This window comes from Oryzias latipes, chromosome 18 (assembly GCF_053564925.1).
Source record: "Oryzias latipes strain Hd-rR chromosome 18, Olatipes_Hd-rR_3.1".
NCBI lineage: Eukaryota > Metazoa > Chordata > Actinopteri > Beloniformes > Adrianichthyidae > Oryzias > Oryzias latipes.
In genome coordinates this window covers 13,246,814-13,318,902 of record NC_136254.1, presented here as the reverse complement: position 1 = coordinate 13,318,902, position 72,089 = coordinate 13,246,814, and the positions used below count along the sequence as shown (strand labels likewise).

Here is a 72,089-nt window from a genome sequence, read left to right as displayed (position 1 = left end):
AAGTGGAGGACTACAATGCAAAGGTGATATGTGATCGCAATGTTCTACCTGGATTGTTTGAGGGCCTTATATGGACAACAGAACAGCGCAGGAGGGTTACTTCTACGCAGCTCACTGATTGGTTGACAATGAGAGTAGCTCATCAGTGGGACATGTGTACAGAGCGGAAAGATTCTGAGGTCATTTGTTTGAAAATGGAGAGCTCTGGGCCTCCAATGAGCATCATCAGGAAGGCAAAAGAATAGGAGTGATGAGTGTGGAAGTGAGATACACAGCACACTGCTCTGTGCTGTACACTCACACTCGTTGCGTGAATCTACAGCATATGATTAGGACATCATTGCAGGGCAAGGACCCACCTGACGTTTGTGCATGAAGTGCAAGACACACAATCAGAATTCTCGCTGAAATTTGTTGTATTTTTAGAAGAGTTAATTTCTCCATAAAAAAAATATATATATATATATACAACTATTAAGCTAATTTCCAATTATTTCTATGGCCATTTTGACAGGTAAAAAATGCTGCACCAGACGTTCATACTGCTTCTACAAACTATAGACAATTACCGTAATTTCCGGACTACAAGCCGCTACTTTTTTCCTGCGCTTACAGTCCTGCGGCGGCTAATTATTGGATTTTATTGGCGGCCGCCGTGTACGTATTTTTGGACACAGTGAATGGTTTGATTTCTCTAACATCAAACACAAGTCATTTGTTTTTCAACACACCTCTAAGCAGCCAAACAGCATGGACCTGACTTCAGGTCTTAAGGCCTGTTCACACCGGGACGAATTTCGCCGGCGATTTTCGCCGACGTTTAACGCCTCGTGACTAAACAAAGGGCACCAACGAGAGTGTGCACACCGACGCGAAAAAACGCCACGCGTTAAAGCGTCAAAAAAAAAAAACGCCTCGGGTTCGTTTTTTTTTTTCGACGCGTCGCGTCGAAATCTACTCGACCAATGAGAACGGCGCTTTTGCTCACGTGTCTGGAGCTTCTGAAGTTACAGTAAAACACAACTTGGGGGCGCTCAAACACAAAACTGCCTTGCTGAGCACACATACCAGCGAAGAAGATATACGCCAAGTAGCGTCTACACTGCCGCGAAGAAATAATGACGGACATTCTAAAATATCCCCGAACCAAGCACCAGTTGGAGCTACTGGTGCTTGAAATATTCATGTTTTCTTTGTATGATTCTGACAAGCGTGTAAATTCTTGCTCTCTTCTTCTGAGTGAAAAGCGACTTTAAGAAGCGTAAAGTTGCGCAGCGCCACCTTGTGTACAGGAGTATTTCTGTTTTACATTAAGCGCCATCTAATGTCAGGGAATGAAATTGCATGTTCACTCCACTCATCGTCAGCGAAAATCGCCTGGGTGTGAACACAAAAAACGTGGCGAAAAACGCTGGCGAATAACGCCTGGCGAATATTCGTCCCGGTGTGTACGGGCCTTTAGACACTTCAGTCATGGTTCAACAAAACGAAACACGCATGTCCAGCCGCATCCCAGAATCCTTTGGTGCCATTAGACCCAACGTGCACGTGATCGCCGCTACAATATGATAAAGCTTTCAAGTTAAAAGCAATCGTTAAAAGCAGCGTGAAAAAATCACCAACGGGTTTGGAAAAGCCGGTCAGCTGCGTGACGGAGAGAACAGCGCATGCTCAGGAGTGCATTTACCTCTGAGTCATAGTGACTCGGCTGGCTGCACGTAAATATGTGGCAATAATATCAGCCTTTATTTTGTCGGGACACGACTGGAAACACAAATTGACGTGGTCGTGTTAACGGTTTCTAAGGACTGAGCAGAGATTTGCATTGAAACGCTCACAGCCTCCGTGTGAGCTGGAGACTGCGTGTCGTGTGAGCTGCGGGGCCGATGGCAGTCTGAAGGCTCCCACGCGTAACAACGCATCCGCCCCTCATACGCAAAACGTACAGTATTAAGTCCGATTGCTCTGCACAGACACGATTTGCTCCGTCCACCGGCGCAATGGGGACGAAGCGCTCCTCCCTGTAGCCGCGCTGGCCAGAGCTGTCGGAGTAGATAGGAAGGGGAGACAAGGAGCGCGCGGGAGCGCGGAGGCGTCGAGCCATTCTGCAGGCTGCAGCCAGGGCTTACTCGAGGCGTCCGCGGAGCAAGTGTTTGTTGTGGAAGGAAACTTCTGACCCACGCGCCGCGAGGAGGCGCGCGTATCGCGCTGAGGCGCGCGCTTTTCAGTCGTCGCTGCTTTATTTTACTAGCGTGTTTTTTAAACAGCCCTGTTACTCCCATAACGCTGCTGCGACACAAGCGGAAGGAGAGCTTTACCCGTTCACCCCTCCATGCACTGCTGCTCATTCTTAAACACGTACAACAGAATGGCGAGCCGGGCGTTGGCCCCGCCTTTAGCCCCTAAGACTCATGGGAAATGGGGGATCGGGGATGTAAATTTCCTCATCATAACTGAGGGATGTAATGTTGATTATATGGTTACTGTTTGTAATTTTATGTGTGATACCTAGATTGTCAATAAGTTAAAAAAAAATAATAAAAATAAAAACCATAACTGAGGAACTTGTGAACAGAATAGAGGTGCATACTGTTTGGCAGATGCAGATAAACTCAAAGACATGAGCCTGAGGCAAAAATGACTCCACCCACTGTGTGCTAATAAATCACACTTACACTCTGAGTCAGGAAGTGATCCGTCAGGATGACAATGTTGCCTAATTCATGCGGCTTGTACCCCGACGCGGCTTGTGTATGTATAAAATTAGTTAAACACGTGAAAATGGGTGGGTGCGGCTAATAATCGGGTGCGCTTTGTAGTCCGGAATTTACGGTATACACTGGACAGCTCACCCCTAATGTTAACCAAAGGAATCTAAATGTTAAGAATTAGGCCTAAGGTAGAACGTATAAACTAAGTGGTCTGAAATCTGTCCAACAAAACACAGTTCTGTAAACTGCTAATTGGGCAGAACAAAATAAACTATAAGCTCTAATCAAGTCATCTTACTTCCGGGTAGGAAAATGAGTTGCGAAAATAACTCCCATTTCATTTTTTTTAAATGTGTTCTTTAGTGTGCCAAAGGTAATATGATAATATATATATATTGAAAACTTATAATCTAACACGCCTAGTGTTGCGGCTCGGTGTGCTTTCATCTCATTGGGAAACTGATCCAAATGGCTCTTTGAAAGGTACAGGTTGCTGACCCCTGGTCTAGCACATCCACGTGTATTCCAAGTTTGTATGTAACATTATAATGTATAAAGTAAAAGGTTTGGTTAAAAAAACAAAGTTGTTTCATAATAAGGAAATAAAACACTTCATGTTCTTAATTTGTTATTTATTTATTTATTTATCTATTTATTTTTCGTCCTCAAAAAGCATCGATAAGAGTATCGTTAAAATACGGGATCGATAAGCAGTATCAATAAGAGTTGTAGTAGTACCGTTAAAACCTTAACGATACCCATCCCTAACAATTCATTTTTCCCTTTAGTGATTCATGAAATATAATTAAACTTGACATAAAAAACTGGGCAAAACCAGGACAGATGCTCCCATCAACTCCAAGGAAGGAAGTCACTGCCAGCCAACAGCAGTAAGACGCAAGTGTAGCAGTCTAAAAACACTGTGTATATGAAATACCACACCCACGCACACACTCACATCCTCTGCAGTAATTAGTTATGCTCCTGGTGGAATGTTGACCAAATCGCTTGTATCACCACCCTTCCCCCCCTTTGAAGACTACACATTCAAAAGGCAACCACAGCCTCAAAAAGTCAAAATATGAATTCTCGAGATTCCTGCAGATCTGGATAACTTACCAACAAAAACCAATACACATTCTCTAAACCAGTAAACACTTCCTCAAGCATCACAGTTTATTTTGTCCTTCCTTCTGACACATAATCCTCTGGATTACACTGATCACTCCTTAAAAAAACATTCAGCCTTATTTCAGGAAACATTGTGCTAAAATAGAACAGTACTCTGTATTGTTTTGTGCATTGGAATTTAAGACTATTTCTATAGATCTTCTGTTGTTTCTTTTAACTATTAAACACTAAGTATCACCTGATCAAGGACTGATATCAACACTAATAATTGTTACGTTACATATTTGGGCATTGGCCTTTTTTATTTGGGTGGGCCAGCATAAAATCTATTTAAAACAACATTATTCTGGCTCAGATCCAGTCGCTCTGTCTCCAGCATTGTCCCACCCACGACATCAGCTGATTGGTTACACAAACGGAAGCCTATCAGAAGTGGATGCTGAAGGATCCTTATGTACACACAACAGTGAGGAGTGTATGCAAGGTATGTTAATGCAGAAATCTCCCCTAAAATCTTACAACTACTTGTAATGTTAATGAGAAGAGAACACTGTAACAGCCTAATGAACTAAAGAGGCAGCTCAGCATAAACAGTACCTCCCTGACATGTCTGTGCACCACTTGAAATAAGGATGGGGATGATCTGGGAACAGTCCATGATAGTAAAAGCTTGTGATTGAGAGATGAAGTAACTCAGCTCAGTCTAGTTTTGTTGCAGGAAAGTTCACTAAAATGACAGAATACTGGCTAAAGTTTGCGCAACAAGAAAAAAGCGCAACGCATCATCTGTGAGAGAAAACTGTCAAGCTGTAATATTTGTTTAATTTTTTTTTTTTACCTTTTTCTGTGTTGAAAGAGGGGCTGCTCAGGGCTGCAGAGGTTAGTGCTCTCTCCTCACAGCAAGAAGGCCCCTGGTTTAAGTCCCGGCTGGGGGCCCAAAAACAGAACATCAATGGGGGACCTTTCTGTGTGGAGTCTGTGCATGCGTGGGTTTTCTCTGGGGACTTTGGCTTGAAATTGGCTTCAGATTGCGTTTCTGAGTATTTATTTAAATAGTTGAGAATCAGCAGCAGATGAAAAAATTCAGTTGGAAAAAGCTTGTAAGTGTGATGTTGAAGCTACTACAGCAAGCGACAAGCTCCCTTCTCCATTCTTAAGGCCCGTACACACCGGGACGATTATTCGCCAGTGTTTTTCGCCACGTTTTTTGTGTTCACACCCAGGCGATTTTCGTTGACGATGAGCCGAGCGAACATGCAATTTCATTCCCTGACGTTAGATGGCGCTTAATGTAAACAGAAATTCTCCTGTACACAACGTGGCGCTGCGCAACTTTACGCTTCTTAAAGTCGCTTTTCACTCAGAAGGAGAGAGCAAGTATTTACGCGCTTGTCAGAATAATACAAAGAAAACATGAATATTTCAAGCACCAGTAGCTCCAACTGGTGCTTGGTTCGGGGATATTTTAGAATGTCCGTCATTATTTCTTCGCGGCAGTGTAGACGCTACTTGGCGTCCATCTTCTTCGCTGGTATGTGTGCTCAGCAAGGCAGTTTTGTGTTGGAGCGCCCCCAAGTTGTGTTTTACTGTGACTTCAGAAGCTCCAGACACGTGTGCAAACGCGCCATTCTCATTGGTCGAATAGATTTCGACGTGAGGCGTCAAAAAAAAAAAATGAACCCGAGGCGTTTTTTTTTTTTTTGACGCTTCGACACGTGGCGTTTTTTCGCGTCGGTGTGCACACTCTCATTGGTGCCCTTTGTTTAGTCATGAGGCGTTAAACGTAGGCGAAAATCGCTGGCGAAATTCGTCCCGGTGTGAACGGGCCTTTATGCATCCATTGGTAGATGGCTAGATCCATGTACGTCTTTCTTTTCCTCGTCCGAGCTGGTATCTGTCTCAAATTTGTACAACGGAATAGCTCCGATATTGCTCGTCTTTTTTTCCCACCGCTAATGTTAAATTGGGGGTGTGAGGGGCTGTAAGCCAGCGAGAGAGAGTGTAAACTCAGCACCAAAAGGCCCACGACTGAACACTAAAAAACTAAACTACGACTCACAGAAACTTTTTGTTCTGGTGCTGCTGGATCTTAGTGCCGCTTTTGATACAGTAGATCACAAGATTTTTTTAGACAGACTTAAGAGTCTAGTGGGCCTCGCTGGAAATGTTCTTAAGTGGTTTTACTCTTACTTTATAGATCGACACTTTTATGGATACATGCTCTTCAAGAATCCATGAAAGAAGTTGTGGGGTTCCCCAAGGGTCGATTTTAGATCCAATATTTTTTCATTTACATATGTTGCCTCTTGGGGATGTCATCAGGAGAAACGGCGTTGACTTTCACAGCTATGCTGATGATACACAGCTTTACATTGCCGTGTCTCCTGATGACCTTGAACCTGTTAACACTCTGTATTAAAGATATAAAGTCATGGATGGCAGAAAACTTCCTACAGCCTAACCAGGACAAAACGGAAGTTTTAATCATCGTCTCTGAAGACAAGAGAGAGATGATTTTACCACATCTTCAGAATTTTAAGCCTTCTCAATGTGTGAGAATTCTGGGCGTTCTTTTTGACTCCATGTTAAGGTCCTCGCTGAGGTCCTCCTGTGCTGGCCTCTTAGTTGTTCCTAAGGTGAGGACCAAAACTTATGGTGAGGCTTCGTTCTGCCATCACGGTCCTCGCCTGTGGAACAGCCTGCCGGAGAACCTCAGGGCCGCAGAGACTACAGAGGTTTTTAAGGAGAGGCTCAAGACCCACCTTTCTAATTTCACTTTTAGTAGATTTTAACTGTTAATTTAGTCTCTTAGTTTTAGTATAGGCTCTTTTATGTATTTGATTTAATTTTATAAATCTTATTATCCTCTATTTTATGTTTTATATACATCTTCTGTCTTTAATTTTAGTATCTTATCATAATTTTAGCCCCAGTGTTTCTTGTGGGAGTCTTTTCTGCCAGGGTTGCCGGCTTGGTTGGTGGTTGTTGCTGCAGTTGTTGCCCTTGCTGGGGCGGTTGGAGTCTAACTTTGCAGCTTCACGGCTGTGAAGTGGACCCCATTGCTATCCCAATCTGGGTGGGCACTGTGGCGATGTTTCTATGGCCAAGCTGGCTCCTGGTATGAAGAGATTCCCAAATACTGTTTCCTTACAGCAGAGCCAAGCCTTATATTTCTGTTAGAATTTACATAGTATTTATTCATTGTACTTGGGGGTCATGGGTCATATGTTTTAACGGAGGGGAGTGGGAAGGGTGGTTTAGGTTTTTACTGTAATATTGTGGTTTTTTTTTGTTTTTACTGTTAAAGTGCTTCGAGCTGCGCAATGCATGAGAAGCGCTATTTTATAAATAAAGTTTGATTTGATATTTGCCGTTCACCTTTCGGCTTCTCCCTTTAGTGGTTGCCACAGCAAATCAGCTTTCAGTAATCTGCACAGCTGGTTTGGCAGAGAGTTTTTACGCCAGATCCCCTTCCTGACACAACCCTGTATTATCAAAGCACAGGGAGACCCGGATAGGCAGCAGCGCGAAGGGTCTTGCCTAAGGACTCACACTGGATATTTGCTTATTGCAGGCCCTAGGAAACCCAGGTTTCCTTCGTGACAGTTGACACCCAGCCAACTGACCCATCCAGCCACCCAAAATGTAATTGTTGAATGTTTCTATTTATTGAGGTTTTTATTAACTTTGTAAGCCTAGTAACTCCCTTATTTCTTTTCCATTCGTTATTATTTTTTTATTTGTTGTGTTATTGTTGTGTTGAAATTTTTATGATTTATATTTTTGGCACACATACAGTGAGGTCAATAAGTATTTGATCACCCTGTGATTTAGCAAGTTCTCTCACTTAGAAAACATGGAGGGGTCTAAAATTGTTTCATCATTTTCACAGTGAGAGACAGAATCTGAAGAAACATTCAGAAATCACGTTGTACAATTTTTAAAACAACTTATTTGTATATTAATGTGATAAATAAGTTTTTGATCACTTGATTATCAGATAGATTTCTGACCAGCAAAGACCTGCTGTTCTGCTTTTAAATAGTCCAACTCCACTCTGCTCATGCTTCTAAATTAGTGGCACCTGTTTGAGGTGGTTAGCTTGCATAAAGGCACCTGTGCACCCCACAATCAGTTAGAAGTCTAACTACCAACATGGGCAAAACCAAAGAGCTGTCAAAAGACACAAGAGACAAAATTGTAGACCTTCACAAATCTGGAAGTGGCAACGGGGCAATTGCCAAGCAGCTTGGTGAGAAAAGAACAACTGTTGGAGCAATTGTCAGAAAATGGAAGAGGCTAATGATGACTGTCAATGTCCCTCGGACTGGGGCCCCTCGCAAGATCTCAGCTCGTGGGGTATCGATGATGCTAAGGAAGTTGAAGAATCAGCCCAGGACTACACGGGAGGAGCTGGGACCTTCATTTACTATAAGTAATACATTAAAACGTCATGGTTTAAAATCATGTATCGCACGGAAGGTTCCCCTGCTGAAGTCAGCCCATGTCAAGGCCCGTCTGAAGTTTGCCAATGACCATCTTGATGATCCAGAGGAGTCATGGGAGAAAGTCTTGTGGTCAGATGAGACCAAAATAGAACTTTTTGGTCTAAACTCCATTCGGCGTTTTTGGAGGAGGAAGAAGGAGGAGCATCATCCCAAGAACTTCATACCTACAGTGAAGCACGGGGGTGGAAGTATCATGCTCTGGGGGTGTTTTTCTGCACAGGGGACAGGACAACTGCACTGTATTAAGGAGAGGATGAAAGGGGCTCTGTATTGTGAGATATTGGGCAAAAACCTCCTTACCACAGTCAGAGCGTTGAAGATGGGTCGTGGCTGGGTCTTTCAGCATGACAATGACCCGAAGCACACAGCCAAGAAAACCAAGGAGTGGCTCCGTAAGAAGCATATCAAGGTTCTGGAGTGGCCTAGCCAGTCTCCAGACCTAAATCCAATAGAGAATCTTTGGAGGGAGCTGAAACTCCGTGTTGCTCAGCGACAGCCCCGAACCCTGACAGATCTAGAGAAGATCTGTATGGAGGAGTGGGCCAAAATCCCTGCTGCAGTGTGTAGTAATCTAGTGAAGAACTACAGGAACCGTTTGACCTCTGGAATTGTTAAAAAAGGCTTCTGCACCAAATATTAAAGTTGTTTAACCCAAGTGATCAAATAATTATTTGTCACAGTAATATACAAATAAATTGTTCTTAAAAATTGTACAACATGATTTCTGAATGTTTCTTCAGATTCTGTCTCTCACTGTGGAAATGCACCTATGATGAAAAATTTAGACCCCTCCATGTTTTCTAAGTGGGAAAACTTGCTAAATCACAGGGTGATCAAATACTTATTGACCTCACTGTATTTTCTCTTTTACTGCAAACAGATATTGGCCTAAATATTGTTCATCGGCCTCCTTGCCAAATAATGACCGGAATTAGTCCTGAAAAAAGAAATGTGGTTAATCTTTACTAAACACACTTCTTTCAACTGCCTAAATTCTTTGTTAGAGTGTGCAAGTCAGAACTAGATGCACAAGTGCAAAAGAACACAGCCTGATTGTTGTCTCCTTCAATGGTCCCACTCATATTTTCCCATGGGCTGGGTAGCTGTGTGGTTGTGTCTGCAGAAGTTTCCATGTGACTGAGCCAAAGTTCTTCATTCCCCACGCTGTGGTGAATCAAAGTGCACATCAGCCAACATTTCAAACTGCTGCCACCGCTGTGACTCGTCAACAGAAGAAATAAGAGAAAATTTAAGAGTTTTTAGCAAACTGCCACCTCTAGAAAAAGACAATTTATTTTTCATGTTACAATATTTTCATGCTCAAAGATGTTTTCCTTGTTTGTAGCAGCTCCAAATAAGAAGAGGTTTGGAGACATCTACTACCTTCTGGCACAACATTGCAGAAGAAGCTGTGGGACAGAACCAGTAAACTCTTGAAACAATGTCCAAACATTAAACAGTTTAAGCAGAACTACAGAAATAGGGTTATTGATAAAAATGTACATATATAAAACAAAACAGTAAATTATCATTTATAAAATTGCATGCTTTAAAAAGAAGATTGTGTTCTTCATTTGGGTGTTTTGAAATGAGAAGTACAACTGTGTACATGTGCAACTGTAACTGAATGTACTCTTAGCCAGGGCACTGAACTTTGATAGTGGGAGTACTTGGTTTAGGAATATAATGCAATATAATCCCAATGCACTTTTGAATACTTGTTTATATAACTTTGTCCTATTTTGCTGTTCTACATACATTTTCACATGTCTGAAATAATAATTGTTTTTTTCCCACTGAACTGAAGAAAGCCAAACGACAAACCACCTATTGAATAATGACCTAAAAGCTTTAAAGACCAAATTCGATGAAAATTGTGTTTTTAACATGTTCTTGTGGTAATCTGATGATGGAGAACAAATAGAAATAAAATGAAGACTAAAACAGTGTAAATCAGGACCAAATGAAAACATGCTGTTTGAAAAAGCTTGCAGTTGTTGCATCAAACTACCATCAGCAAGCCTCAAGCTACTCCACCTCCATTCTGATCCATTCACTTGTAGACGACTAGATGGATGTTTGTCTCTGTTTTCCTTGTCTGAACTGGCATCTGGCTTGAAGCTGTACAGCTCCGATATAACACTTCATTTTTGTTGCATTGCTATTGTTGGATTGGGGGTGTGAGGGTAAAAAAGATGGGCAGGGTTACCCCGTACCAGCAGTCCCGCCCACAACTCGGAGGCAAATTTCTAAAAAACTACTGCCACTCTGCAGAAACTACGTCCTTTATTTTGGCTAAAAACTGCAAAATCATAAATAAAAGACAACTGGAAATGCTTTTAGAAAAAATCCAAAGATGAATGGAGTGGGACTTTAAAAACTAAATAAAGTTTTAAATCAATACCAACATTTCACTATTTCAATATGGCCTGCTAAAACAAAAAAGAAGAAACTTGTTAAACAGACTAATGGATGCTTAACAGGTTAATCCAGACCCAACTTAAATCTAGACTTTCCTATGTGAAACAGAGAAATATCCATTTATTTCATAATTACAAACCCTAAACTGAATAAATCTGTTCTCTGCAGGATCTGAGCTGTTTCACTACTGTGGCTGTGTCAAAGATTCAACACAAATATGGGATTACTACAAAAACACAACTAACAAACATACAAATAAGAAAGTGTTCATTTGGTTTTCCCAAAAAAACTTCAGTATCTTGTTTTATCCCTTTTGTAAAAGTGTTTGACTGATTTCAACTGTCTCTGTGCTTTAGTTTACATTCTCATTCTCTATCCATCCACCCATTAACAAACTAACAAACAAACAAATAAAACAAGTACATTTTTAGATTTCATAAACCAGGGAACTTTCACAGATGAGCTATAACATTAATCAGAAAATCTACAGTCCTTGAACTTCAATAGATATCGAGTAGGATCCTTTAAATGTAACCGCTCATTTCCTCTGATCTTGTCCTTTAATCTCAAATCAGATGCCTAAAATCAGACGCGAACTTCAGCCTCGTTTGCAACAACGTCTTAAAAATATATATTATTAAAAAAAAGAAGAAAAATAAAGCTCCACTATATATGTAAACACGTAGAGAGATTTGGAAACAGATAAACTGCCTGCAGCACAAGCCTAACGTGAACGTGCAAACAGTTTCTCAGTCAGTGATAGCATTCTTTCCACGCGTGGAACAGTAGCCGAAAAGTTTTCAAACTAAGCTTACTAACTTTGATGATGATAAGCGGCTCGCCGTGCTCCAGCCCTCCTTTCAGCGTGAACCCCCAGGGTGCGCCCCCGCTCAACTGGACCTGAATGTGGAGGAAGGACACCAGCTGCTCGACGGTCTCCATCCTCTCCTGCCGGTCCATAGGACCTCTTCTGGCTCGGTTCGCGCCCTAGGCTAGCCGTCCGTTAACTCCGGTAATATACCCCAGGACTCCGCATCGCGGCTCCAGCATGAACAACAGATGGATGGTGGAAGCTCGGGATCAGAGGAAACGGGGGAGGGCAGAAAGTTTTGGCCAATATCAAGCTAGTGTGGGTCACGGACAACTTCCGGTGAACCTGTTCCTTCACAAAGGAACCCCAGAATGGAAAAACAATACTTTTATTTTTTTAATTTTGGCATTTTCCCTAGACTTCCGGTTCCGGAAGCCCAGTTCCGGTTTCAGGCCCTTGACCACCTTATGTATCTTAACATTTAAAAAATATGTATGGGTTGCTCTAATTAAAAAAAACATACATTTGTTGTAATGAGAGCACCATCGTAAAAAAGTGGCAACTGTTTTATTATTCATCAAATAAAATAAAAAAAAACATGTTTCTACAGGAAAAAAGCTGTTTATTGCCTCATGTCCTCCTTCACTGCATTCAAGAAGAACCTGCTCTTTTGTTTTCCTTCAGGCTTATGTCCTGGTATCTTAAACTCGCACATCATTTACCAACATCCTCACTGTTCCTCCTCGAAACTGCTTCACTGCATTTATCTACAAAACATCTAACATGAGCTGTCACTAGAATGCAACAAAAATAAAAACATGTAAGCCACTGAATTAATGTCTTGCTAATAGAATAGAACTTCTAACTAAATTAACTGAGTAGGCATTGTAATTAGGTCAGTGGTCAACTAAAATCATCCATCCGGCTTCATGTTAACCTTTAGGCTACATGTTGAACACATTTAACTATTCCTTTTAAATTATCTTTCAAACTCCAGCAACTGTCAAAAATATGTGCAGACTGACTGTTTGAATTTAGTCTCCGGAAATCGCAACAATAAAAGTGGAATCTAATTGCTTTATTTTATAAGTTAGAATAGAAATCCTTTGTTGTTTTTATTCAGAGTATAGTGAAATCTGAAATTCTCAGTAAAAGTGAAGTTAGAGCAGAGATTAAGAAGCACTAAACTTAAAAAAAATAGACAATGTTTGAAGAAAGGTACGGAGCCTAAGACCTGACATGGGTAAAATATAATTAGTTCCCTTGAAATAATAATTCACATGATAAGTCATTCATTAACACGGATGTGAGCAATACTTGGATTTACAGTAGGTAGTAACTTCACATTTTGTCTGTGTATATCTCATTACAATGCATGGAAGACACGGACAATGTTTAGAGATCAGATTTTTTTTATTTTGAAAAGCTCTACAAAAGCATCGATAATCACGTCTCCATGTCTGGGTTCATTCACAGACTATCAGAGTAAACTCCGTCCTACCGCAAAAGCTGCTTTCCGCCGCTACTTTCATGTCTCTGTGACCCACATTAGTTTGAGAGAGGAAAATAAAAACAAGACTCAAACTAGGGGATCTATTTATAACTGTCTGGATGAAAATCAGAAAAATATCATAAGCTTTCTGACTGCCAGCATAACAAGAAAACTAGCTCTGCCGCCCGGCATAGTGTTCTCTGCTGCCGGAGCTCACTCTGCTACCCAGCATAGCATGCTCCACTGCAGAATCCTTGTCATTAAAAGAAAACTACACTTTTACCAAAATCACTCTGCTAAAAAGCAAAAAAAAAAAAAAACAGTAAATAATAATAATGGATTTTATTTTTCTGTTTTTTCCAGACACTCAAAGCAATGTAAAAAGCAATATCTATATCCAATTATTCCGTCACTCTTCATTCATATCTGGCCTACAGCCCCTCCGGCCCCTCCAGCCCCTCTGGCCATCAGAGACTTTCATGCACATCCTTCAACCATTGGCCGACCTGCTCAACCACCGGATCCACCTGGGAGATATTGGTCCTTCCCACAATCAGGCGGCAAATGTCTAATAAATTACTGCTACTTTCACAAAAAGCAGCAAAAAGAGAAAGAAAATCCTTATTTCCCATTTGTTTTATGGTTGATTTAACTGTTACCTTCATTAAATATTTTTATTCACATACTGGAAAAGCTTAACTTTTTATAATTTGAAATATTATTTAACCTGTCTCCTAAACTTTAAATATGGGTATTAATTTAGCTGATTTCCTCCACACGATGGCAGCATAATCACAAGTTCCACCAATAACAGCTATGACTACTTTTGCTCTGGACTCTACTTTTTACATATGAAAGTCATTTATGGAATAAAAAAATGCCAAATGATATAAAAAGGAGGACAGATTTTGAAAACTTAATTTAAAAAAGTTAAAAGCTGGTTAAAGTCTAAACAAGATTGTTGTTTTTGTTCATGTGGGGAAGCAGCAGGTATTTATGCAATGGTCATACAATTTATAGTTACAATGTTTTGTTTGATTCTAAATTATTTTGATTCTAACGTTCAAGCCTGCCACAATAATTCAACCCTGAAACAATGATTCAATCCTGAAACAATGTTTTTAAACATTATTCAAAACAAATACAGCTTTATCCCCTTTACTTTTAACGTGATACAAATGCCAAGACAGGTTCATCCAAAATTATTCCAAGGAATCTAAAATCAGAAGCTTTTTTTTGTCAGTTACTAGTTATAGTGAAATTCCTCAATGAGTGTTTGTGTCTCTAATGATGCAGTGTGGTGATCCTGCTGCACTTCCCCATGCTAAAGACTGTGACACTGGAGGACAAAAGGTGGGTGTCAGCCTCACTATTTAACATTGGTCCGAGTGGGAATCTGGAGCTCCGGTACAGTCTTCAGCTTGAGTTGCATAAAAAGTTAAATCTGTGTTTTAAAGGTTTTCTTGATTTTCTTTGCTCTCCATTTTTTTCATTGACTGCAAATATGGGTAAAAGTTGTATACTGTTAAAAAACAGCATTGTCTAAAATCCAGAATAGTTCTTTATAATTGTGCGTAGATAGTTCTACCGTTCTCACATTTTATACAAATTAAAATGTTTTGCGTTAATGTTAGAAAAAAATAAAACCACACAAACTGAAATTTTTCTTTTATTTTCAAAATCTTGGTTTTGTCATCTTTTATTTAATGTTATTGTAAGGAAATAATGCTGAATCATGGCAAACAACATAATTACATTAATGTGTGTCTTCATAGTTCCTAACAATTCAAAAACAGTCAGGAAAAAACAATAAAACAACCAAAGGGTCAAAATCCATTGGTCGCTGGCGGGAATCGAACCCGTGTTTCTTGGCATTTTGGCCTTTTTTCACGCATTCCTTGAAAATACTGGGTTGTGTCAGGAAGGGCATCCTGCGAAACCAAATCACCTGTGCGAATGAGTGACAGCTGGTTTGCTATGGCGACAACTAACAGGAGAAGCTGAAAGGTAAAAAGTAAATAAATAAGCTGTTACAAGGTACAACAAAACTAATAAAATGATGCCATTTAAAAATAATTCATGTGTTTTCTCATATTACTTCTATTTAGGTAAAAGTAGAAGAACAAATTATTACATTTGCACAAAAAAAGGTTTGCTTTTGTTGGCTGTTATCATATTTTACCTTCAATTAGCTTTGGTCAGTGGGGACATGCTCATTTGGCTGACCTCTACACCTCAGCAACCCATAACTTTATTCTAAATATAAATTTTAAGACATATTTGTTGTGTGATAATGTAGATTTACATTAATCTTCCCCCTTTATTCTTTTAAAAATGCATTTTATGGTTTACTTTGATATGAAAATCTTTGAGGTAAACAACTTTTTCTTGCTGGTTTATATTTACATTATTTCTTTTTTTTGTACTGTATATTTCTAATTAACAGAAATTCATGATCAATTTTACAATAACAGTTTCAAAAATCCAGATTTGATACAACACAAAACATCTAAACTGGAGAGAGAAATGATGAAATAAAGCAGATGTAGACACGTGCACAACTAAACAAAAAATAAAGAAGCCAGTGATTTAGACTTTAACAAATACTGAACTACTGAACCATCCACACACCGAAACAGTTCTGAACTGCAGATACTATTAAAATGGGCTCTAGATAGAACATGAATGAATGTGAAATGTGCCCAAAATGAGCAGATTTATAATTAAGGACAGACCAGAGTCATTTAGCATATTCTTTGACTAAACAAGCAGCTGAATAAAAACGGGACTAATTTTTACGCACCACTGACGCAGCTTATCTGAGCTCCAGTTGGCTGCTTCCACGCACCCGAAGGGTTAATTGGGGTCGCAGTCAATTTCGTCAGGCAGTGAACTCAAATGTCCAAATTTGCCAGGGGACAGGTGCGCTTGTGAGTCACGCCCTTGGACGTGAGGAGAATGGTGGCCTATAGCCTCGTTGGTGGAGCTCGCTAGCACCGGAGGTTTTATGACCAATATGAGAGCGACCCGCGGCACGCGCAGCTTACTGCGTACCTGCGCTCTCACCTGTTTTCTCTTCCTGTTGTGTTCCACCTGCGCCGGCGCTGCAACCCGGCGAAACGTGGCTTCCCATCCCTCGACGTCGAAGCGCAGCCGGAGGAGTCACCAGAGCGCCAAACACATGGGAGCGCACCACCGGCCGCTGACGGACGAGCAGAAAGCGGACCAGAACCTGCAGTTCATGCTCAGCTTGTATCGGAGCGCAGCCGAACCGGACGGCAGGCCCAAACAGCATCGGAAATTTGGGTCCAACACAGTGCGCCTGCTAAGACCCACGGCGTCGTCGGTGCACTACCGACCCACTTCAGGAGGTGAACGAAGTTCTTAGTGTTTTAGGGGAGTACCTGCAAATCTAGATGCAAATACTTCTCGAAAAAATATTCCAGAATTTCAGAGGTATGGCAGCACATGCGCATTGGTTATTCTTTTAGATTTCAGGCCTGCTACTAATTGCCAAACATCTCCATTCATTCATTACATTAAAAAACAAAAAAACTACTGAGAACTTTTGTGTAACTTCCCAGTTTCATGTATCTAGCTTTCACCCACATCAATTATTTCAACATGAGAACATCTCAGTTTGCATTTTGACTGAAGTTAAATTCAGTCCTTGTACTTAGAGAAAAATGGTCTTGCATTGTTGTGCTTCTAACCAATTAAGCACCTAACATTTCTGTGAATTTTTGTAGCAGCAAAGTGACTCCCAATGAGCTGTTAATTAATAAAACCTCAAAATTGTTAGATAAACTCAGTTTAACATTTAAAGCAGAATGTTGAAAGCTTTAAACAACTTCTTCAGAAACATTTCAAGACTGCAGGTCTTAAAAAATATACTACAAAAAAGTCACTCAAAACTGCTTTTTATAATAGGGAAGGGTTCTGATGTAACTAAAAAGACTGCATTTCTATAAAACATAACCTGTAAACTTGCATTTAATGCAGTTTGTTTAAAACGACGGTTTCTAAACTTTTCGGGAGGATGGCCAAATTTGGTGAGGTGAAAACATGAGGGCCAACCTTTCAGCCTGATATTTTTTGGACTATTTTAATAGTAAATTTTTAACCATAATTTCTGTCAATTTGTTTATTTTTGCACCGTTCATTCCCAGTTATCTTGTCGTGGTTAGAATTTTGATTTTCTAAAAGGAGCCTGCAGGCCTGTGAAAATTTGAATGAGGGCCCCATTAGGCCAATCGACCAGACTTTGGAGATGCCAGATTTAAGAGTATGTTTTACATTTCAACACATACTTTAACACACCTTTTATATTAATCTTTTTTTTAATTACATAAAATGTACTCATGGTCAGTTTGGTGTCTCAAGGATCGCTGTGTTAAAATAACCTCTTCTCTTCCTCAGACCTCTGCTACACATTCACAGTGCAGTACAAACTCGACACACTTCCCTCGGAGCAGCTTGTCAGAGCGTCCTTTATCCACCTGCGCACCTCCTCTTTAACATTAAGCACAAGCCAAACTGTGGAGCCCCCCCAGTGCCGGGCTCAAATTGCCTCATTTGGTGGGAAAAGCCTGGCCGTCTTAGAGCCCCACGAGCAGTGGACGGAGACAGACATCACCGCACACGTCAGTGCTCACATCCTGCAAGGGAGAGACATTAATGAGGAGGGGCACTTGACCCTCACTGCTCAGTACTGGTGCACAGAACCTGGGAAGCCTGATGTTGACCCATGGTGGTGGTGGTGGGCTCCCTTTCAAGAAAGGAAACGCTGGAATAGTGAGCCCCACCTTGAAGCTCCCTCTCTTCTTTTGTACCTGGAGGAGGAAAGAGAGGTAAAGGAGTGGATGGGGGATTTTCTTGGGGTTAACGGGGAAGACATCATGAGGCGAGTTGGCTGGTGGCACCCTTCCATTCGCCGGCGGCGTAGCTTCAAACAGAACTCAACTTTGGAACTAAAAGATTCTTTCCTTGATGCTCTTAACTCTCCGACCTCTTCCTCAATGTCTTCTTCCATAATTTCTGAAATTCCTACCTACAAAACCAAAAGCAGTACGCCCAAGAATCGCTGCAAACTTCACTCCGTCACCCTGTCCTTTGACGAACTCGGCTTGGGTCATTACTTTATCGCCCCACGAGTCTATAACCCTCGATACTGCCAAGGTGACTGCCCAAAAGTACTTCACTATGGATACCATTCTCCCAACCATGCCATCATTCAAACAGTCATCAATGAGCTGGGTATTGGAGAGGTTCCCCCTCCGTCGTGTGTACCACACAAGTACAGGCCTATGAGCGTGTTAGTTGACTACAAGAAGAAGGTGGATTACAGGGAGCTTGAAGACATGGTGGCTGAGTCCTGTACGTGTCGTTGAAGACTCAAAAGAACTGAGGAATTTGAAAATGCAGCTCTGACAAAGACTGATCCCTGGACTCTAGGCAGGTCATCGAATCAATTTAGGGGTTGGCAGCTAATGATGATGAGTCTAAGACTGGAAGGAGGAAGTTGATGTGGTTTCAGATGTTTACATTCCTTGGTAAAGCACTTTCAAGGTAATTATTGTGCATTTCATTGTTTTCTGTGTTTTAAACCTGATCTGTTTTACATAAAGTGCAATAATTCATACTTGTACAATCCAACAAAACCTTAATTTATGTATTTGAAAAATCTGACATGTTTTTTTTTTTGTGGAGCTACATTTATTCTGTAGGACAAATGTGGCTTAAACTAAAGAAATATTTTAAGGAACAAAGGTCAGCAATGATGGATTCAAGTCTGATTGCTGGCTTTCATTGCAGGCTTTTTGAGCCACTTTTTTCCCCCCATTTACTTCAGTCTGTACGTACTTGATAAGGTCTCGCTAAACATGAACTGCTGCTGATCTTTTCTTTGGCAATATGATGGTTAACTATAACAGTGTGTGAAATTCTAATGAAATTGGTGATGTAGAGGAAAAAATACAATTTGTTTTAAAAAAAAAATTGGGAAAATAAATAAAATAAAATGCATATTTTGTAAAGACCAATTAGTTGTGGATTTTATTTGAATTCTTTTGGGTTTTTTTGTTTTTGTTTCTTGAAATAGAAGTTGCTCTTGTGAGGAATAAATAAAAGTTCACAGGCAGTTCAAATTACAGAGGTGATCCTTTTAGACGCTACAGTTTTGAAATTTATTGGACCAAGGCAAATATTTGCATTAAGCTATCAATCTAATAAATTTGGGCTCGCTGAAGCAGAACTCGAGCTACAAAGATTTTAAGGATACAAAAGTGTACAGAAGAAACATTTAAAGTTCTTTTGAAAAATACATCTGAAACATTACAATTCAGACATTAGGCCAAAAAATTAACACAAACTTAAAACCTGGAAGACAAAAAAAACCTGAAACTTGATTATTTCTACAGTTTTATTTTTTAAATCCAACTTCTTGCTTTGAATGTGGATGGAAGAAAAGCTCAATGACTTCTAAAATAACCCAAAAAATGGTAAAGCTGAGAGAAGGGAGTTTGGATTGACTTAATTTAACAAATGTAACCCTTGTGCTATCCTAGGCACTTTAACATTGGCAGTTGGGTCATATAGACCCACTAGACAGTGCTCTGAACCTTTTTTTCTTCAATGATTTGTGATCTTCACTGGTGTCCATGAATTACATGAAATCTTTCCACCTTTATCCACCTTTGTCATGGTAGGGAGAACACGTCAATGCAAGGGTGGGGTCATCTGGACCCCACAAGATGGCACAAGGGATAGATGTACTTTATTTTACCTCGGGGGGGGGGGGGGGGGCTGCTAACCCTCCTGTTATGTTCAGGGTCAGATTGACCCGTTTTGAATTTTAAATACCAAAAAATAAAAACTGAAAAGCATTTGTCTACTTTGAAAATTCAAATAGAAAAAAGTATCAACACTGTTCCTCAGAAACAAAGCATGGGGGTTGAACAGTAAATGACCAAAGTAAATTATCGTAGTCTTGCCTTTAGAACCAATGAGACTAGAGATTTAAATAGATTTTGGTTTGAGTGGTGGGAGTCCTTTTAATAAGTAAGGTTTGATTTAAATGTTCATTAATTGTGGGACCAGTCTTCCTACATAAACATTGCAACTGATGATATTTAGCTTTCATTAAATGGAGTTCAGAGGTAAGCCAACAAACATTGAGAGAAATCAAACAGGCAGGGGTTTCAGCGGAGCAGGAGAGTTCAGGACAGAGCTTGCACAACTATTACTCAGAAAACCTTGTTTTATCAGGTGAGAAAATGGAATCAAAGGAAAAATTAATGCCAAAAACAACAAACCAAGTCCAGAGGGTGTCCTTTAACATGATTGAAGGTCAATGTTTTCCTGAAAGTTTGCTGCATTGTGTTTTTGTGGATCCAGAGAAAGTCTGAGAAGATCCAGAGAGAGGAGCTGTTGTTTGGATGAGGAAGTCTGTGGAGTGACATAGAAGAACATTGGAGTTGTTCAGGACATGTATGAGAGCTGGAGGACAGTGGTGAGATGTTCTTTAGTTGGGACTACAAAGTTCCTAGATCATTGTGGGAAGTTCCTTTTAGAACTTTGCAGCACTAAAACTACAAAGTTCTAAAAACTTTGTGGTCAGGGGACCCAGGTAAGGCAGTGAAAGACTTTTAAGGACTTGGGGTCAATAGTCTACAACAGAGAATGTGGGAAAGAGGTGGAGAGATGTGTACAAGCAGGTTGGAATAGGGGGAGGAAGGTTTCAGATGGGATGTATGACTAAAGAGTGTCAGAAAGAATAAAGGAAAGGTGGGGAGGAATGTGGTGAGAGCAGCCATTGTGTTGGTTTTGAAACAGTGGCTCTGAAAAAGGAACTTGGAAGAAAATTTGTTCCTAACAGTAGATAATGGTATTTTTAACATTTTGTGTTAAAAATACCATTATTTTTCTCATAGTTGAGGGAATGTATATGAAGAAAATTAAACTCAAAACTGCAGGACCTGGGTTTGACCCCTGAGTTCTAGTTAAAGGAACTCTAAATGCTTCAGGATGCCTAAACATTTTGGACAAGTCCATACTCCCAACCTTGTGGGAACAGTTTGGAGCAGGCCCCTCCCTCTTCCAACATGAGGGTTGGAAAGCAAAGTAAGGTTTATAGAGACATGGATGACACAGTCTGGTGTGGATGAACTTGACCGGCCTGCACAGAGCCCTGAACCCATCCCTTTGGGATGAGCGGAGACTGAAAGCCAGGTCTTCTCCACCAACATTAGTGTGACCTCACCTATGTCCTTTTGGAAGAATGGTCCCAAATTCCCATAGACACACTCCTCAAACCTTGTGGACAGCCTTCCCAGAAGAGTTGAAGTTGCAAAAGGTGGACCGACATCATATTGAACTCCATGGGTTAGGAATGAGATGGCACTTCAGTTCTTATGTGAGTCAAGGGAGGTGAGCCAATATTTCTGGTAATATAGTGTATGCTCTCTAAAAAGACATGTTTTTTTTTATATATATATATTTTGGCCACAAAAAAAAGCATAATCATAATTAAAAGACCACAGGAAATGCTTTAAAAACAGATCAAAATATGATTTGAGAGGGACTTTAACTCTACTACAAGTATTCTTAGGGTGTATTCAGACTGGAAAAGTCTGTTGGTCCAGATCAAGTACTTTTAAAAAAAAATTGGTTTATTAATAACATACATGTGCATTTTCAGATTAATATTTTTAGTTGGTTTAAATATTTTTAATAGGTTTAACCTCTTAAGACCTGGTGTCCACATGTATGGACATCCCATTTTGGGCTATATTACCACAGTTAATAATTGTTTTAATGGGGCCCCATGACTACATGTGTAGAAGGTTAGCTCAAATATTAGCTCAGGTCTTAAGAAGTTAAAAATGGAATTTAAATCACTGTAGTATTATGTTTTCCTTAGTAATAAAAACCTGCCAAAAATCACCTGCCTGTGCCAGTTGTCAACCGCTAGAATGAGATTCAAGTGATTGTTGATAAAAGAATCAAGATAAAAGAATCTTGAATCTTGAATCTTGTTGCAGGGCACCGACTACAGTTAAAGCTACATTTGAACTACAGATCCCACAATCCCCTAGAATGCCTCCCACCTCAGGTACATTTTTGTCAGGGCAGAAAGGAAAGCCCTAAAAATTATTTGTTGATTGGACTACAGCTGTTAAACTGTCCTGTGGATTTGTGGGTAATGGCACAGGTAATCTGCATGACTAGAGAAAGTTCCTGATTCCCAATCATGAAAGCTGGGGTTCATCCCCAAAATGCCATTCAGGTTGTGTTTTCTTCTATGTCGTACGTTACACTGCTGCACTTGAAATACCAGACTGGAAAAGCTGTGACTTTGCATTTAGAGAGAGTTTCTGGCTTTAGTTCCAGAGGACACTGTATGCAAAGGAGTCTCCATGAAGTTCTTCAGCTTTGCCAACATCTCCGCTCTGCCACCAACTCTACCAACTCCAGTCTCAAACCCACAAAATTTCTTGCTGACAGCCCCCCCAGCACACCACTGCATAGAGGAGGGCACTGGAGACAACAGGCTGTCAGAATAAAAAAAGCAAATGGGGACACACATTAAACGAGGTGAGTGTCCTTAAAAAGTACATTCTGCTCTGCCCTTTTTTGTAGATAGTCCATGTTTGTAGACCAGCTCAATTCATTGTCTAAAAGGACTCTGAAGTACTTGGGCCAAAGTTCCTCAAAGGTTGAGGTTGTCCCTATATACAGGGCCAAATCCGAATTCTACCAGTACCTCTCCAATTGTACGGGCATTTGGAGCTGTAGTGGTGTCCAAACTTTTTTTAGGGGGTAGCCATAGTGGCTTAAGACTGGATATCCCTCCACCAGGAGAGTGATCACTGTGGTGCGAAGGAGAAATGCATTACTTGACTAGGGTGTGCTCTGAAGCACAGAAGTTTACATTGAAATGTTGTGTTTTTGCAAAACTTTTTAAAGCTATAAAACCGATGTTGTGTATCTTTCGAGCGATGGCAGCAATGCGCTAACGGAGCTCACCGGCGACAATTCATGATGGGCAGTGTCGTCCAAATTTGAAGACACAAATTTTCCATAAATCTCCGCTTGGAGGGATAATTGTAGGGGTAGGGGAAGAATTCAGATTCAGCCCTATAGTTAGTGAACACCACCACCTCTGCTCTAAGGGATGGGTTGTAGAGCAGCAGGTGCCCGTCGGAAGTCCAGCACCATCTCCTTTGCTTTGAAATGTTCAGATACATGACCTCTTTTTGTGATAAACCTGTCCAACACAAAAAGGGCTTCAGCTCTCATCTGTTCGCTCAGTTGTTGGACAGAACAAGTTAGAGAGAGAAAAAAAGAAAAGGAAGGTTCAGATGGAGATTATTCCACCAATTTCACTCTATTAAGTCTTGCACCAGACTCCTGCATCCTCTCTCCTAACCCTCCATGATACATGCCCCAATTGCAGTGTCATTAGAGAATTTCTACATGTGGCATGTACCAAAGTTGTAGAAGAAGTCAGCAGTGTAGAGAGAGAAGAGGAGAGGTGAAAGAACTGTGCCTTGTGGGGCACCCATGCAGCTGGTCGCCATGTGTTTGCTCCTATTTCCAAATGGCAGAACATGGCATGCATTGCAGACCAGAGGCACCCACCACTCTGATGCAATAGTGTCTCAGCTTTGTGCACAACTGCAGAACACAGCAGGGGTCAGACCAAGTCAGTGGTGCATTTCTGTGAGGCAGGAAAAGACACTTAAAAATGTTTTTATTGAAATTTCAGCAGACAATCACGTTTTATCAGTGGTGGTCCGTCAGGGCCTTCATAGCCTTTTCTGAAGGTGCAAGCAATATCAGAATAATGTTTTAATTATGTTTTGCCCATTCATATTCATTAAATCATTCCAAATGGTCTGCCCATTCCCTTTTATTGTGTTTGTGATGGTTATGCTGCTTCCAGACAGACGTATTTTTACATTGGAGCATTTAACCAATTGCATTTCAGCTAGCCTTTGTTGCCAGGCAGGATAAGGGCCTTCACCATGAGTTGTAAAGGTCTCAGAATGCAAAAACAATGTTGGTCATTCATTTCTTTCAACCGATCAGATTTTGAGTTTGTGTCACCAGGGCCTTCTAGCAGGCTTAGGCAACTTCACAGTATTAAGACCTTCTGATTGGACAGAAGTTTCAGGAAGTCACATGCTGCCTTGCCCAGTTTGACACAGAGCCATGGAGCACTTTTTGATCTGTCTCAGTTAAACAGAGCTGACTGCACTGCAAGCCACGGATGATCTCCTTGAATACCTTCATCAGAAAAATCTGAGTAAGATCATGAAGCAACTGTACAGATTTGCGTGTTTGACGCTGACCATCCCCGTGTCCACTGTGTCTGTCAAGGGGACATATATAATATATATATATATAACATATATAATAAATAACATTCCAAATTTATGTGGTTGTTTTCAATGTTTTGTGCTGGATGTATTTGCATAATGAGATTTGTTTACTGTTTTTATTCAGTTTATTTCCCCCACTGTGTTTTACGTATATTTGTACTGAACTTAACTGAATCCAATAGTGCTGTTCTCAGTGCTCCTCTGCTTTTCTTTTCAAAGTTCTAAATGATCGCTGTGTTAGTGACTGATAAAATGACAGTGACCAAAAGTACAGTTTGCCCATACCAAGAATCAACTGTCTACATGTTTTAAACGCTGAGAGGTTTGAGTTCACCCTTATCAACCCCTTCTGCTGAGGTTTGAAAAACTCAAATTGGGCACATGACATCTGTACACACTGATTGGGAGCAGATGCCGTGATGGTGAGAAGGGAATACAACATTTATTGTAATAAAGAATTTTGTGAGTCCAGGGCAGGTTGTGGGTTTTCCAGGACATGAGGTCAGAGCAGGTGGATAAATTCCAGGGCAAACATTCAAGGTAAGCATACAGACTGGCAGGGCGAAGGAGAAGGAACTGGTCTCAAACTATGTTCACACCAGTCATGTGATGCATGTTCAAGAATGCGCTTTCTCAAATGGGCTTTTAGGATATTGTGTTCACACTGGACTGTCATTGCCTGATACTAGCCCCATTTATCTGTAGTTGGAAGAGGCTTGGTGCGAAATGTCGATGGGATGCAAATCTTGCTCCAGGGTTTTTCTTTTACAGCTCTATTCCAACAGAGGAAAGACTTAACTTCATTAAATTCTGGCCGGATAAAAAGACGTAAATTCATTTCTCCTCGATCAATTTTTCAAACTTTTGGCATTTCTATGAAATGTCGCTACTAAATCCAAGTCCCTGACTGGTCAAAATTTCACCTGATTTAACTTTTCAATGGCTGCATGTTTTGTACATAGAGCCTGAAAACGGCTCAATGCAAATTGTGTTTTTAACATGTCCGTGTAGCATTTTTCTCATGAGGACATTAGAAATAAAACTGATTTTCTGAGCACTTCTTTATTCAAATCATTGTAAATCAGAAGCAGATGAGAAAATGCAGTTTGAAAAAGCTCTCTTTTGTGATGCAGTTACTGAAATGGGCAGGTCAAAGTCTCTACTGTGCTCCATTCCGATGCATGCACTTGCAGACAAACAGACACATTAACGCCTTTTTTTTCCTCATCTTAGCTGGTGTCTCTCTCAAAACTCTACACCTGCATAAATCCAATTTTTCCCATCGTTTTTGTTCCATTGTTAATGTGATCTTGGGATTCAAACAGGCTATAAGCTAGTGGTTGAGAGTGTAAACAAAGGGATGATGGTAAATGAGCGCAGGCCTGCTTTGCTACAACAGTCCCACCCACAACTCGGAGGTGAATTTCTGATCAATTTCTGCGCGATGCCGAGGGTGGTGGGACTGTAGCTTTAGATACAGGAGGAATGAGGAGTTTCAGGTGTGTCAGGATGGCCTGCCCTCATCCATAAAACCTGTGAAAACTGAATCAGAAAAACAGAAGAGGTCAGGGGGCAGCATTAGGAGCAAGGACCAGGAGAGGGAGACGGGGACGGGGAGCTGTCAAACCATGGCACTTTATGAATAAACTGAATAAATTGGGTTGGAGTAGGGGGTCGGGGGTAGTATCTACTTTCAAAGCCAAAGGTATTCATACTCCTGGCAATTTTGGGCAGTTCAACTTGGGGTTCAAATGAAAATAGGAGCTGGTGCCTTCTGAACTGATGTTTTCATCATTCCCAATAAAGAAGAAAGATTCTGATGGAAAAAAAGTAACTTTACATAAAAAATTTGCCTGGGGTATGAATAATTTCATAACTGACTATGTTGCTGTTTTTTGTTAAGCAAGCTTAAAGGCAGGATGCTCAGGCTACTGCTACTCCCAGAGCGCAGCAGCTAATAATAGTTAAGAGTGCATGTGAGATGCAAGAGGGCACCAAAGAAACATGCAAGGTAAAAATGGGGGATTAAAAAAGGGAAATTAGAAAGATCAAACTATTGTCAGCTTTACTTATCATGCTGCCATACATTTTAACACTGAACATGTGTTGGAATATGTCTTAATAATCTTTGACTCTGGCATTCCAGAGTATTTACAAAGGCTGAAAAGATGCTCACTTTGTCTCTGTATTGTTTCAACCTTTCCTGCTTGAAACAATGATGCAGATGTTTGTGTGTGAGGCTGTTCCAGGGAACAGCTGCCTTTCAGAGGAGCTTCAACCTGTCCTGAAAGAGAAATCTGCACAAAAAATGTCATGTTGGACAGACACGGCTCCACTTTGGGCTGCTCCGGTAAGTGCTGAAACATCTACTCATCTTCATCCTCATCTTTTTCATCATCGTCTTCTTCATCATCTTCATTGTCTTCTTCATCATCGTCTTCTTCATCATCTTCATCGTCATCACCATCATCATCCTCATCATCATCATCATCTTCTTCTTCTTCATCATCTTCATTGTCTTCTTCGTCATCATCATCATCGTCATAGTCCTCTTCATCTTCTTCATCATCGTCATCTGGATCGATTTTCCCAGACAGCACGTCTTCAATCCACTGCTCCAGCTCATCAGAGGTGGGCATGTCGTCCTGGTCATCCATGTCCATCCACACGCTGTCGGCCTGCCAGACAGCAGAGCAGAAACTGTTCAAAGCACGCTTAGCCCCCGCTAAGGACTGAAAATCCGTCACGATTAATGCAACTGAACTCGGTTCATATTTTCTGTTGAGACAGGACTCAGTTTAAAGGTAGGATTTATTAGAAATGTTTTTTATGGACATGAGATCAAATCGATCAGAGCTCTGGCAGACAGAGAACCAGTTCCAACAGGTAACATTAATACAGGTAACAGCTCTGGGAGGGACAGAATTCTCACTTGTTTGGAGATAAATACTTGTTTTGAATAATTTGAAAGAATGAATAATCAGCAACAATTCACCCAGATAGGATGAATCATTTTCAGACAATTTGATATATGGATTTACTTGCAATAATCAAAAATAAATCTGCAAAAAAGAAAAGGTGAACATTTTTTAGCATTTTCTAACAGAAAGTCAAAAGGCAGATCTGACACATCTGAGATCAGGTGAAGAAAATCCTTATTTTCAAATTTAGCTGGTCTTTGTCTAGTATTAAACTTCTTTCTGCAAGCTCTAACAGTTCTTAAGGGGCCTGCAGAATCAACTTCTTTTTACCCAGTATTTCCCACTTCTATCACAAACTACCCTAAACAGTCAGTTATGTGACTGGGAACAGAAAAAAAAAATTGTTATAACTGTTGTTAAAACTTTCTTTAGGTTGAAAGAACTTCTCAAATAAAATAACCTAAACTAAATACCACTGAGTCTGTCCTGCTCTGGAGCACAGCCCAGTTTCTGAGTTAGCTGAGTTTGACACAGGTGTTTGATAATGTTCATGTATATCTATAAAATGCAGAGCAACGGTTCCTGTGTTTTCGAAAACAAAAAAGGTCAATTACTGGGATATCTATTTTCTCTGTAACCAACATTTATTAAGAAAATTGTTGTTCAATTATTATGATTTTCTCTTTAGGTGTAAACAAAATATTGTTCTTTTTTAGAAAAAATGTAAAAAGCAAACTCACATCTGCTACATCCACCACACCGATCTGAGGGGAGGAGAGGTCGATGCCAAAAGTTTTCTCCCAGTATGGAACCAGCTAAAAGGGAGGCACAAAGGCAACACAGAGTGGAAGCAATGACTGCAGTGTCTAAAGGTGTAAATAACACAAACGCAAAACGTGCTCAACAGTGAGAAACATCCGCACCAGTGGGAAATCATCAGGGTCGATCCAGATAATGCTGAGGTTGGGGTTGTCAGTGTTGTCTTGAGCCACTTCCTTCAGGATTTCCAGAAATTCAAAACCATCTGTTTAAATGTCAACACCATGAAGTCATTACAACTTTTAATTATAAACTTGATATTCAGATCTTCAAAAGTGCTTTTTGGTTCTCGGTTTGTAAATAAAGAAACAGAAATATATACCTGGATCGTCCTCCTCAGCGAAGGCGACAATGTGCTCTCCATCGATGTCATCCTCCTGCAATCCCAAAGTCGAACATAAGTGAGCATAATTTATTTATTAAAGGAAACAAAAAACATCCCTAAAAGTTTTAAATCTCAAAAACAAAGCTACAAACTCAAATTGCTCCAACAAGCTCATCCTTCTTATTCTAGATGCAAATATTGCATGAGTTGTGCACACCCAATTTATGTGAGCACCTCCGCAAAAAACGGAGAAAAGAAGAGCCTCTGAGTACGAGGGGTAAATTGAGGGATCGCTGTTGCTCACAGTGGTCCTCAGTGTGCTCAGGGAGCTTGTGTGTATGCACTGACACATGAAACAATGGAGGCAATGGAGTGGCCGGAGGGGTCTATGGTGCCCAGAATCCCCCAAATTATCGTTTGGTCATCGCCAGACCCCTGGCCCATGTCAACAGCCCTCGTTGAATACCTGCGCTGCTACAGGTACGATTTTCAACAATGGGATGGTGGCAGTGGACAGCAGCACGGGGGCAGGGAGGTGGCAGTCTGAAAACAGCCTTCTCTCCATGTTTAAAAAATTCCTTGATTGTAAAACATGCTTCACTATCAGGAAGCATGTTAAACTTTCACTTTTGTTTACAGCCTACAAAGGTATTTTTTATAGGTTAAAAGAGGAAAACTTATTTGGACAAATTTAACTTAAATATTTATTTTAATTAATGTTTGTCTAATACTCAATGGCTTGTTGTTCTAGAGCAGGAATGTCCAAATTCAGAAACCCTGCCTTTTCTGCTGTTGATTACCTGGATCAGGCGTGTTTAACCAATAAAGAGCCTTAATGGCAGGTTGATTAGAAAACATGTAGGACATCAGCCCTTGAGGTCTGTAAGTGTACACCTTCTTGAGGTATCATTGTAGCTTTGGGTGTGAGAGGCCTCAGGTTCAAATCCTAGATAAGCCCCAGAAACCCTGTACTGTGTAAAAACAAAAAAAAAGGTGAAAAACAATTCAAAAACAAAACTAGGATTAAGTACAACTAAGTCAATAATAGTAGATTAAATTATTTGTCTCCTTAACTTTTCGTCACCAGAGTTTTTACTCTAGTGTCTTTGAATTATCTGAACTGTTTGACTGTTTTTGCAAATACTGTAACTCCATTGCATCGTCAAGCTGAGAAAAGCCGCGTGGGGCAAATAAGCTAAACTCTACAGTGGTAAATTACTGTATTTGCATCAATGGTTGAAGAGTTATGTAAGTTCATAGAGTGTGTGTGTTTTTTGCATTTGCTGGCAAGACTTCTGGTATAAAGGGGTTAAATGTGGATCTTATGGACATTTTTCTCCAAGTTTAACAAGTTCCATGAATTCAGAACATGCGTTACTGTCAGTAACATGCAAAGACAAACTTTCACTTATGTTAAAGGCCTTGCATGACCCAATTAAACACTATATTCTATGAAATTCCTGTCTTATGATTTCACTCTCAGTGGCTCGTTGGTCTAGAGGCATGATTCTCGCTCAGAGGTCCCGGGTTCAAATCCCGGACGAGCCCCAGCAATAATCTCTTAACAAACAACATCTTATATATCATGCAACAAAGTAAAGACAAGGATTAAATGCAAAACTACCAATCTGTATATCTATTGTCACCAGAGTTTTCACTCCAGTGTCTTTGAGTTTTAACTGTTCAAAAGGTTTTGGGAATACTGTAACTTCAATGCATCCTCTAGATGAGACAAGCAGGATATTGTTGGTATGTGAATCATTACAGTGGTGAATTACTTTGTTTACATAAATGGTTGAAGAGTTATCGAAGTTCATAGAGGGTGTTTAGCAAGTTTCATAAATTCAGAACATGCTTTACTTTCAGCAACATGCAACAATAGTGTCACTTATGTTAACAGCCCTGCACGACCCAATGAAATGACTATACTCTCAGTGGCTTGTTGTTCCAGAGGTGTGATTCTCGCCTTGGGTGTGAGAAGAACTGGGTTCAAATCCCAGACAAACCCCTGAAACAATCCCTTAACAAACCTGTCATGCAAACAAGAAACAAAGTAAAGTCAAGGATTAGAAGAAAACTTATCATTGTGTATATCTATTGTTTTGCTCATTAACTCCAGTGTCTTTGAATTACTTAAACTGTTCAAAGGTTTTTGCAAATACTGTAACTCCAATTTATCCTCAAAGTGAGACAACCAGGATGGCATTGATATGCGAATCCTTAACCCTTGTGCTATCCTATGACCCCACCCTTACATTGAAGTGTTACCCCTGCCATGACAAAGGTGGATAAAGGTGAAAAGATTTCATGTAATCCATCGACATCAGTGAAGATCACAAATCATTGAAGAAAAAGGTTCATAGCACTGTCTAGTGGGTCTAGATGGCCCAACTCCCAATGTTAAAGTGCCGAGGATAGCACAAGGGGTAAAGTAGTGAATTACTTTATTTACATAAATGGTTGAAAAGTTATTGAAGTTCGAAGAGTGTGTGTTATTTTGCAGTTTGTGTGAACAGTTCCAGTGTTAAGAGGTTAAATGGGGATCTCATGCACACTATTCTTTCACTTTTTTTTGTATCGTTATCCCCCACCTCTAAAATACTTTTCTTTTCCTTTTTTCATCAAGTCCAACAAGAAATGTATGCAAATATAATGAATATAAGTAAAGTTTAGCCTTAAATACAAAAGGGCTTTGCACTTTGTGTGTCAGAGGATTCCCAACCCTCTATTGTAGCTGTAAAAAATGTCTATCGCAAGAGGTCATCAGCTCTTATGTTTGCTCAAATCATAGACAGGACAAGAAAAAAATCTATCTATCTATCTATCTATCTATCTATCTATCTATCTATCTATCTATCTATCTATCTATCTATCTATCTATCTATCTATCTATCTATCTATCTATCTATCTATCTATCTATCTATCTATCTATCTATCTATCTATCTATCTATCTATCTATCTATCTATCTATCTATCTATATGAATAAATAAATTCAGAACAAGGCTTTACTTTCAGTAACATGCAAAACTAAACTTTTATGTATGTTGACTCAGCATGTTAACTTGTGTTAGCCACATAAACTGCTGCTTTAGAGATTAAAAGAGAGGAAAACTTCTTTTAAGAAATGTCTCTCATATTTTCTTGTTGTCAATGTACTCCGTTCAACTCCCAGATGAGCCCCAGAAAGAATGATGTTTTCCACAGAGTGTGACTTAATGTAGCACATCAAATTTAATAATTATACAACAGCACAACTATTACGTATATGTTGATAACCCTTGTTCCACTATTGTCAGTGGAGCAGGGGTGTCAAATATAGAAGAACAAGTTCATCTTACAGAATTTGAAGTTTTTTTGTGTCAAAAACCTAATTTGCTCTGTAGAGAGCTACATTGCTTTTTGTGATGTTTTTCTGAATATGACTTGATTCTTTAGTATAACCACTTGACAATTTAATTACAGTTTTTCACAGTTATATTGACAAAATGACTAAGTAATTTGACTGTCTTGTTCGTAGATAATGACACAAGGACTTGACATTCTGATGGCACTGACATGTTCAATGACCTAAAGACTTAGTTTTGAGAGATGAACTAAAGATTTTGAGCAAGTTACAGGCTTATGCAAGAAGTCCATAGTGTTTTGCGGTTTGTAAAAATTGTTTTGAGAAATGCACACACGTATTTGCAAACTTCAATTCTGATCTGAGAATTGTACTAAAGCGACTAAGAAAAACTGTAAATCCTTCCATCCATTCTTTAAACAATTCAATACTAGACCCTGGATACATTTCAAACCTCATTTGCAAATTTAAAATGATTACATTCTTTCCCTTCTATGTGTCCAATCTGTCATACAAGTCCTCATCCAGCCACTGTGACCTCCACCTTCTCCTTGTGCTCCATCTCCCTGTAATCATTTTTATAATCTTCTGTCCTCTCAGTGTTCCACTTTTTCTTGGCTAACCTTTTCCTCTTAACACACTCTTAAACTTCTTAAGTCCCGTTGTCTGCTTTCCTCATTCCAAATGACATCCCAAGTACCTTCCTCCTAGTCTCTCTGATCACTTTAGCTGTAGATGTCCAGAAATCTGAAATAACCTCCTGATCTCCTAAAAACTGTTTCTACTTTTACAACCAGAACTCTTGCTTTTTCAACTTCCACCACTTGGTCCTCTGCTTTGCCCTTGTCCTTTGTATCTTTGTCACCATCAGTCATCTTCACACCCCCATCTTATGCTGTCTGGATACACTCTCCCCAGCCACAACTTTGCAGTCCCTGATCTCTTTCAGATTGCACAAGATGTAATCATCTTCTTTGCTCCTCCGTCCACTCTTGTGTGTCACCCTTTGCTTCTCTCCTTTCTGTAAAAATGTCTTCATCACTGGCATTTCCATTCTTTTAGCAAAGTCCACCACAACCTGTTCCTCTGCATTCCTGTCCCAAACACCAAACTTCTCCATCACTTCCTCATCACCTCTGTTTCCTGAACCCACATTTCCATTAAAGTCTGCACCGATCTCTCTCCTCTAGGGCTACTCTGGATCTCCTTCATCATCTCCCTTCAGAATTCCTCCTCCCTTCTAGATCACATCTTACCTGGGGGACAAAACCACTGACAGCATTCACCATCACACCTTCACTTTCAAGTTACAGATTCATCAACCAGATAGTCTATTCACGTCCACAACACTCTTAGCAAACTCCTCCGTCAGAATCTCTCCTTCTCCATTCCTCTATCTTTCCATACCATGATTAAAAAATAGCTTATGTCAGTTTCCAATCTATAAACCTTGATCTTTTTACATCTTAAACACACATGGATCCACCTTTCTTTTTTCTATCATGTCATCAACTCTTTTGTTTTCTTTGTTAAATTGAGTGTTTTTGTAATTAATTTTGTAATAAACACAATTTCCGTGTCTTACCCAGATCTCATACATGCTGTGAGGCTGGAGTTTCCTAAGTGTTGATCTGAAAGACAAACATCAGACATAATGAAAGCTGGTCACTTCCCCAAGTGCTTTGTCGTTTTGTTTCGGTAATATAAATCACTAGCTGTGTTTCTATTACTCATATGCGCAAACTTCATCGAAATTCTAAAATATCGAAAAAACGCGATTTCACAACTAAACTGTTTCCATTAAATTCCATTTATTGGAATAAACACAAACAAACTCACGCGATAAGTCTTTCAAAAACACGGATGTGAACAATACTTTGATTTACAGCAGAGACGTTCAAATTTCTGTCTGTGTATATCTCATTACAATGCAAAGAAGACACAGAGGGTGTTTAAAAGTTGGATTTATTTATTTTAAATGTTCTATAAAAGCATCATCATGTCTTCATGTCTCGGTTCATGGGATCATTAAGAGTCTCTCCCAGTATTTTATGCCTCACTCCGCTGCAAAAGCCACTTTCTGCCGCTACTTCCATGTCTCTGTGACCTTCATTAGTTTGCGAGGGGAATTATAAAAACACTATTATTATTGTCTCGATAAAAATAAGAGAAATATCATAAGATTTAGGAGGCCTGAGGTGGCTGCCTCCCTGTGGCTCTGTTTCTGTTGGCTAGCCAGCTGCACGGGTGTCGGCATAGCAAGCTGCTATGCCGACACCCGTGCAGCGAGTGCAATCGCTCTAGTTATACAGGCTGGTTGGCAGCCCAGGCAGGCTGCCCACCCATCCCACAGTGGCTCTCTGTCTGCCGTCCAGCCAGCCACCCTGGAGCCGCCCAGTGTAGCCAGCGCAATCACTCCTTCCCTATGGGCCCTGCGACAGGCTGGTAACCTGTCCAGGGTGTATCCTTCCTTCAACCAATAGTAGCCGGGACAGTCTCCAGCAACCCAGCGGGTTGAGAAAATTGACTCAAACTGGCTCCCTGTGCAGTTATTGGTCACTTGACTTATTTAACTTGAAAAGAAGGTTTCCATTGCAGTTTTGTGATATATGTACATTTTGATACACCTGAAAAAACACTTCCTTTAACAGCATAAAAACTTTTTTCAAAGAAATGCAAGTTTTTTTCTAAATTGACATGTTTCCATTAAGCACATTTAGTATCGCAGATCCAATTTGCACAATTTCATAGTCAATGGAAACACGTCAAGTGTAGATATGACCATAGTTAATGTTCACATTATAGCATATTCCAGAATGTCACCTTTCATGTTGTTCAATGTATTCAATGATGTCAGACTCAATGTAGGGCTTTCCTGGGATGGTGACGGGTTCCTCCATGAACGGTTCATAGAAGTCCACCTCATTCAGCTTCAGTTTCAGTTTCTTGGCAATCTGGATCAGGGATTTAAAAATGAAATAGAAAAAACAAATTTAGAGAAACCAAGTTGGTAAATGTTTAGAAGAGAGAACTCCATCGCTGAGGGCGATGTGAATGTAGCTTATAACTGAAGCTCTGTTATTGTGATCACACAATAATTAAATAGCTACTCAAACCTTGGGGTCAAACGTGGCGTAGAATTTAACAAACGGGTGAAACTCCTCAGCTGCGTCATCATACTCGATAAAATCTGATAACAAATGCCCAGGAAAACAGATTTGAAGCTGCTGACAAGTTTGAGCCAAACAGAGGAGCATGTGCAGATTGTAACGGTCAACCTACGAGGAGATCTCTCATTCTTGAAGTAGCCAACCAACCGGATGACATCGTCCATGTTGAAGAAACCCTTCAGTTCACGGTCGTTGTCAATGACCTCCACTGGGTTTTCAATCACCTGGTAGGAAACATGTAAAATGAAAACAATCTTAAGCAGGTGGCACCTCTATGCTCTTCAGACCATCATCATCTAGATGAGCTGCTTTGACCTTCTTACTACCAGAGAATAGAAATGTGTCCAGTCCAAAAAATTTCAAATACACCAAAACTACAATTCCCATCAATTCACAAATGGTATGATTGAAAAGTCCATAACCTCCTCAACCTAAAAGAGTTTATTCAGTAGTGTGGAGTAGTTGGGAGATGGTCAGGTTGAGAAATGTTTTTTATACAGAACACATTTGCATTGATGGTTATCAGGAAGCAAGGATCAGTTGAGTCATTTCAACAGCCTTGACTTGGCGGACATTTCTGTTTTAGTCTTTTAAAAAGACGTCATCCTTTATTTTTCTGAGTAAATGATAATATTTAGTCCATATGTAATTTTTTTTCTGTTCAAAGAATGAAAATTCAATTCAGTTCTACTTCATATTTCGCTGTAAGAATTATCCACATCCTTATGCTTACTAATGCATTACACCTCCTGCATTCAAAGAAAACAAAATGACAAGAACTTTTTTTTTAAAAGCATTTGAGGTTAACACACAGGCCTTGGTTAGAATTAACTTTAAACCATGTAAACAACAGTGACAAATAATTTATAGTGTAATGCGTTCTTGACTTGTACATCACTAAACTAGATGTTAGTGTTCCTCAGGGGTCAAACCTTGTGCTTGTCTGATTTTTAGTAAAACGGGAGTTTCCACAAATGTTTGAGTTTTTGTATAGACACTTAAAAAATTCAGGATGCACTTTTTTACCACGCACCCGCATCCTTTGTAAATTGATGACAGATTGATTCATGACTTTTTTACAGCAAATATTGTTTCAAGTAAAGATCATATGGAGGTTATTCAGACTAATAATTTGTTTCAACAATAACAATACATTTCCTTTACATCCTTTACAAAAATAAAAGTACAGGACGATGACATTTCTCACTGTTGGGAGAAATTTGTGCGGGTGACAAGTTCTGTGAAACTTGTTACTCGCACAAAAGAACTGTTTGGAAAGAATAAATGATTTTTTTAAAAAGTTGTCACCAGCAGCACATCCTCACATCATAGAGGAATTCAACGAGAGTGTCGGCAGCGAGCTCGCCATCGTACTCAATGATCTCATTGTCTGCAAAGATGTAGATGCTCTCCACCTCATCCAGACCTGCGGAAGGGGAAAAAAAAGCTGAAATGTGCCATCAGAAACTAAAAGAAGACTTTAATATATGCAATCATGTTATTTAGGTGGTCTTGGTGAGTTTCTTTGTTTGCTTGTATCTTTTCTTTTTCTGAAAGACTGACGTTAAAGTATTTCGGTTTTCAGACTTGTTTGCTTGGTTTAACTTTCTTTTGTTTTGCTGATTACTTTGTCCTTTTCCTGTGATGCCAGAGCACAACCAAACAAAAGCGAATACATGCTCATAAATGTGTGTGCGCCACACAAGCCACTATCATTTTTGTCAGAACATCATTTTGTGGTTCTGCTTTTTTGTGTTGTTTGTCTGCACACGTGCAGTATTTCAAGGCGTGTTTACATTTTTACAACCATGTGTTTATTTGAGTGTGTGTTGGCTTTTATGTGTGTATTACATGCATGTTTGTGCGCATGTATTACCACATGAGTGCTTTTTAAATTAGTTTGTGTGTTTGTTTGCGCGCATGTGAGCACAAAAATGACATCAACAACTGCATTTGTTTTGGTTTATCAGTTCAAATTAGATAAATAAAAATAACATACAACTAAATAAAAGCAAATGAAATGTGTTAAAATCAGAAAGAAAACTTTTTAGACCATTAATATCTATTATTAAATATTTTTTTGTACTGGCAGTTCAGAGGTCTGGTGGCAGAGCATCCACCCTGAGATTCAAAGACTCTAGAAATGGGGCCTAATGTCTCCTTGCTCAGCATGGGTGGTTGGATTTATAGGTTCAACCCACCAAAATGTTTCCAAGGACAGCTGTGACTGCAGCTCACTGTTACCCACTCAGGGGTGTGATGGGAACAAATGATGGGACTTTGACTTGAACTGATAAACACAAGTGAAAATCTTTATATTTTATGTGTATTTAAAATGTCCACAGGTCCACAGCAAACTGCAGAAAAAGCGAGTCAAAGGTTTAGGCTACAGTCTACAGGTGTTAAGTGGAGACCATTGACTGTATAAGAGAGCTGGACTAAGTGAATCCTTCCGCCTAAGGTTCCGTACCCTCTGGAACGTCAATTGAGATATAAATAGGTATTACTCAGTCTGTCAGAACAACAGTTTTTGCTCTGCTACCTGTTCTAACATGTTTTTCTATTTGTAATGTTTTCATACTCTAATTAATGCAGGTTATTCAAGTTATAAACGGACCAATCAGACGCCTCATTAAAAATTTGTGGTGCCTGCTAGTCCCTACGTTGAAATTAGTCTCTCATCCCACTTTCAGCGGTAGGGGTGTGGACACCCAACAAGCTCAATCCTAATTGGCGAGAGTTGTTGCCATAGAAACACTGACTCTGTCTGAATTCGACCAATCACTACTTACTGATGTAGTCTGTCTCCAACACGGAGACATACGTTTCAATAAAAAATGGTGACTGAACTGACTTCATTTGGTTGGAGCCAGAAGTTAGCCATTAACTATGTGTGACATCACACTCATCACGCTCACTCGGACCAGTTCTTACATACAGTCGGTGGTGGAGACAAAGAAAAGGGAACATGGGAAAATTTCTTGTGGGTAGAAAAAACACATTTATTTCTTTAAAAAAAAGACTTGTACAATTGTTAAACATACTCTAAAAGACAAATTAGGAATAATTATTTTGAAAATAGTGGTTTATTACTGTAGATAGACATGCGAAAGCATTAGAAATTCGAAGACCTTTTAATGAAATAAGTGTGTCTCCTGTCAAGCTTACCCAGCTTCTTGGCAACAGCAGTGGCCTTTTTTTCATCCACCAGACCAAATCCAATGTCCTCATCTTCGAGTTCATCCAGAACCTGAGCTGCAAGCTACAGTCACACAGACAGGTGAAGGGAGAGGGACTGTTTAAGCAAAAGAGATGTAAAGCATCATAAGAGTTGAACAGGATGAATAAACATTAAAAAAGTGTCATTTCAGCTTCATTGCAGTTTGAAGGAGTGGAAGCTGCAGCTTAAAAGTGCTTTTCTGCATTTGCTAAATGTGCCTGAAAGCAAAGACAACAATTGATAGGCTTCACAGCAGAGAGAGAAGAACAAGGGGGACAGAACTTGAGCCAAATCTGTTGACGGGGAGACTCTCAGCAGCAGGTGCAATGCACAGAAGAGGAGCGGCCAGCGTAGATATAAGGCAAGCCAAAGGAACCAAAAAAGGTGCTAGGTAATACGGCTGCAGGATTCTTGTCTTTAAAAGTTATTTTTTCTTTTTTGTTTGGTTCTTTCTTAAATTTTGAGTCCTTTGCTTTTACTTTTTGAAATATATATTTATTTTTTTACATCTTGTTACAGAGCTTTTTTTCTAGCAAGAGATGCAATTTTAGGGACAACATTTTGGGGACAGCATTAACAGAAATAGACAGCGCTTTGCTACTATCTTGGCTGGACAAAACATCCAAAATGACATATTTTCTCGCACTTTTTGGCTGTTTTGGCTTGCCATAAAGATGAAGTACATGTACACGTTTTCACAGAACAGCCGCAACTGTCCTAACGAGCTTATACACACTGCTTCATGTTGCATTCTCACTCAAACTGATTCATGACTGCATCTCCAAAGTGAGTTCACGCTTTATGTAAAGTCAAAGACAGTACAGCAAATGGCAAAAGCAACTTTGCGAAACAGAGCCTTTTCAAAGCAGCCAAGTGCAATCTGTGCTGTTCTGAAGTCTCTTCCTCAGCGCCATTCATTCTATCTCCAAAGAGGAAACCTTAAAATGAGCAACGTCCCTGTTGGAAACCATTCCTCATTATTTTCTTTGTCTTCAGACCATGTAAAGCTCGTCTTAGTAAAGGAGCAGCTTTAAATTCTAATCATCCAGTAGGACTCCTCAGTTTCCTGTGGTAAGGCTGCATTATGTCTTTTATTTTGAAAATAAACGTAGTTTTCTCTGACCTAATCCTGTCCCTCCCACAAAGACTTTCTGTCTGTCAGTGACAAACATGATCTACATTTTTAGTAGTCAGTATTTTTTTAATGGCAAAAATTGAATCTTAAAGCATTAGCAGGATTTCTTCCAGAGTTTATAAAAACTGTTCAGATTTTATTTTTGGTAAAATCTGGCCCTTAAAAAATGCCAAAAAATGTTGCCTCCATTTTTCTACATTGCATCATTAATGTTACACATTAAAATTTAGTATATTTAATATAGAAATGAGGAACTCTTAAAAAAAGATTTCCTTACCAGCTGACAATTTCCATATGATCATGGTGATGACAGAATGGATGAGCATGTTAACAGTTGATTAATACAACCCAAATTCCAGAGCAGCTTAAATGGTTGTTGTCAATGAAAACTATACCTGCAAATGGCGTGAGTATTTCACTCCCAAACAAGAAACGTGTAAATGTGTAAATTTTACACTTAATCCACTAAAAGTCTCAGGATAGATGAAACAAAAAAACCCTGAATAAAACAAGAATATCTTAAATTGGGCTGAAAGAACATTTGAATTGAGTGGATATTGTATTTTTAAGACGATTAACTAATAAAGGGTTGTTCGTACTATAAAAGTGCTTTAAAAGATCATCAAGTATTTTATACAACAATGTTCCTCAAAGTCAAATTGCAAAGACTTTGAAAAATATCATCATCTACAGAACAGAATAAAACAACTAAGAAAATCTCTGTGCGTCAGAGGCTCTCAGAGAGCCCCTGCATCGTTTAAGCTAAACTGAGGTAATTGTGTTTCCCCTTAGTGGTCGAAAAGATCATGGTCTTAATCTCCTCTATCTTGCCCCTTTTGAACAGTCTGTGGGCACAAACCTTGGTGTAAACTTGATGCAGCTCTGAAGCTGACCTCCAAATAAACCATTTGACTAGGTCCAGCTCTCATCTGCTTCTTTCAGATGTGCCATCTGGCTAAGATTAGGTCTTTTACATCAAAACGAACCTAAAAAATTGCCACCCATGTCTTCATGCTGCCCAGACTAAATTATTGCAACTCTTACCCAAGGCTTCAATAGCCAGGTTGCAATTGGTCCAAAATGCAGCAGCCAGATTGATTTATGGGGCAAAGAAGTTTGACCACATTACACCACTCTTGGTCTCTTTGAACTGGCTGCTAGTGCAATGCATGATTTTTATTCAAATTCTGGTCCTTACTTTTAAGTCCCTGGCAGGTATGGACCTTCTTACCTCTCCAGTCTGCTTTCAAAATATTACTCCCTAAAGTCCTTGAGCTCCGCCGACCAGTTTCTGTCAATGGTTCCAAGAAACTTGTGCCTTTGCTGTGTTGGCTCATAAATTAAGGAATCAGTTGTCACAGGCAATTAGAGAGGTGACACTCTTAGAGAGTTTTAAAAAAGAATTGTTCCTCCATCTTAGTGCTTCAGCAGTAGCCTAGCCCTGTTATTGTGCTGGTTTTAATCTCTGTTTAAAACTGGTTTCGAGCATTTTATTTTTCTATGACTATAACATGTTCTGTGTTTGTTTTCTCCCTGTGTGCAACACTTTGGGCCTCCTTTGCTGGCTGTGGAAGATGCTTATAAATAAATGAATGAATTTAACTTGAGATATATTGTTATAGTTTTTGGACTACATTTGTCGGGGCTTTTATTTTGACCTGGGGACATCCTGTTTCAGCCCTCTCAATCTAACCTGAGACTTTTTGCATCGTCAGATTTGAAAGTAACTAATTTAGTGATCAATAGTGTCAAATATTAAAGAGTTTCACATTTTCTTTCTTGTTGGAAATAAAATAATCAAGATTGCAAGTCTTTTTCTTTTATTTTCCCTGCATTTAAAACTTGTCCTATATTTTTCCGGAATTCAGGTTATCTTCCGCAGGCTTTTCTCAAAACCACACTTACTTTTCATACATGTGATGTTAAGCTGACACAGCCCAAGCTGCTGCTGCTGGACTTTGAAAGCAGTTCAGTGTCCACGGTCTGCCATACTGGATGCAATTTCATTTCTTTTTTTTAACTAAACTGTAGTCAAGAAGTGAAAAAAGTGGGACAATTAGCCGATTCTGCATCAGAACCGGAATTTCGCAGCCCAGCTTTGAAATATTTGGCACAAGAAGCAGATGACATACCTGAAAGATTAGTGCAGCTTGAGTAGTGATCAGCTGCAGGGAGAGGTCAAGATTTAGTGGGAACCATAACAGTTAAGTAAATGTGTAAAAAAAAAATAGATGAATCCTGACCTTCGTAGTATTTCATGTTTCTTTGTATTGTATTTGTAGAAAAAACAAACGTAAAACAAAACGCACAATGGAAGAAGAATGAAAAACATAAAAAATCTGACTTTTCCCCCCAAACATGGAGCTTTTTAAAAAAAAAAAATTGCCTAGCCTTCTACTACTGGATTCAAGGGGTAAACTGTAGTGTAGTGGGTGAGGATAGTGTTAGGGGAAGCAAATGGCAAATTCCTACTGAATTAAAACAGTTTGCTGCATGACCCATAAAATTTCTTCATTGGATGTCATTTAGAACGACAGTCAAAAAAATCTCCACACCAAACTAGGTCAAAATGATCCGAGCCCTGATCCAAACTCTCCACTGAGTCCTTCATCTTGAGGCCTTCTTCAATCCCCCAAACTGATGAGAAACACCCAGAAGTCATCCTCACAAGAGCCCACCAAAACTCCCTCCCTTTGATTCAGAAATCCAAAAGCTCCTTTTCTGGATCCCAAACGCAGAGGTGGTCCACACAGCAGTCAGTCTGTGCCGATCTGTGCTCTAGCTCTCACATGGTCCATGCTACTCTGGGCCTGAGCACTGATGTTCCCGCCATACAGTAGGCAGCAATAAAACCTTGTTCACGCATTCCTATGCACATTTTTATATCTGTTTTCAGGCTCTTCATACAAGATGCATGGACATTGAACCCCATTGAAAGTTTAATCAGGTTGAACTTGAACTGACCAATGAGGGACACAGATTTAGTTTTGATTTATTGTTGTCATGCTTTTCGATTAAAAGAAGTGCCAACTCTTTGAAAGTTGATTATGGAGGAGAAATTAATAATTGCGGTTTGTTCCCGGGTGGAATTATATGACTTCAAGGCTGTGTCCAAATTTCTTTACTACTCACTACATGGTGCACCATATAGTGTTTGACATTTTATAGCGTAGTTCGAATCTACAATTCCAAAATTGAGTGCCCTAGAAATTTCCCAGAAGTCTCTGCAAAAAACCAGTGTACATCAATGTTCACCAGATTGGCGAACATAGACCACAAGGCATTGCATTTGAACAATCTTTTTGAAATAGATGTATTTAAAGGTATTATTTTTAAATAAACCATCAACTCTTTCATTATCAGAGGACAATGTATTCATATATGCACATATTGATTAGATTTTCACCTCCTGAATTTGGTAATGTCATGTTCGCCATTTAAAAAATAAGCAAAGTAGTGAGCATGGTGTCTGAATTGCTTTTAAAATCCAGGACACTACATAGTCCTGCACTATATATTTTTTTAGTAGTTAGGGATTAGGATGGGAATTCGGGCATCTATATAGACTAAATTTTTCATATATTGAAAAAGAGCTGTGAAAGAAAAAGGCTAGAGCAAGATTCACCCGATTTGCACCACTTCGACATTTCACACAAACTCTCTTCCAACTGTGAGTACATGCACCAGTATTGGGTAGCAACGGTCCAGTGTGAACACTGTATGCTAAAAGCATGTTCAAGAACCCACAGTCAGCGCGTTCTTACATGGGCATCACATGGCTGGTGTGTACTGTACATTCCATCAGGGCCAAAGGGATTTGGGTTCACCTAGGAGAATGTGATCTCCATCCAGTTTCTGTGGCAACCTGGCTAGTTTCTACAGAAGTTTTTGTTTTTTCTTAGCTTCATGTGACTGCAGACCCGATTATTTAAATGAGAAAAAACAGAACAGGATAGCAAGATTTGGTCGTCTGGTCGCATCATGAACATGATGTAACTTCTGCTTCTGACCCCATCTGTTCGCCTGGTCTTGGCTCATCTCAGTTCATGAAGCCCAGTGAGAAGTTAGCGCTGTAACACTCATCCCATCATCACTCTCTGTCAATGTCATGTGAGTGTGGGGGAGGGGGGACAGATTAATGGGGGGGTGCATATTTTCAGTTTACCAATATGTTGTTTCCTTTAGCTTCAAAATGTTTTATACTAAGTCTGGTTATCACCAATAATTTCCAGAATCAATTCGTTGCAATTCTTTTGATTCGACTTTAAATTTACACCGTTTACACATTTAGACGTATTTGTCTTCTAATATAACATATGTTTTGAAGTTATTCATATTCATCTGATACAATTAGCATTCTGTAACATTTATCAGTTAAATAAACCAGTGAGATTAACAGCATAAAGTGTTACATGGTTTCTCAAACAAAGAAGCTTTAACAAAAATGTGCAGATCGCTTGGAAACCTGCGTTTCATCTGGCCACTAGGTTGAGCTCGCCTTTAAGCATTACTTTATTCTAAAAGATTTGAGGGGAAAAAAACTTTACTTTAGACCACAAATTGGTCACATTAAAAAAAAAATCTGAAAAAAGTCTGAAAAATTACTTTCTGTACGTATTAGAGCAGTGTTTTTCAACCTTTTCTGAGCCACGGCACACTTTAACCTTAAAAAAAATCCCGCGGCACACCAGCATCCAAAAATTAAAAAAGGAGAAACTCATAGTCTGTATTGATCTACAGCCCCTCCACAATCTCACATGCATTTTTGAGATAATTGTTGCAGAAAAAGCTGGAAACTGCAGCTGTTTTTTTCTAAAAGATGCAATAAAAGATAAGTTAGAAGATTTAAAAACAGTTTGATGTGTAATCGTTGGTTTCAAGACGTTTAACAACAGATCTCCGTATGCGCTGTCACTCTCACAACCCAATGCATCATGGGAGATGTAGTGCATAAACGGCCGAAGATTGCTTTTCGGAGCTTCGTTGTTTTGTTCACTTGTTCCACGGTCTGATACCGGATTCTGTGGAAAGACGAGCTTTAGCTGCTATTTTTTTTTAGAACTGAGCGACTTTATGAGCTAAATCGGGACAAGGAAGTGAAGATTTTAACCACTTCTGATTGGTCAGACTAATGACATGTGATTAAGCCTTCAAGAATGATTGGTGGAGACAGTTAAAGGGACGGGACGTTTCCAAAATACAGCCGAAGGTGCAGCTGAATCGCGTTACCTTATCAAAATGTCATTAATAAAATAAAATAAACGCAAAGAAAAAGTATTTTATGATCTTTTATATTCCCAACCCCTCCGTGTTTTATCAGGGCCTGTTTGGATGAACAGAGAGCTGAAATCCTGGAGATGGAAAATGTTTTTAGATCAGTTAATGAGGGCAATTTCCCACGGCACACTTTCATGGCACACTAGTGTGCCGCGGCACACTGGTTGAAAAACACTGTATTAGAGTATAGAATCTGATCCTACGGTGGCCCAGAAGGGTCACAACACAACACATTAACTTTACACACAACACATTAACTTTACACACAACACATTAACTTTACACACAACACATTAACTTAACACACAACACATTAACTCACAACACAACACATTAACTCACAACACAACACAATAACTCACAACACATTAACTCACAACACAACACATTAACTCGCAACACAACACATTAACTCGCAACACAACACAATAACTCACAACACAATAACTCACAACACAACACATTAACTCACAACACAACACATTAACTCACAACAAAACACATTAACTCACAACACAACACATTAACTCACAACACAACACATTAACTTAAAACACAACACATTAACTTAAAACACAACACATTAACTCACAACACAATACAATAACTCACAACACATTAACTCATGGCCCAGAAGGGTCACAACACATTATTTTACCTCACAACACTTTAACTCACAATGGAAGTAAAGCAGCAATTGAAGTGCTTTTATTCTGTTTATTCTGAAATTTCCACTGGGCTGAGCGGCTAACTACCCAACAGAAAGTAACGTCACAGTGAGCACGTTTTTTTCTACAAGAGAAGCTAGCTGCGGTGTTGCCAGATTGGGCGGTTTTGGTTCTAAATTTGCGGATAAAAATGGCTTTGGCCGGGTTTGCAGAATTTGGGCGGTTTTAGGGTCGGTTCGGTGTTTTTTTTTCCCCTCATGAATATATGATAGCGGATTACGTGAGGCCATGTGGGTGTTGAACTTCTATGTACTGAACCTCAGTAAACGCACCAGGCAGAGACACTTAAGGGGCTCTGTCATCTAACCTGTTGTTGGGGTTGTGCAACGCCCGCCTCTTAGAAATTGTGTTCTTTAAAGCCTGACACTGTGGCTGCGTGTGGGAGGAGCTACCAGCTAAAGTTGTGGTCTGATCGCTACATGGAGCGGTGTCTGGGTTTATCAATCCTTTTATTATTAGTCTGAACTATCTTTTATTTTGAAAAATCACTGGATCGGGTGCTAAATGAGTCGAGTAGGGGGAAAACTCAAAGAAAGCTGTGTATTCTTCTTTCTCCTGATCCAATAAAAGGAGGACAGTATTGAATATTTCTTCAGCGGACCAGCCTTCTTTCATTAATTTTCTTAACCCGCTTTATCCCCGCTTTATGCGGTTCTTTCTTCCGTGTGCTAGGCCGGAGCGCCCCGACTATCGTTTCAACCTATGATGACCGTATTTTGTGCTCTCTGTGTAGGATACACTGGAGGAGCGCGGGGGGAAACAACTCTCAGCTGCAGAGGATGTGAACAGGTAAACAGGTAGAGAGGAAACGCAGGTAGAGAGGCGGGGGAGGGGCTTTGGCTTCAAACTCTGTCAGAGAGATTGAAACACGGCATCAGATTTAGATGCAGCTTTCACTGCAGGAGTTGAAGCAGAGAATTTCTCTGGGATGATCTCATGATCTCAAACATGGAAACATGATTACCAAGTAGAACTCTTCAAAATACTAAACCCCATCTCCACATTCTTGTTGTCTAGTGTTGCGGAGTGTGTGTGTGTGTGTGTTGGGGACCGCACGTTGGTGTGTGAGAGGAGGGAGCGGAAGAAAGGAGAGGAGCATGCGTGCAGCGAGCAGGGGTGTGAGAGCGGAGGGAGGAGTGTGCGTTCATATTGTGTGTGTTTAGAGGAAGGAGAACCGTAATAAAGAGAAAGTTTCTGGCAACACTGCTGCTAGCTTCTCTTGTAGAAAATCATGCTCCCTCCACAGCTCACTGTGACGTTACTTTCTGTTGGGTAGTTAGCCGCACAGCTCAGTGGAAATTTCAGAAGAAAAGCACTTCAATTGATGCTTTACTTTTGTTGTGAGTTAAAGTGTTGTGAGGTAAGTTAATGTGTTGTGTTGTGACCCTTCTGGGCCATGAGTTAATGTGTTGTGAGTTAATGTGTTGTGTTTTGAGTTATTGTGTTGGGATGTAATGTGTTGTGTTGTGAGTTAATGTGTTGTGTTGTTAAGGTAATGTGTTGTGTTGTGAGTTAATGTGTTGTGTTTTGAGTTAATGTGTTGTGTTGTGAGTTAATGTGTTGTGTGTTAATGTGTTGTGTTGTTAAGTTAATGTGTTGTGTTGTGAGTTAATGTGTTGTGTTGTGAGTTAATGTGTTGTGTTGTGAGTTAATGTGTTGTGAGTTAATGTGTTGTGTTGTTAAGATAATGTGTCATGTGTTAAGTTAATGTGTCATGTGTAAAGTTAATGTGTTGTGTGTAAAGTTAATGTGTTGTGTGTAAAGTTAATGTGTTGTGTGTAAAGTTAATGTGTTGTGTGTAAAGTTAATGTGTTGTGTTGTGACCCTTGTGGGCCACCGTATGATCCTCCTCCTGAACTTTATGTTATTTTTTTTATTTGCATCAAGACATTAATATTGTTAATATTATTGTTTTTATTTTTTCCTTCCTTGGACTAACACAGGACAGCAAGTCATAAAACTGGGTTACAGACTAATGGAAGTACTGCTGAAAGCGCCATCATTCAGATGGAGCTCCTGTAGTACAAGGTAAAGACTAAATAATCTCATGAAGCCAGACATGGAGATGTGGTTACCAATGCTCTGAAGAGCTCCTTGAAATAAATAAACCTGATCTTTCAACATCATCCGTGTCTTCCCTGCAATGCGAAGGAGATATACAGTCAATGCTTCCATGTGGCAATAAGGCAAAAGTCTTGACAGTAGCTTCTCCCACTCACTCTGGAGTGTCTTGTTTATGAACACATTTTTGGACAAGCACCGAGCATCGAATTTGACGTGCATAAAAAAAGAGTCAGCAGATGCAAATGTGATGCATGACTCACGTTTCGAGTGAACCCAACATTACGCCGGGGCTTGACAGAGTTGTTCAAAAGCATCACACTTTTCTCCCAGAAGTGCAACTTATATTATATATGATAATGCTTTTTTTGGCTTCTGCAGTCTATAATGTGGAGCAACTTAAAGTCCGAAAATTTGGTGACTAAAATATTCTCCACCTCCCTCTCAACAAAAATTTTCATGGTGCTCCCCTCCAGCTCTTGTCCATCACCTGAACCTGCTTAGTGTGTATTTTTGACAAAAAATACTACAAACATCAAATCTTTTCATGAGATGAAAAACAAACAATCAGAACATTAAGCCTTTAAAGAGACAGTTTGTTCTGATCTGCTTTAATCTCACACATGTTGCATTGCTGCTGCATCAGGCGGGTTTATACTTCATACAGGGATCAGCCATGGTTTTCAGCTGGTTTTGTTTGCGCTATAACTGCAATTGAAATTCTGAGTGGCGTTTATGCTTTTTAAGTGATGCAACTGTCTCCAGCATTTATGACGTCAACCTAGAGCCGGCCTCTGTGTTTCACACACAAAAACAAACAATCATCTGAATTTTTGCAGAGTGTTTAGCCAATCACTGATAGCTCAGCAGAGAAAGCGGGTGTAAGTGTTAGCCTGGGGGCGGAGCTGGCGGCGCAGACTCATCCTGGAAGGGGCTGTTCCTTACTTATCTACATCACAATGTGAGAACCTGCTCGTTTTCATGGAATGGGAAGGGCTGGTGCTCAATGTGCAGGTTTTTAAAGGAACACCCCGAAACTTGTGAATTGATCTAAACACCGCTTTGGGGTTGTTGATAGTGAGGAATGAACTTTATAATACACTTACAAGTTAAAAAAAGTTGATTTTGGATGATTTATGCCCTTTAAATTTTCATCATCTGCAGGGTTAAAAAGAGATATTTTTTAGACAGAGTTTGCTTTGTGAAACCGTACACTAATCGCTTGAAATAAATTCAGGTTAAAATTACGCAATTTTCACGCAATTTCACTACAGGCGTAAAATTCCAGTCCGGGATGACGTCATCAGCAGGTTTCACATTTCCCAGTGATAAGGGTGATTCCAGTCCAATGGCCCTGCAACCAATGCCACCCAAGCAATTACTAATGGCTTTAAAGTACAAACCCCCGTGCTGCACTCCAACTTTTCAGAGATCCACACCCCCAGCCTGACAGCGCAGCCTTAAATGCTCTTGAAAAATCAAAGGACACGATCCTCACATATGTATTAGACACATCCGTATCAAACAAATATAGGATTCCATCCTCCACGCCTAACTTGTTCTGGTTTGTGAGCTGAAGAGGGTCTTGTTCTGTGATGATCAAAGGTTTATGATGCTTGAGCAGGTCCTTCTGTCTGGGGCACAGCATATCTACAATAGAGCCTCATAGAGTGAATCCATAAAGGAATCAAATAAATCAATAAACATTGAGAAACATGTTTTAAACCACACCTAAAATATCTTTATTTTTTTTTGTTAAATCTGGTTCATTAACAAAGACGTCAAAGGAAATTTTGTCCTAACACTAATCCTCAGTGGCCATTTGCAGAACTGCAACATTGACAAATTCAAGGTTTGGTTCAAATTTATACCAGGATGTGGAGGTTTGAAAAAGACTGAGCCCCCAAGAAAAAAAAAGACTCTCCTAAAAAGATTAAATATACATAATACAAGCTTTGACTTCTGGATTAAATAAGTAAAGTGAAATTTTTTTATTAAAGCAGGTCTCTGAATTAGAGTGCTATCAGCTGTTTTCAGGTTCCTCTGAGCTCAAAGTATCAGTTGCAGAGCGCCGGGGGGGGGTTATAGAATGATGCTTGTGAGTAAAAACACAGAGAGAAGAGTCACTAATGTAAAATATGCTCACTGTAAGGGTCATGGGGGGCTCTGGGATATTTCCAGACAGGACTTCTGGGACTCTGAAAGAAGACACTGCCAGCACAGAATACTAACTGCTAACAGCAGGATGTCCCTGGACTGTGTGTGAAAGGAAGCGGATAAGGTGGACAGTTTTAATGTTTAAATAGAACACGAAAAATTCTAGTGGAGCTTTTATTGAATTAGACACTATTATCATATGTAAAAGTTTAGGCATTCATGAGAAAACCAGCTCTTTGAGATCTTAAAGTGGCATCAGTATGTCAAACATAACCTCCCATGTTCTGTTCAAATTCAATATAAACCCAGAAGTACCAAATATTTCAGTTCCTCAGATGACCACTAAAGGCCAGTTTCAATGTAAAATATTTTTTTTTCTCATGTGAAAAAGTAAGATTTTACACTGAACTTGACTGTTAGTACAATACCATTTTTCGTGTTTATTACATCATTGACTGGTTTGCTAATAAGCTATTCCAATTTTTAGAGCTCAAAATTCTGCACCATGTAGAGCTCGTTTCAATGATTCTTTGACAACAAAACTTTCACTTTGCCCAAATGTCAATTTTTTAACTGCATTTAAGGTGTTAAACTCTACTCAATCTGGGCATCCTATTTCAGGTATCATTCCATTGTGAATCTTCTGTGTGACATCACAGGCTACCGCTCTAGTGTGTATGTGTCTCTGATCAGTTGGTTGACTTCACCATCACAGAAACTGTTTTGTTACAGCCTCAGTTTTCATTTCTCTTGTACAAATCATAGATTCCTACTCTACTTATTTCCTACTCATTTAGCCTTAACTAAGCCTTCACTTTTGACTCATTCCGTCTTAACTTCACCCTCAAACCTTTCTTCAATCTACCTTCAGTCTATCCTATCCTGCATTCCCTCCTCCTTTATTCCGCCTTTAGTCATTTCTCACTCTCCACTCAGTCTGCCAATGTTTTGCCTTCTTGCTTTTTGCCTTTTGCTTTCATTCCACATTGAGTCCGCAATGACTTCTCCCTTATTAAGCCGCATACACACTGGGCACTTGACACATTTACCATGGTGTTCACACTGGACAAGCTGGGAGGGGCTTCCTCTTCTTTTTTCTGTTCACTAGCACATGTCCACCTTCTATGGAAGAGGCTTGACGTGAAATGTCGAAGCAGTGTAACTCTCTGAATTTGGGCGCAATACTAAAACGGTTCAGTTCATTGCTAGTGTCCTAGAAATATTGTTTATGGATTACCTTTTTGTCAGAAGAGTGGCCTTGGTTTATCTTTATTTGAAAAACAAACATTTCATTAAACGCTTGACCTGCTTCATTTTGCAATGCCTGTCCAATGGCCACTCATCACCTTTCTACCAGGTCCATCCCATCTTTACTTTGCCATCACTCCATCTCCTCTTAGACCCCCCCCCCCCCCCCCTCAGAGGTGAAAAATTGCAGATTGCAGGTAAGCACTGAGATCCTTCATGATCCAAACATTTCACATATAATATGCCAAAAAAGCATTTTTATTTTTCATCAATAATATCAGACAAAACATGGGATTCTACTCTTCTGCTGAAGTCTGCAGAGCTTGCACTGATGATCTGAATGCCGTAAGCTACGTTCACACCGGGCATGTGACGCGCTTTCATTCAAGAATGCCCTTTTCAAATGGCAGTTGGCACCTCCATCGAAGTTCAACCTTGTTTAACGACTGCACATTTTGTAGGTAGAACCCGAAAATGGTCGCAGAAACTTGTGTAGCGAAAGTTTTGAACATGGAGGCCTGAAACGTTCCTTTTACGTGAGTTTACATAGACCTTTTGAGGAAGTGGTTGCTTGAATGCGCATTGCCGAGAGCAATGTGAATGTAGCTTTAGAGATAGAACCAAGCGTAGAGGCTGACAAATGCCCACATTTAAAAAATCCTTTCTGTCATTCTATTACTCTATTATGATTCTTAGGTTTACATTTTTTTGGGGGGGCTGCCCGGTGGTGCAGTCGGTAGCACTCTTGCCTCACAGCAAGAAGGCCCCGTTTTAAGTCCTGACTGGGGGACCTGGAAAAGAACATCAATGGGGGATCATGTTCTCCCTGTGCATGCGTGGGACTCCAGCTTCTTCCCACTGTCCAAAAACTTGTTTCATTGGTTAATTGGTCACAGTAAATTGTCTATTATTGGGACTGTGAATGTGAGTGTGAATTGGTGTGTAATATGTGACAGACTGGAAACCCTTTCCAGGGTGTCCCCTGCCTTTGCCCACAATATAGGGATAGGCTCCGGCAGCCCCGTGACCCCGAAAGGGAATAAACTGAAGAAGATGAATGAATGACTTCTTAGTTTTTAAAAGAGATAAAGATTGTTGTGTTTGGACTCACTTTTCTTTACATCACAGCAGAACAGCCTCAAAACTCTGTTCTGGTTCACTGAGATAAAGGGATATGAGTGGAAAACAGCTGACAATTATTTAATCTCTTTTTAGAAATTAAATCATGTCAAAAAGTGGAGAAAATAAACGTAAAAGTTATTTTTATTTGGCTTCCTTTGGACTTTTTGTCAAATGTGTGTCAGTTTCTAACATACAAGGCAATATAGTTGTGGAAAGGGGTTTGAATCTTTACTTGTCTTGTCTTCCTTTCCCTTTCATCCATCTTTTCATCTCAGATGAGATGCTGCAGTAACCAGTTTCTTTAGACCTTCCTAACCGGTGTTCATGCTGTGTCCCCTACCCCCCCTCCCTCACAGATCAGCAGACACCCACCTCCAAAGCAAGCTCCTCTATCTGCAGCTGTTTCATGGCACCACGGTCTCCCTCTACGTTCCTGTGGTAGTAGATCACCATCACGTCATAACTCTTCATGATTGACTTGTAGTTCTTGGCAGTAAGGGTGTGGACCCGGTCTTTGCCGTCATACTCCGGTATCTCCAAGCCCTGGTCCCCATAGGACAGAAGGGTCCCAAAAGAGAAGAAGAGCCCTAAAAGCAATATCTTCATGGTCACTGTCAACTGGGCAAACCTTTGGAGCCCCAGAAAGGTGGAGGTGGGGGGGCAATTTGTCCTCTAATCTAGTTAAGAGTCCTTAACAACTTCCTGCCCCCACCACAGAAGAACTCGGTTGACATCGACACCCAAGTTTTAAAAAGAGTCTCACGTGACTCCACTGACACCGCCCACCCGGGATTTAAAGGGGGCGGGTTTAAAAGTCAAGGTGGACCAGCACTTCTCTACAAAAGGTCTGTGGGAGGAGCCATAAAGGCACCAATCTGAAACCACGACTGTAGACTTCTGAATGGAAGATCAGAGGAAAAAGCTGACCTGCAGCCGGTCCTGCTACTTCATCAGGTCTGCATTTTCAGCTTAGATCCTCAGGAACCAAGAGGTCTTGGGCTCAGACTAAAATCTGGATCCTTAGCCATTGTGTCACTGAAAACGTTTGAAGCCAGGCTTAAAATGTTTCTGAAATTAAAATTAGACTGTCTACTCTTACATTTTTTTTTGTGGAACATTTGTTTACCTCTTTTTTACTGTACAATTTGTTTTGTTTTGATATTTAATATTAGGTGATTTAGAATAATTCTTGCTTTTTAAATAATAGGATTTTATTTGATTTCTAGAATACACAGGACTGTTTTTTCATTGAATTTAAAGGTTCAAATTTATCTTTATAGGTATGTCATTTAGATGTACAGTAATTATTTTATTGCTGTTATTTCACCTGTGAGATTTTTTTCTCCTTCCTATAAGTATTTCTTTCCTACTCAAAACATTCTTGAGAATTCAAATTTTGTTTTATTTTACTGTTTTGTGTTTGAGTATTTTTTCAGATATTTCCAATGTTGATTTTTTTTATTAGCTTGTATGACAAAGCTATGTCACAAAACAACATACATTGAAGGTGAGTCATTGGTTGTCATCTCTAAATATAGCCACATGAAGGTTTTTAAATAAACAGAAAAATCAATTTAGTCTAAAAAAACAGAAAAGTTCTGTCATTTTAGGGTTTAAGCAAAAAAAATGATAAAGACAAACACAGTTAGCAAACTTTTAAATACAATTAAAATGCTGCTTCTGTGTTACCAAATTCATAGAATTAAAGTTGTTGATTAAAATGATTAAAAGTGATTTTGGTTTCATTAAACAACAACAAAAAAGGACTTTATTTTAAACCAGGGGTGTAAAACCCATTTTCACCGAGGGCCACCTCATAGTGGCTGTCCTCAAAAGGCCAGATATAACTTATACATGTAACTAAATGTAATGAAAAATAAATGTAACTACTCCTTAATGTTAAATAACTCATTATTTATTTATTATAACTTTTTAAAGTGACTATTACAGTTTCATAGAAAACATATTTGCTTGTTACTCTAGCATGAATCTTTTTACGTTTGATTCTGACAGGTTAGTTTATATGGACAGTGTTTAAGTCATAATATATAGTTGCCCAATCTGATATTTCAAGTCTGATTCCCCTTAGATATGAATAAATACACACCAATTTTTATGTTTTATTTTAAGAAATTAAAAACTTTTATGCTCTCGCGGGCCACATGTTTGGCCCCCGGGCCTTGAGTTTGACACATGTGTTTTAAACGAATAAATAGAGTTTAGCCTAAACGAAATATTTTCACAATTTGCATGCAAACAAGAGAATTTGATGATTATTTTTTTATTTTAATTTTATGCATTACTGTTGGTGAACATTTTTTTCTGCAGTTTCAGAATAAAACCAGAAAGTTGCTGAGACAATTTGAGATTTAAAAAAAAGGGGTAAAAAATTAACCTGTGTATGAAATATGAAATATGAAAATATGTACAATTTTCAAATTTTTTGTTTCAATATAAAAGCAGATTGCAGCAAACTGCAAATTAAAACGTCATTCAATAGATTTTTGGAGAACTCTTCTGGGGTGGGGAGGTTGTGAAAAAATGAGAGAAAAAGGCACAGAGACTCAGAGTGACGGCAACAGCAACACAGTCCTCCACCCGACCCCCCACAAAAAAAAATGAGGTGGGGACTGTGTTAAGGGGGCAGAGCTAATAATAACTATGAAAGCTGATCAGTGCTTTAACTCAGTGAGTGTGGTACTTCTGCCACTAAGGACACATGGAGCTGGGATTAGAGGTGTGTGTGTGAGGAGACGGGCATTATGAAAAGGAATTTTCTGCTCTCGCCTCCCATAGCCTCCATGCTCGATTATAATTACTGCTCCTGCTCAAGTTGGTTCATCTGTGACAACTATGGAAGAAACTTCCCACACTTTTTCCATGTTTGGGAATTGTTTGTCACAACATGAAAATATAGAAATCTATGATATAATATTGTCAACAATAATTAAAGCAGTGACAAACCTTTGAAAATAATAAAAAAAAAAAACATTGAGTGAAATGATAAGCAAAAGCAAATTTTTCTGCCTGATAGTCATCAGCTGCTTGTCAAAGAAAAATAGAAGGACTTTTGTCACGTAGGATTTTAATGGAAAAAGGAATTTTAATCGTTGCCAAAAATATCTGTGAAAAAATCAAACATTATTACAGGAAGTGATTGTTATATCATTGGAGGACCTGGTCAACCGCCTGAGCCACTGCCGCCCCATATTTCTAACAGTATTATTAATATAATTGTTTTACCTTAAATTAAAAGGGTTGCTTTTGTTATTTTTGCAGTGCTTAAAAAAGCTTGTATTGATGATTTCTTAATCTTTGCCAATACGATACTAATATTGACTCAAAAACTGGGGGGATGTGTGGGGCAAAGCCCTCACCCCCTGTAGCTTTGACCCTGGAGTGGCTTTTTAAGAAAGTAAAAAGAACCTTGTTTTAAGAAACATTTTCTGTATTGCGAGAAAAGTAATCTCAAGAAAGTTTTCAATAGCAAAAAATCTTGGAGAATTTTTTTTTCTGACTAATTATTTTGCCTAAAATAAGAATTCTTCGTAGCAATTTTTTCTGATTTTTTTTTTTATGCTTTAAAGAATGTCTTATAAATCTTACACTGACCAAAGTCAAAGGTAGGGTGAAGGTAAATAGAGGAAAACACAAAATAACACCAGGAGAGCAGAACCAGAGGAACAAGCAGGAGAGGGCAGCACAGAGAGAGGAAACTGTCAACCTGTGACATGTACATGCACAGCTCAGCAGAGACGTCATTTTAGATTTTATTTAAATTTTTAATTAGTTATACAAAACAACATAATGGGGGGAAAAAAGACAAGACAAAATGCAGCGATGTAGGCTAAAAAGAATAAAAATACAATAAAGGCTGGATAGTTTGAGAACAAGAACAGATTGTAAGAATTACCCACATTCACTTCTGTACAGTCCACACATGCACGTGTTGAAAAGCAGAAGGTGATGTTAACTGAGAATGTGAGAAAGTCATATCAAGCAGACAAAAAAGTCAGATAAGAAAGCCTTTCTAATAAACCCGAACCCCTTGGAATCGAATCAGCCAGATCACTGGGTAAATGTTCCTGCAGAGAGCGCCATAAATCCATAAAAACATTGTCTTGTGTAGTTTCTGACTTGGTGCCAACGTGAGCTGGGAACTGGCCTGGATCTTTACAAAGTTTGTGTTTCAGTATGGATCTGATTTCTTTGGTGACACATAGCCAGAATTGTGACATTTTTGGACAACTCCACAGACAGTGCAAATAGGTACTTGATAATTTACATTTAAGGCATGAAGATGGTCTGTGTGGGTCTAGCTTATTCAGAAAAAGTGGGGTTCTATGTTCTCTTTGTAAAACCTTGTACTGGGTTTCTTTATATCTGTTGCTAATAAAAAACAAGTGAGTAGATCATATACAGTCTTTCTAACAGGATTCATCACAGTGTCTTTGCAGATCTTCTTCCCATCGCTGAATAGTTTTATCTATATTGTAGCTGTTACAGTTCTTTAGTTCATTATGAAACTGTTTAATAAAGTTTTTCTTAGTCTTAAGATCTGTCACTACCTTTTTAATTGGACTAAGTTGAAAAGTGTCCTGATATAGATAAAAGTTGGAATTAATAAAGTGACAGGTTTGCAATTACACAAAAAAAATATTCTGAGAGAGCAAATATTTATTCTAAACTTGTGTAAATGATATAAGCAGATTACCATCAAACATATCACCAACTACGCGTGTTCCCGTATGGTACCAGCTATGAAAATATGAGTTTTTTTTTTATCATGAATAAAATACCTATTAGTCATGAAAGATGTTAGATAAGAAGAACAGTTATGGTCAACGCTTCTATTCATATCACGCTAAATTCTTAAGGGGTTTTCAATCAGTAAATTGTTGTTTACACTTTTCTTTGTTCTCACTTGTTCACCCAATAACATAAATGGGGCACATCTCCATGATTCAAGTGGACTCTCTTGACCTTTCAAATAAGAGTGAATCCACTCATGGATTAATCTACTCTGACAAGCCCAATTATAATACAAAATATTGGGAAGATCAGACCAAACATACGAGTGCAGACTTAAATTCAAGGTACTTTATTTGTACTTACCTTGTTCTTAGATGTGGTAAGAACCACAAAAGACACCGTTGCACAACATGTAAATACCCAGTAAGTATACTATAAATACCCAGTATGTACCACAAAAGTATGAATCAAATAGTGCCACATAAATAAACAGCAAGTACTATGTAAGTACCAAGTAGACACAAAAAAAGTACCATGTAAGTACCCAGTAAGTCCCATAAAAAGTACCATGTAAATGCCCTGTAAGTACCCAGAGGCTCACAGGTTCAGTTCCTGCCTTGCCCGCCCATGTGTCAGACCACGGCATAAACTGCAATAAATGAACAAAAAAATAAACATATTTTGAATCAAAAAAGGTTTCGTCAATGTTCTTTTTATTCAAGTGAAATGTCTCAATGTCCTCTGGCCTGTTCAAAGGCTGCATGTTTGCTGAAGGTCTGAGCTCTTAAAGTATGAAGGCTTGAAATATTTAAAGCTTTTCTCTCATCCCATTAACAAAAAACAACTGCAAGAGGCAGATCAATTCATAAAGTTTAGAACAACATTTATAAGTGCTTTTCATCAATACTGATCAATCAAAATATCAAATGATGTCCAGGTGAGTCTCTTTGCTCTGAAGTATAACAGATGGTTTTAAGGGAGATACATTGAAGATCTAAATCTTTTCTGACTCTTTAGAGCCACATCTTCTTCTTATACCTCTTATCATGAGGCAGAGCAGACTGGTTCTCTGACAAACTCACAGCTAATGTTCTTCTGAAATACTGATGGTTGATTGATGATGAGAGAAATCATCTCCTTCATGGTTTAACTTTTTCTTTTGTAAATATGATTTGATTCTTTTGCTTCATCTATAATTGAGTCATAAAAACAAATGTGAATGAGTTAAATCATTCAGACTAAAACGTTTTGGAGGTACGATGAGCGTATCTGGGCTTGCAGTAATAAAAACTGGATCTGGATGAAGATCTGCTGCATCACCTCCTCCCCTGTGCGAGCCAGAGAGTGTCTGGGTGATAACGAGATCCAAAAGCTCACAAGGACAAGCTGCGGAATGACGGGGGTGGACAGTGTGGAGGGAAAAAATGGAGAGAAAACTGTGGAAACCTTTGCTTTGGAGCTTTTTCACTTTTACTGGTAGTTTGGAGTCACTTTTGCATGATGGAAACATCTGGAAAAATCTGATCATAAGCAGGAGGTATTTTCTACACCTGCGGAAACTACAGGAGCCACATCAATTAATTTCGTTTTTCAGAGTCAAAAGCCACAAACCCACCATTTTTTGAGGTAGTGCATCATTTTATCCTGCCTGTTCCTATAAGGTTTGTGCGCCTTCTCCTATTGTCTTCTTGTCCCTGGGATGCTTCTTGTTTTCCCAGCTTTTCTAAAAGGCTCACTGGAATGTAACCTTCACTGCCTCTACCTGTCATATCTGGAGTCATCTGTGTTTCAAATTTATTGCTTACAAACTGCAAATTTACTAATGCCAGCTGAATACAATTAGAGAATGGAGACTGGGATATTCTGTGCGGTCAGACAGGAACTCTAAAGCCACATTCACATCGCGCTTGGCGATGAGCGTTCAAGCAACTACTTCATGAGAAAAGTCTATGTTGGTTACAGGTTCAAAACTCTCGTGGTCACACATCACTACACTATGTTTTCAGGCTCTACATCCAAAACACACGGCCATTGAACGCTGGTTGAAATTTAAACCGGTTGAACTTTGACCAATCAGGAACTTATATTTGGTAATGATGTATGAATGGCGTCCCCTTCATGGAACTGTTTGTATATTAATCATGAAAGAGAAATTAATAATTGCGGTTTGTGCCTGACTGGAATTCTATGACACCAAGTCTTTCATAAATCGGAATAGAGCTGTGAAAGAAAAAGCCAGGAGCAAGACGTTTCAGTTGTGTCTTTGGTCATGAATTGAGTTGTTCATGTCAGTCCTTCCAGGTTTATTTTAATTACTATTATCCATAGCGGTCTTTATTTTGTTAATTGTTCTCCACCTACATAAGAGTCTGGTTTGACATTTCTGATCAGATCCCATGTTTTACAGTTTTGCTTCAAAGGTGACCTGTAATTCCAAAGTTTTCACACTATCTATGTGGTCCAGAAGGTTTTTGGCAGCCTACTTTGCAGACGGATATCCTGGAAGTCCTCCCATTAGTCCCTAAAAGTTCATTTTATTTCACCTCCCTCTAGGCACTTGTTACTCTATTAGATGTCTACCAATAATGTATGCATGTAGAGGTCTCCACATCTACCTGGAGACTAGTAATCTTTGGATAATTTTAGAAGTCTATATGAGAGTACTTTCTTAAACATTTACTAGATGTAAACCAGAAAACCCCAGTCAAACACGTTTTTGTCGTGAGTTTGGTGCGCCATCATCCTTTCAAATATGACCATGGCAACATTGGTGTAGAGTCCACTTTTTTCTAATCTATCTCTCGTCAAGAACTGGTTGTGTAGAACCCAAAATACAGGAGACCAGGCTTGGGTGGCAGAAATAAATATCTCATGAATAAACTGGAACATGATAGAAACCCTGGGACCAACAAATGAGTGACAAAGCAGAGCAGAGCATATGAACTGAAAACCAGACACTTAAACACACTGAGGGTGATTAACTAAATAAAGCTAGTTGTGGATGATCAACCTGAACCTGGTTAGACTGACAAGGAATAACTGAACATGACAAAAAACACCTCAAAAAGCCAATCACAGAATTCTCACACATGTAAATGCAATTCTATGCTTGAAGAATTTTGCCTGTGAACAGCAACTAGACACTGTTGTGCAGCAGAAGATAAGAAAAAGTGATTTAAGCTCATTCTAATAAGAATCCACTCTGACAATAGATTAAACCTTTAACCATCATTTTGTTCAAAATTTAAACAGATATATATATTTTGGATTGTTGTTTTGATGAATTTTTTCTGTGACCTTTTACCCCAGGTTGATGTTAGTAGTAATGTGTGTTACTTGTTGGAATATAGAACTTTGTGATCACTAATTGTCTGTGAATGAAAAGGCTGCACAGTGGTGTAGTGGTTAGCTCGGATTCAAATCTCGGCTGGGACCTTTCTGCGTGAAGTTTGAATGTTCTCCTTCAGCAGGTGTGGATTTCTTCCTGCTTCCTCCCACAGTTAGATAAGATGTTTCACAGCTTAACTGCTGTCTGCATATTGCTCCTGTGTTTAGGGCAGTCCTGTGACAATCTGCTGACCTAATTAGGGTGTACTCCACCTTCAACAGTAGCTGGATTGGAACCAGCAAACTCGTGACCCCAAAAGAGATTCAGTGGGTTCTGAAGATGAGTGAATGGACGTGAAACTGCGGTATTTACTTTTTAAACTAGTAAAAGTTTTAGAAAGTACTCTAACAGACGTCTAAATATATCCCAAGATTAGATGACTTCAAGTAGATGTGTAGTAGACCTCTATATGCAGATATCTTTCAGAACACGATTGACATCAACCAGAGTAACAAAATAGAGTTGTCAGAGATGTCCTGTAGACATCTACAATAGATGTGTATTGGGTATGTAATAGACATCCTGTGCCTAGTGGGCTACCTGTCCTCAAGAGACTGTGGTCCTTGTCTCCATAACTGGCTTATCTGTTTCTCAGTGACCCACTTCAGATAGATATTCCAAGATGGTCCCATATGTTTTGCCCCTTTACCTTTTTTCTGCCAAAGACACAGTTCAGGTTCCTCTTAGTTAAGTGTTCATGATGTCTGCTTTATCTAGAGACTTTGTCTATGATGGGAGCACACATTTTTTGTAAATTTGTGAACACATTTTACCGTCTACTTGGAATTTCAGCAAATCTGTCCTCAGGGTTCTAGAAAATGAGGAGTCCCAGCCCACCATTCAAGACCTCTCTGCAAATTCATTAAATGATAGCATTTCAAAAACAATTCTCAAACCTTAATTAAATTTTAAGGGTTCACAAACCTTTGACAGTATTTTTTTTTAAAGTTGAAACCTCTGTTTTTTACCAAAAAAAACAAAATTAAAAACCATTTATTGCACAAAAAAGGATTTAAGATTTTCCTCATCCAACAGAAAATCCAGCTCACTTTTTCATTTTTTGCACACGGGGTTTGTTGTGAGGACTTCAGCAACAAAACAAAATTTAAAGGGCAAAATCAGTTTTTTGAGCTTTTGAGTGTATCATAATGGTCATTACTAATTATAAATAACCCCAAAGGAGCATTTTGATCCATTCACACATTCTGAGTATTCCTTTAAAAACCTGCTCCCTCCCAATCTACAAAAACATTAGTACGTATGAAGGTGAGGAACATCCCCTTCCAGGAAGAGTCTGTCTTGTCAGCTCCACCTCCAGGCTAACACACACACCCGCTTTCTCCACTGAGCTAAACACTTTCATTTCATATGCACAACATGCACATTCATCTTTGCAAAAGTTCAGATGTTGTTTATTTTCGTGCGAGAAACACAGACATGCTGCCGAGGCAGACTCTAGAATGACATTATGAAATAGGCGGCACCCACAAAGAGCGAAAGGCGGAGCCTCGGAGATCGAGATGTCTTATCAAAGGATATATATATATATATTTTATATATATATGACATATATGTATATATATATACATACATACATACATAGTACACTCTGAAAGGCTTAAGAAAAGCATGAAATAGGTCTTTTAACACAACATCTGTAGAGTTTTTTTGTGTTTTCATTGACCTTTGTGTTTTTCCCACATTTCACAGCTTGTCTTTTTTTCTGTATCTCACCAAAAACTTTACATTTTTTAAATGAACTCTAATCTGCTTGTTTTTGTTTACTAAGCTAAGCAGTTTCATAATCTGATGCCTAAACTCAAGTTTAATGCTTATAAATGGAACTCAAATTTAGAGATTAGTCAATACTGTTACAATAAATACTGTAGTAACTACTGTACTGTAGTAATCTACTGTAGTAACTAACACAATACTGAGACAAATAGCAGCAGGCGAAGACTGTTCAAGAAAGAAGTTTGACACAAAAACATGTTCTTGTGGGACCATGAGTTAATTTATTCTTTTAAATTTTTTTTTAATTCCTGCAGGTTTTTTTCTAGTGATGAGCAGCATGTGTTGATAGCTTTTTGTACTGGCAAATATTGTGTGTTTGTGTTATTATTAGGGATGCAATTTTCCGTTTAAAATCAGACTAAATGTGATACGGTTGAACAGAACGTGGGGAAAGTGAAACGTGGCATCTGCACTGCACACGTTTGCATATGTTTACATCAAAGGTGTCAAACATGTGTTATGCTAATTTTAATATATTCAGTATTGTTTTTACTGCATTGCACCAGGCTCAGTATGAGCCAACTGGAAGGTTCTTATTTATTGCCATATACTTATTAGCAAATAATAAAAAATATTTTTCAGAAATTTTAGGTTTTTGTTGTTTTGCGATACACAAATAATGTACATCATTTATTCTCAGTTATTATGCTATCGTTCATGTGCTTGTGTTATTGTGTGTATCGTTGTCCCATATTTGTTTGTGTGTTGTTGTGCTTTCTTATCTGCATTATTGTGTTACCCTACAAGTGCTTGTGTGTCATTTTGCTTTTGTGTTTGTGTGATGTTTAGCTCCTTAATCAGTGTGCTGTTGTTTTTCTCATATGCATGTGTTTGTGAATGATCTCTCATCTGTGCTTGTTGTTGTGCTCTTTTTCATGTGTTTGTGTGCATTTTTAGCTTCTAATCTGTGTTCTGCTGTCATTGGTTGCTTCTGGCCAGTTCTTGATGAATTAGATTGTTTTTGTGTGTTTCAAGTGCTGCTTTATGCAGATTTTGGTTAAATATCAACATAAACAGGCTGTCAGTTTTGTTTGTGTGGACTTGTGAGTATACGTCAGAGCCGGACAGGCTGGCATCTTGGAGTGGACCAGGATGCTTAGCAACAATCAGAGCAGCATACGGACCGTGGGTGTCGGACAAACAGGTTGCGAGGAGCCGGGCAGAGCGGTCCTGGTGGGAGGTGTTTTGAAAGAGTGTTTGAGGGTTTAGATTAGTCAGATATGATGCATCTGAGTGAAAGTTTAAATCTGCTGCTCCTGTAAATTCAACTCTTGATTGTAAAATGTTAAACATACTTGTAAACCCAAATGAAAAAAGTCTGGTTCTGTTTAGGATTGTGTTTTAAAGACCCACTCTGATGAAAATCATGTTTTTAGTTTTTTAGTTTTTTAAAATATCTTCCTGTGGCATGGAGAAGATATACAAAGAAAATTAAGTTTAAAATTCCATTTCTGAGTATTTCTTTTTCAGATTAAATTAAATTCAAACTCAAATCAAGAGCAGATGAAAAAAAGGCAGTTTGAAAAAGCAAGTAGTTGTAATGTGTAAAGTACACTGGGCGAGCCACATGCTACCTGCTCCACTCCACTAGATCCATGTACGTCTTTGTTTTCCTTGTCTGAGCTGGCATCTGGCTCTAAACTGTACGGTCAGATAGCTCAGGGGGGTATTCCAGAAAGCATGTTTAAGATCCCCTGACTTTAAACCCTGAACTCTGGCTGAAATCCGCCTGAACTTTCTTACTCTGGGTATGTCGGTTCCAAAAGACCGGATATGAGTTCGCTTAATTACGCTCGACTTGGTAACCCTGGGTTAATGCACGTGCACGGCAAGTACATTAAGACATTCTCAATAGATCGTCGGTTTCCGGAGTCACCATGGCAACGCGTGGAGAAATAAAGAGAATGCTATACTTCAGTGAGACGGAGTCGGAGATTTTAATGACGGCGAATGAAGTTTATACGCCCATCAATAAAGTAATATCGCTGCATCATCAGCAAAAGAAAGAGTTTCTGCTTGGAGAAAAATAAACGGACAAAGTAAACGCAAGAGTTTCTGATCTTATTTTAATTGTGACGCATATATATATATATATATATATATATATATATATAATATATTTATATAACTTATCCAACTTAAATTAATTCAATTGGTAACAAGTAATTGAGTTAAATTTATTCAACCTAATTTCTCACGTCTATCTAACTCAATATTTTTTTACAACTCAAATTTACATATTTATCTAACTAAATGTCATATTACTCCAATTCAATTAAGGTTTTTCCATCTTAGTTTATTGTAATTCTTGAACTCTCATATGTCTAAATTCCAGCCTGCAGATATACTCATTTTTATAACAATAAAATGAATGAAACAAAATGGTTTTCAAATTATTAACCATATACCAATTCTCTGAATTTATCATTATACCTTGCTACAGTAGGGTTGCAATATAAACTCATCATCCTCTCCCTCCCTCTCAGTCATGGTGCAGAAAGAATTAAACATAACAGGACAAATAACTGGGCAAAACACAGTAAAACAGTTAAACAACTAAACACATTTGGTCAAAAAGCCACACTTAAACCCAAATCTGTCCAGACAGGCAAAGGGAATGGTATCCCACAATTCCTTGCAGTGCCTATTTAACAGCAGCACCAAAGTTACACCTACTTAATTGAATTAATTTAAATGAAAGTAAATTAAATGTCTGATAACTACGTGTTATTTTTAAGCTGACTTAACTAAAAAGAATTGATTTATCTTAACTAAAGAAAATAATTAAGTTAGATCAAAGTAAAAAGGTTTATCTTTCCAACATCCATATGTGGTCTTATCACCCTCTCATAGTGGAAAAAGTATTATCTGAGCTTTTTCATCCACTAAATCATCTTCAAATGGACACGCCATGCTGCTTCACCTCTCTGAAAACAAACTAACCTTCAACTAAACCTGCTCCAGACCAGGGGGGTATTCCAGGAAGCAGGTTATGCTAGCTACCACGGTAAGTTTGAGGCTAAGGAAGTTGATAACCTCAGTTTTCTGTTCCAGAAATGGAGGTATGTTTCAGGGTAGGTCAAGTTGCCATGGCAACTCATGCTCTGAACATAACCTGGTCGGGAGCAGGTTTAGTTGAAGGTTAGTTTGTTTACAGAGAGGTGAAGCAGCATGGCGTGTCCATTTGAAGATGATTTAGTGGATGAAGAAGCTCAGATAATACTTTTTCCACCATGAGAGGGTGATAAGACCACATATGGATGTTGGAAAATTTAACTTTTTTACTTTGATCTAACTTAGTTATTTGCTTCAGTTAAGATAAATTATTTGTTTGTTAAGTCAGTTTAAAAATAACACGTATTTATCAGACAGTTATTTTCCTTTCATTCAAATTAATTCAATTAAGTAGGTGTAACCTTGGTCCTGCTGTTAGATCGGCACCGCAAGGGATTGTGGGATACCATTTACTTTGCCTGTCTGGACGGATTTTGGTTTAATTGTGGCTTTTTGACCAAATTTCTTTAGTTGTTTAGCTGTTTTACTGTGTTTTGCCATGTTTTGCTGAGTTATCTTGTCCCACTGTGCTTATGTCTCTGCACCATGAGAGAGAGTGAAGGAGAGGATGTTGAGTTTATATAGCACCCCTACCAATCATTAGGGTGATGAACATAGATGGACAATTCTTTAATGAATTTTTTCCCCGTCCTTTTAATTGTTATAAAAATGAGTATATCTGCCGGCTCATACTTAGACATATGAGAGATCAAGAAATATAATTAATTAAGATGGAAAAAATATTAATTGAATTGGAGTAATATGACATTTAGTTGGATAAATACATAAATTTGAGTTGTATAAACAATTATTGAGTTTTATAGACGTAAGAAATTAGGTTGATTAAATTTAACTCAATTATTTGTTACCAATAGAAGTAATTCATTTAAGGTGGCAAAATTGGATAAGTTATATATATATATGCGTCACAAGGAAAATGGAAATAAGATCAGAAACTTGTGCGTTTACTTTGTCTGTTCTTCTACTACAAGCAGAAACTCTTTTTTCTGATGATGCAGCCATGGTACTTTTTTGATGGATGTATAATCTTCATACGCCGTCATTAAAATCTCAGACTCCGTCTCACTAAAGTATTGCGCTCTCTTTGGTTCTCCACGCGTTTCCATGGTGACTCCGGAAATCGGCGATCTATTGAGAATGTCTTTATGTACCTTCCGTGCACGAGCATTAACCCAGGGTTACCAAGTCGAGCGCAATTATGCCAACTCATACCCGGTCTTTTGGAACCGACATACCCAGAGTAAGCGAGTTCAGGCGGATTTCAGCCAGAGTTCAGGCTTAAAGTCAGGCTAGTTTAAACATGCTTCCTGGAATACCCCCCAGGTTATGTTTAGAGCATGAGTTGCCAGGGGAACTAAGCATACCCTGAAACATACCTCTGTTTTTGGAACCGAAAGCGATGGTTGTACACTTCTTTAGCCTCAAACTTACCGTGGGAGCTAGCATAACCTCCTTTTTGGAATACCCCCTGATGTTGCTTGCCATTTTTGTCACACTGGTAATGTTAGGTTGAGGGTGTGAGGGGCTGCAAGTTAGTGGGAGAGTGTGTAAACAGAGAGCTCTCAGTTATGGGTAATGGGAGGGGGTTGCTCTGCACCAAAAGCCCCGCTCACAATTCAGCAACTCAGAGGTGAATTTCTGATGAACTACTGCTGTATTGCAGATACTATGTCCTAGAAAAACGACACAGGTTGTTTGTTTATTTTTTTGGTTAAAACATCTTAATTAAATGACCACTGAGAACGCTTTAAGAAAGGTTCTAAAGATGATCGGAGTGGAACCTCAAACTGACATCATTAAGTGGTTTAATAAGAGAAAGTTTTTATGCAGGACAAGGTTATTTTGCATGAAGCTTAAAAGCTGAGGTTGGACTTTTATCACAGATAAGCAAGATCAGATATTAAAGTTATATTATCTTCATTTATTCATTTCTGTATTTTTAGAATGCCTCCTGTTGTACTAGTTTAACCACTCATTTTTGTCTGACACTACAGATTTTCTGTCTTGAGTGGGTTGGGTGAACGGAGATTCACAAGATTCTGTTCATCAGGGCTCCACCACATTTCTGTCCTCATCTAGGAAGGTCCCCCAACGTCAACTGATGACGGGTATTTTAAGTTATTTATGTGTTGATTACTTCAGGGGTGTGGCAAAAAAAATGGTAAGCTATGTCTCAGAGGACAGAAGAGCAAGCTGAAGACATTGATATACCACACAAAGGCTGTTAGTCTCTTACACAAAGACAACACAAAGTGACCCCACCATCAGGAACAGAATTGACTTGATCAATCAAAATGACAGAGGAGCACAAGTTGAAAGAAAACACGGAACCCCACATCCACAACACCCAGGACTTTGTCTTTTCATTTAGCAGGTGGGTGAGCCTAACAGAGCTTCAAAGTTTTGTCTTGCCCAAATTGTGTTTTCAGAACTTTATTGCTGCGTAAACTCTGGTCAACAATCCCTTCCCTCATCAAGTTCATTTTGTGGAATCCAATGGATAATGTCATAGACAAATGTCCAATTACAATTGTCTATGGTTTTGACTTTAGCTAAATATGCAACATGTCAAGAGTATGTCGAACTTGTAGTAGTTCATCTGTAGTTCAGATCAGAGAACCAGAAATAAGTTAAAGACTATTATTTATGATTATAAAAAGAGGATCACTGTGAAACAAAAATAATTTTTGTTTTAGACAACAATTGCTCTATACACAGAATACAACGAATAACATTGAATACAACCGATATTCAAATGCCGGTCTCAAAGTGTTTGTAGAAAAGTTTTAGGTGGAAACTTACTGATTCTAGACAGAAGGTCTCTGTGGCTACCACAGATCATCATCTGCTTCATCTGTCCCTCACTGAGAGCTGCAGACCTTACATCTGAGGCACAGCCTGTTCTCCCCCACTTGTTGAGTTAAAAAAAACTGCCTCCCACAGAAAACCTCATCATATCATCAAGCTTTTGTGATGTTTTGGGTTTATTCTGTTAGTCAAGAACAAAGTTTTATTGATAGTTTGTGTAAAAGTGTAATTGTTTCAGCAGAACAGTGGACTGAACATCCCAGTTAGTCTGTGTCCTTTTTTTTAAATGTCAGATGTTTTGCCTTTTAAGTTAAAGTTCAGTAACTTGTGTGGCTTTTTTGTTTTTCCCAGCAAAGATGGTCATTTTTCACAAAAAATGGTTAGTGCTTACAAGTTGTCATTGTTGTGAGTTCTTGTCATTGTGTTAGCACCAATGTCAGACCACTACAATGATGAGACACAGCAACTCATTGAAATGTGGTTGGATAAATGCAGGCTCAGGCAGTTGAGCAGGTCGTCCAATGATCAAAGGGTCGGCGGTTTGATCCCCGCTCCCCCCAGCCAGCTGTCATTGTGTTCTTGGGCAAGACACTTCACCCTCCTTGCCTCCAGTATGACTCCACTGGTGTATGAATGTGCATGAATGATCCCGGTGATGGTCAGAGGGGCTGTAGGCGCGTACTGGCAGCCACGCCTCTGTCAGTTTGCCCCATGTCAGCTGTGACTACATCAGTAGCTCACCATCACCAAGCATGAATGAGGAGTGAATGAATAATGGACACATTGTAAACGCTTTGAGCATCTGGAAAAGGGCAGATAAATTCAATCCATTATTATTATTATTAAAACAACTTTTAACATGATACAAATTGCTTCTCACCATTTTCCCGACAATCTATGTGTCACAAACACATAGATCAGTGTACCTCCTTAGCCGTGTTCTTGCCAGTAACTGCCTGGCAGCCTGCCTCAGCCCAACCTAAACAGCAAACAAAAAGTGCTGTACCTGATGCTTATGGAGGCATTCAAAATTAGTCAGCGAACTATAAAGTTTGAATAAGTGATGAGTGAACTATCACGACAAGGACTGCAAAGCACAGGACTTCCATGACTTCTGCCTCACATTGCTTTGCCCTTGCAATTCCTGGTGAATGACTGAAGAGATCTTTGGTCATGTTTACTGGCTTTGGTTTGAAACGAGAAATTCTGCTTGACAGCAGTCTGAATACAAACAAACGCAAGTTCAGGACTCAATCCGGACTAAATTAAGCAGAATCGTCCAGACCAATGGACTTTTCCAGTCTGAATACCCCCTTAGTTATGTAAATAGAAATACATTTCACAAGGGTAGCAAAACAGTACACAGAAAAGTTTGGGGTTTTTTTTGTATTCCTGAGTGTAAGTGTAGCGAATATACTATAGACAGTGTACGGGCAGTGTAGGAAGTATATGGCAGAATGGTAAATTGCATATACTTGTATACCTTCCTTGAAGGCCCAACGCGCTTTATAGTCACAGTTCCAGTTACCCATGCGCACACATTTACACAGTGATGGTGACTTCACTGCCGAACAATGGTACCAACCTTTAACCACCAGGAGCAATTTGGGGCTCAGTGTCTTGCCCAAAGACACTTCGACACATGGCAAAAATGGGAACCAAAACTACTTCAGTCTTCAAATCAGAGGTCAACCACCCTACTACTGCACCATGGACGCATCTGAAGTACACTGACTGCATACTTCTTCAGACTAATTTAAAACATTTTAAGATTACAATATATAAATAGTATGTAAAAAGTGAACTTCAAGAGTACTGCCTCAGCTTTAGCATAGACGAAGTATACCTGTAGTACAATTCAATACTCTTCTTTTTGCTAAGAGTTTTGAATAGATGCATGACGTTGCAACCTGATAGTGTCTGGCAGTCATCTAATGAAATGGTTGTCTGGTTATGGTTATTTTTTGTACTTTTTTTTGGGCACATTCACTTTTGTTTATGGGGTTACAGCCTCACAGAATTTGTGGCTCTGCCTCAGGATCTCATATGTTGTTTTAAGACATGTGAACATCTCTTTGGGAACAGAAAAGGCCCTGCATCGCCTCTGGGTCAAAACGCTCCAACAAAAGCTTCATCATGAGTTACCAACCAGTAACAGGGTCACCACTCTTCCTCTGAGGATGAAGAAAGGATCTTCAGAGAATGGGGATCATGTGACATTCACTGAAGTTTGGAAAATTCCTACAGCAGAAAATTAGATTAGATTTTGCATTAGATTGAAAAAGAATCATAAATCGTTATCGATGAGTACCTAGTGTTTTGCACATAAATCATAAAGTTTTTAAAGTACAGCCGTTCTAGTGACATTTAGACAACAATAAAGACATATTTTATATATATATGTATTTTACAAACATAGATACATATATATATATATATATATATATATATATATATATATATATATATATATATATATATATATATATATATATATATATATTGTTTGTTTGTTTTTTACAAACAGCCCCTTCTAAATGTTATTTCTGTGGTCCCAATATGTAATATCAAAATATAATTATTTGTCATAGCCTTTATATTTACATTTTTAAACAACACATCAATAATAGATAAATGTTTAAAACAACATTTTTCCCCTCTCACCTGAAATAAAACTGTTACCATATGATTATATTTAACGTTGTGATTACAAAGTAAGGAGTTTTTCTTTTTGCCCCTTAGTTGAGTTGAACATATCGTCATTAACCTCGTAAGACCGGAGCTTTTTAGTTAATCCTCTACACACACATTCACAGGGGCCCAGTTAAGCAGAATGCTGCTCTGCTGCTGACAATCCAAAAAAAAGTAAATACTGAAATGTGTTTTCCAACACAAACTAATTTTCTTAAAAGATTTTGTCAAAAGATATTTATTATTGTAAATTGAGCATCAAAAAGATTACATATTTTCCATTTTCTTTCAATCTCTCGCCAACTATCAGTGCCATCCTTGGAGAAATAATAAATCCTTCTTACCTGCAACGTACCTGTCCTCATTCTGGGTTCCAGCATCTGGGTCCGCCTATCGTGGAAATCATGACAATTTCGACCTGATGTTCTGCCTTCTGGCCCTGTTTCTGACTGTTGCCGGCCGAGTCTCGCCTGGATTTTGACCTCTCTGTCTCTCCTCTGAAGATCTCATGCCTGCTATCGACTCCTGACCCTGGTGTAGCTTTGTAAACTATTAGCTACGCTTTTATCTAAGGTAATGCAACTTTTCTAGTTATGTTTTGTTTTTAACATTTCATTTTGTTTTGTATCATTCCATACATTTTAAACGTGTATTGCGGACTCCCTGATCCGACAAGGATGTTCTGAATTTTCCGTAACGAATAAACGTGCCTGTTGTGCACCAAACATAATGTGGCTCTGCGTTTCTCCATCACGCTACGTGGATATGGACGCAAAAACCGCTCCCTCCATCCGTCTCTAAAATATTAGCTAAATGCCTAATTAGCATAAAAAAAACCTTAGTATATTCCAAATGAGCAAAGTGAGCTGACATCATGCAAACATAATAGTTAAATGTTAAATAAACTAAACAAACTGCTAAAGAAGTACGTTGAGCCCCAAAAGCTAGAATGAGCCTAATACAAAGGCTTATTTCTAATTTATTTAAATCAACTCATACATACTAAATTTGGTCAGATGTGTGTAATTAAGTAGATTTGTAATGGATTTACAGCACACAGTGGGAAAAAAACCCATACATGCTCTTTCACCAATTCAAAAGCCTTTGGAGCCAGCAGATGTGTGTGTGCGTACGTGAAATAGTGTTCCGTGGTCGTCATGGAAACAAGCAGGCAGAGGGCGACGCGTGGCTGTGTCCATCTTTCCCCTTAAGAATATAGCCGAGCTTTTGGCTTGAACAAAATCCTGTATCTTTAAAACCATTTTCCTTCAGAGTAAAAGTAAAAACACATTGTGAATCTACAACTAATGCGGTTTTCATGCTTTTTTTCTTTTACCCAGGTATACAACAGTAATTGCAAAGTTAAAAACGAACAGCTTTCAAGAATTTTCTCTGCAAAAAATGCATTGGAGTCAATGAGAAAACTGATCACCTTTTGCTGATATTTAGAGCCACTGTACGAAAACTGCATCCCTCAGGCTTTTTAGTTAGATTGTCTGAAATCCAGGACACATGCCTACGTCGCCATGTAAATACTTTTTCTGTGACGGAAAAATGCCTGAGACTAGGCTAAATGCATACACTAAATGTCTCT

The 72,089-nt window shown here is 39.1% G+C and overlaps 3 protein-coding genes across 5 annotated transcripts in view; 1 reads left to right on the top strand and 2 right to left on the bottom strand.

Annotated features, from left to right (window-relative positions):
* The window catches only part of shroom4 (shroom family member 4), a 62,867-nt gene extending 50,909 nt beyond the window's left edge, over positions 1-11,958 (bottom strand). Inside the window, exon 1 of one of the 2 annotated variants that reach the window (XM_011487645.4) lies at positions 11,591-11,958. In XM_011487645.4, the coding sequence (XP_011485947.1) occupies positions 11,591-11,731 (141 nt within the window). In that variant the 5' untranslated portion in view covers positions 11,732-11,958. Of the gene's footprint in view, positions 1-4,680; positions 4,770-11,590 lie in introns of those variants that run through there. The other variant, XM_078935950.1, reaches the window with a different exon arrangement.
* A 3,925-nt stretch (positions 11,959-15,883) lies between these two features.
* On the top strand, positions 15,884-19,115 carry bmp15 (bone morphogenetic protein 15). The gene is made up of 2 exons (XM_004079944.5): positions 15,884-16,445; positions 17,494-19,115. Exons 1-2 carry the CDS (start codon positions 16,082-16,084, stop codon positions 18,462-18,464), a joined length of 1,335 nt encoding a protein of 444 aa, XP_004079992.1. The 5' UTR covers positions 15,884-16,081; the 3' UTR covers positions 18,465-19,115.
* Positions 19,116-25,504: 6,389 nt separating this feature from the next.
* On the bottom strand, positions 25,505-52,752 carry casq1b (calsequestrin 1b). 2 transcript variants are annotated; one of them, XM_004079973.4, is made up of 12 exons: positions 52,360-52,752; positions 41,527-41,559; positions 38,208-38,301; positions 36,365-36,465; positions 35,152-35,263; positions 34,986-35,059; positions 34,693-34,823; positions 33,455-33,500; positions 28,521-28,575; positions 28,303-28,403; positions 28,120-28,194; positions 25,505-27,136 (listed from the first exon to the last, which is right to left on the bottom strand). In XM_004079973.4, exons 1-12 carry the CDS (start codon positions 52,591-52,593, stop codon positions 26,825-26,827), a joined length of 1,368 nt encoding a protein of 455 aa, XP_004080021.1. In that variant the 5' UTR covers positions 52,594-52,752; the 3' UTR covers positions 25,505-26,824. The 2 variants fall into 2 exon arrangements, with proteins under 2 accessions (XP_004080021.1, XP_011485949.1); XM_011487647.3 differs by lacking the exon at positions 41,527-41,559 and having other exon boundaries at positions 52,360-52,740.
* Between the last annotated feature and the right edge of the window lie 19,337 nt (positions 52,753-72,089).

Excerpts from the sequence above, each read along its gene's own strand:
- bmp15 (XM_004079944.5), top strand. The coding sequence starts at position 16,082 with ATGACCAATATGAGAGCGACCCGCGGCACGCGCAGCTTACTGCGTACC. Across the intron at positions 16,446-17,493 it reads CTACCGACCCACTTCAGGAG|ACCTCTGCTACACATTCACA; the intron begins GTGAACGAAGTT and ends TCTCTTCCTCAG.
- casq1b (XM_004079973.4), bottom strand. The coding sequence starts at position 52,593 with ATGAAGATATTGCTTTTAGGGCTCTTCTTCTCTTTTGGGACCCTTCTG. Across the intron at positions 36,466-38,207 it reads TGCTGTTGCCAAGAAGCTGG|GTCTGGATGAGGTGGAGAGC; the intron begins GTAAGCTTGACA and ends CCCCTTCCGCAG. Across the intron at positions 28,195-28,302 it reads ACCCTGATGATTTCCCACTG|CTGGTTCCATACTGGGAGAA; the intron begins GTGCGGATGTTT and ends CCTCCCTTTTAG.